Raw genomic sequence first — 72,089 nt, 5'->3', positions numbered from 1 at the left:
AGTGTCTGAAGTCGCTCTCTGCATGAAACCAACCGTTGTAACTATCAAACTTCATGACCATTAAAATATCTAGTCTTTACACACCTCGGTCATGACTGAAGTGAAATCATTTTTCCCCTCTGGCTGAATGTTAAACTTTTCCATAAAACATACAAAAACACACACTTTCACTCGCGCGTCAACTCACAAACATTTTTGTTACACACAAATAGTTAAGATAAGTTAAGATAAACAATTCACTTATCATATTGACGAAAGTATTACACACTACCTTGATGTCTCCGTAAGTGTTGACTTGTCGTTATTAAAACAGACATTTCTAGTGCTCGTTATATACATGAAAACTGAGAGTAAGCAAGAGAGAGAGAAGGATACTCATTTTATTTTATTAACTTGCTTTCATACTAACAAATTTTAATATTTTGAACAAACCTAGGAATTTAAGATAACACAGCGAAGCGAATCCATAACCATCATGAAATTTTATTTTTAAAAAAATCCGAAATTTCTCGACAGAATTAAAGTCATTATGGAAAGATATATCCTTTTACAATTTTCTATTAAACGAAATGGCAGTCCCAAACAAGGTAATCTGTTTTTTACATTTCTTCCCATAGAACCTTTTTCGCAAAATGTCCTTCAAGCTTATCACCCTCTGTGACAGGTGTTGGTATAATTAAATTAAGGCAAATGGAAGATTATTTAACATTTCATTTGAAACGCATGTGATTTGCCATCCACAGCTTGTTTTCTTGAAAAGACGAAATACGTTTTTCAATCTGTTTGCTTGTCGTTTTGTAACCCTCATTGATTCTTTGTAAAGTGACTTCCACATCCTGTTTTATTGTGTAGATGATGTACAGAGCGATAGTAGACTGTCTTTGTGGACATGCGTAGATGATGTCAAGATGGTCAAGATGTCCCTCACAAGTTAAGCATGGAGCCAGCAAAGAAAAATCATTTCACTTCAGTCAGGACCAAGGTGCAACCATACTTAGTTCTTCCCAATTCGTTGGGGGATATGTACTTAGTGGTAACACAATGCAGCATATTTTATCACAATCACATATACATCTCCATATATTAGTTCTTTGGCCATCAGACAGTGAGACTTTACACATGCCTACCCTCACACACACTACTTATCTTACATGTTCCAACCCTATTGCAACAAACCAACTAATTAACTAATCTCTGTTCTACTTATTAGTTCTTTATTAAGGAGTTCTTTTAGTCGCATCTTATTAGCTTCGGCTTAAATTTTGCTAAACACATCAGTAGCTCTTCGTTAGAAAGGTATAGGTATACCTCTATAGTTTGAACAGTATGTGATTGGAAGAGTTGGTTATTTATTCGAAGGATCTCATAATATGGGCACGTAGGCAGGAAAATATAATAAATTTAATAGCAATTAACTCCCAGATATTTGTAGGTATTTGTTACTTTAACTTCTAGATTACCATACGTCCATTTCTCATTGGAGAAGGGTAACCACCTTTCCTAAAAACTATAACATTAGTTTTATGCAAATTGACGGTCAACTTCAATCTATCTGCTTCTTGTTTCAGTAAACTTAGTTGATTCTGTAAACCAGTAACTGTATTTGTGTCCAATGCATAATCTATATCTGAAGCAAAAAAACTGAGTAGTCTGAGTGAGACACTCTTTGAATTCATCAGAATCTAATTCATCTTTGTACTTAGTGGCATTATCATCGCACCATATAATTCGTTTGTCGTAGTTTTTACCCAAAGGGGCCTTCTCTGCCTTAATATAAAAAGCCATCCCATAGTAGTTCAGCTGAAGATAACAGGAGTGTAACACATTACTGACATGAAGATTACAAAGTTCTATAAGGCTCTCTGGGACAATAACATAGTCTATAACACTATTACCTCGTGAAGATACAAATGTAAATTCTCCTTCTATATCATCCTTACAAGTTCCAGAGAGAGAGAGAGAATTTGTATGAGAGAGTTATTGATTCATTTTTCTTCGACCTTCTTATGAGAGACCGGAGAGACTGTTTTTTCATTTAGGATATTTGAAAAATTAAGATCAGACGCTTTTAAATTACCCACACACACATGACTCACACCTGTTTTACTTGCTTGCGACATTGGTTGATACAATAAGCAAAGCAAAGACAGAAAGTAACTTTCAGTTTACTGATCAAACTTCAGTAGAACAAAAATTATAGATTGAGAATTTTTTAGGACAGTCTACTCGGGATTTAACCGTTGTCGTTACAACTTGTATCCCTGAAACACTGTGAAGTCCTCATCAAGTGAAGCCCCCTGCAACAAAAGCAAACAAACACATACGAAAATGATGTCACATAATGTCGATATTTTGTTGACAATAGCTGCCCGTATGACTAGTCCGAGGTTAGAACTTTTTAAACACAATTTACACAACACATTGTTGATAACTTAGCTGAAACTTGTTACACTACTTCATGATTACAGGACTAGGAAATGTTTTCTCCTTGTAAAATGTCTGGATTAATTAATCAGAAGGGCTGGACAATGAACGATGCTTAATTTCTTTAGGGCATGTGTGTGTGTGTGTGTGAGAGAGATTTAAGTGATTCCTAAAAAGGACCTATTACAACACATTATTTAGTATCATTAACTTTTAAAGACGACAAAAAAATTCATTAATATTTTGCTACACGTACACGTACCTTTATTTATTACCACAATAATTTGTAATACTACATATAAATATTTGTGCATACATCGTGTACTTATGCATCTTGAATTTTTACAGTTTGTTCTCTTTCTTTACAATATATCACATCAGGTTCGTACGAACAAATGATATTGGATGATAAAAAATAGCCAAAATAAAAGTAAAGGTGGATTAACTTTCAGCTTACTGACTGATAATCTCCTTTTACGTTAGTATGCAGGCTGCAGACAATTCCGGACACCTCCAGGCCGTGTCGAGCAGATTGCCCCCTTGTCCCTGCATCTATTACCCAGATGAGGAACTTTCACGCAGAGCGAATTTGAGCAACACGGGAAATCGTAAGAGGCACACACATCATGGTTTTGAATGCACTAGAACAAAAACAAACATACAACAATGACAACATAACTCAACAAGTACAGTCACAATACATTGTCATTTTATAAAGTGTTAGGTTAAGTTCCATATGTAAATGAAATATTTTCACTCCGCTGTAGACCAGTCTAACTGCTAAGAGATGTCAGTGCACGTGCTGGTGAGTGAAGACAACAGACGCAAATACTTCAGACAGTGTCACAGTAAATAAAAGCTTATCTAACATCCTTGTGATACACTACAAGCCGACCATATGGTTGTGTACTCTCTTCTGTCCTGTGCTGTCTGTACTCAGGACTGTGCCTCTATCATAAATTCATTCATAAAATAAAGTATACTATCGTTACTATGGTAACAAATCTCATGAAGAACAATGATGAGTTTGCTTATCACCAAGAGGTGGATAGCGTGTTGGCATGGTGACGTGCCAACCGTTGACCTCTAAACATCGATAAGAAAGTGCGATGATGGTGAACTAGGCCAGGGAAAAACCTCTAAATGTGGAGACAACAGAGCAGGTTCTCATATTCAACGGATTATTTTCCTGCTAAACTTTTGCAGTCAGGTATAGACACATCAAAGACAGAAAAATACTAAGACATGTTTTTCTTGCAACGTCCGATGCCACAAAAATACCTTTTCTTTTCACGTAGAAATCAAAGGTAGGTTTAAAGCGTAAAAGCAAGGTTTTCAAAAAACAAAAAAAAAATTAAGCCGGTCTTTTATGAAAAAGAAATGAAAAAAAAATGAAATGAAAATTACAATAAACATTAAAGCACAGAATGAATTTTTGACAGTGATGGTGTGTGTGTGTGTGTTATGTGTGTGGTTGCAAGTCACACAGCTTGTAGAAAAAGCAAGTCGCAAACTGATCAAAGGTCTGTATTTTGTATAGTAAGTAATATGCTTCGGACCGCTTCATGCTTAGTATTTTGAAGTCATCACATTGTGTATGATTCTTCGAAGCAGCTGAACTCACCAAATATTGAATAGAAATTATCATTTATCGCTATTTTCACAAAATGTTTCAAACATAAGAGTTTGCTACGTACCCCGTCAACAACTGCTGCTTGCAGCCACACCAAAGCCATGATGATTATTACAGTTGTTCTTAGTTTCATGGCCATCACAACAGATAATGTGTTCTTCTGGAGAACGACTTGAAATTTTAATCTGAGAGAAGACAAACAATATGAAACAAAACGAGATTGAATTTTTGGAGAAATAGATTGAAATGATGTTTTTGTTTTATTTTTGTAGCAGCTACTGTAAGTGATTAAGAGTCAAGATATATAGGTCTCTGTTTAATGTAATATACACTGTCTTTTTATGCCAACAAAACTAAACCCTGTCTACAATGGGTAGACATTTCACAGGACGATGAAGCCAAAAGATACACAATATAAATTTGGGTAAACACTTGAAAATGCAAACATTGACCAGTGACCATACGCTCGACATTTCACTGGCACATCAAAACATGTAAAGAAGTGCCTTTCTATCACGCAAACTATTGTTGAATGTTACTTTGGTAATTCAATCCACTAATGTTGAAGCAATTTAAGAACGAGATTTCTCATTCAGTTACAAAAATAAAAGTATTTGCAGAAGTCTAATAAAATGATTGTCATGAACCAGCCTGGTTGAAGGCCAGAAAACAGGGCCGAGCTAGTAATGGAAACTTTAAAGGGGGGGGGCAGTTGGTACCCTGAGGCGATACAGGCTGTGGGTGAACAATAGGGGTAAAGATGTTATCTCCTATTGTGGTAGCTGAGCCTGGGAATCGAGGCCGCTTACGAAATGGGGGCCGCAGGCATCACTTCACGGGTACGTTAATTCACGGGTGCTAATGGAAAGGCCAGTACACTCGGCCGTGAGAACAGAGTTTGTTTTCTTTACCACCGACTGGACACCGCTGCCGAAAGGAAGAGCTAGACGGAGTGTCGCGACAGTCGGAGGTTGGGGTGGCCGACCGTGGGACGATGAGCGGTGGATAGATGATGAGTACCCCGAGTATAGCGCGGTGGGGTGTAGTCCCTCTAGTCAGAGTTTGATAGCGTCAGAACTAGTTTGGTAGAATTGACAGGGGCCACGTGGCCCGGTAGTATATAAGCTAGAACCGAAGTGTGGTCGAGGCTTTTTCCCACGTGTTCCAGCAGAGACGTAGTCTCTGAGTGATAGTCAGTCGCAGGCAGCAGGTCTGAAATAGGGAAGCCCGTTCAAACAGGACGTATCACTACCTGCTGGCACTTGTGACCTGGTGGAGTAGAGAGGAGAGTGTGCGCTGTAACCAAGGACTGATTTCCCCGACGACAAGTGAGGGAGTTTACTGTGTCCGGCAGCAAGACGTGCGAGGCAGCGGTTGGCAGACCCCACCGCGCCACCGATCCAGTTGTGGTCATCTACAGAACAGCATACAAGTCATCTCTGCTGCGAGAATCGTCGCTGCGCCCATTGCCTGGAGCAACTGTGGTGGGACAGTGACAAGAAATAATCTACGAGACCAGGTGTATGCAGGCAGCTGCACCCGTCTTCAGGAAACAACGACTTCCAGTTCAGAAGTCATCTCTACTACGAGTATCGTCGCTGCATCCGTTGCCTGGGGCAACCGTGGTGGGACAGTGACAAGGAATCGCCTAGAAGTCCAGGTGTACGCAGCCAGCTACACCCATCTTCAGGAAGCAACGGGCGAAGTAGTCGAGTGGGACTATCAGTACGATAATATTCCAAGACTGTGAATTGTGGGTCAGGGACGGATGCGTGTCCGGACATATGTGCAGATACGTGCAGATACGTAAGATCAAATTATCTTCTCAATTCATTGTTGTTTAATTGTCTCCATGTCAACCTAATTTGCTTTCGTTTAATTATAATCTTTTACTTTGTACACTATCTTGTCAGTTGAGTGTTTGCGCACGCGGGTGTGACTGCTAGTCAGGACGCGTGCGGACGTGCGTACGGGCGGGCGACTGTGTGTGAGGGTGAAAGCCGGGTGGAGCGAGCCAGCTAAAGAGACCCCTTTCCCCTCGGGTGAGTCAGGCCAAGCCTTCTCCCAGTCTTGTTACGTCACAATGATATATCTGTACATACCTAAAACTTTTAATCGTTATCTCATATAGCGACGGAGAACAACAAAGAAAAGCATACAGACAAAATTGATGACATGACGAGTTAAGATAAACAATTCACTGATCAGATTGACAAAAGTATTACACACTACCTTGATGTCTCCGTAAGTGTTGACTTGTCGTTATTAAAACAGACATTTCTAGTGAAATAGAGAAAGTGAGCAAGAGAGAAGGACTCTCATTTTTTTCATAAATTTCCTTTCGTACACAGAGATTTTAATATTTTGAACAAACATAGGAAGCAATTTTAAGCAAAAAAGCGAGGCCAATACACAAATATCGTGAACGTTTATATTTAAATAGATCAAAAAAACAGAATTAAACTCATTATGGTAACATATATCCTCTTACAATTTTCTGTTAAAAGATATTTCAGTTTTCAACAAAGCAGTCAGTTTATTTAAATTTCTTTGGATCGAACTTTAATGTTTTTAAATGTCATTAAAGCTTATTTCCCTCTTGGACAGGTGTTGGTATAATTAAATTAAGGCAAATATAAGACTATTTAATATTTCATTTGAAACGCGTGTGACTTGCCATCCACAGCTTATTTTCTTGTAAAGACGAAATAGTTTTTCAATATGTTTGCTCTTCGATTTGTAACCTTCATTTAGTCTTTGCTAAGTGACCTCTACGTCCTGTTTTATTGAGTAGATGATGTACAGAGCGATAATAGATCGTCTTTATGGACATTCGCATATATCGGACATTCCGATGGTCAGGCCGTCCAAGACATCGGTTCACGGGAAGCTGTCAACCGACGAGATGTTTACCTGTCTGTACCGTCATGTACACGTTTGTGTCCTGTCCACTCTTCGTGTGTCCCCTTAAATCAACCTTACTATTATGATTCACTTAAGTCAAATATATTTGTACATGTATATGAAAAAGAATATTGTAAATATTGTTTCTGTACACGTAATGATTACAGCAATTTGCTTACCATTTGTGTTAGGAATAGCTAGGCAGGGATTATCGCCCTTACCCCTGCGTGAGCGAGGGAAGGAGTGGGTTGCTGCGTCGTGGTCTGACGTCATTATCTGACATCATAATCTGACGCAACTTTGGATTTTATTTTACGTTTGGAGAGAAAAGAAAAAGGAAGTGAGCAGACGACAGTGGACTTCACTGACTGGCTAAGTGAACGGAGAGTTAGAATTCCAAACAAAACCCACGAGACGGATGGTCTTGCTGTACGTGTGGTTACAGAGACCGGAAATAATTGAAGTCAGTTGCTTTCCAAGCCAAGGAACTTCTGAGGGACCCACTAAGCCTGCCTAAAATCAACGAAGTGTGCAAGTGAAGTCCCTAAGGACGGCAAGGCCTAGACGAAGGTGTTGTCCAGGGCCAAGGGGGACAGAGTGAGTCCTCCAGTTGCGTCGTGTGTCGGGCGTCCAGGACGGAGTTCAGTCCGTCGACGTCCTGAAGTGTTGTTCCGACACCCCAGCGTTGGGAATAGCAGTTTGGGGTGTGTAAATGCCTGCTACGGAGATCCTGATGGAATGTGTATTTTAGTGTGTTTCCGAAGTGTGTAAGTGAACCTGTACGCTCGTCGTGGATTGAGTGGGAGCGTTCCTGACGCAGAGATCATGTCTGACTTTCTTCGTGCGTCTCAGTGACACTGGTGGACTGTCAAATATCGACAAACATTTTTACATTACGTACATCTACATTCATTTACTCCTACAGTAGTCCATAAATATTACATATACACATAAATCATACAGTTCATCAGTCTGTTCTCCGCTCTCAAAACAACGACACGCTTGACTCACACTTATTTTACTTGCCTGGGACATTGGTTGATACAATAAGCAAAGCACAGATAGAAAGATTAACTTTCTGTTTACTGATCAATTATAACTAGAACAATAATTATAGGTTAAGATATTTTAGGGACAATCCACTTGACATTTAACTGTTGTCGTGACAGCTTGTATCCCTGATATACTGTGAAGTCCTCATCAATTCTAGCCGCCTGCAACAAAAGCAATCAAATAAGAAAATGATGTAACATAATGTGGAGATGTTCTTGACAATAACTATCCACACGATGAGTCCGGGTATTCAACTTTTTAAACACTATTTACACAACACTTTGTTGATAACTTTGCTGAAACTTGTTACTCTACTTCATGATTACAGGACAAGGAAAAGTTTTCTCCTTGTCAATTATTTTTGATTAAGTAATCAAAAGTGTTAGGTAATGAATGATGTTTGATTTGTTGAGGGCATGAGCGAGAGAGAGAGAAGGTATTTTTTTAACGGGTTTCCAAAAATAGCCTTTTACAACATATTATTCAGTATCAATAAATTATTTAAAAAAACAAACGTCTACATTGATGTATAGCTACACGTACAGGTATCTTCATTTAGTACCACAAACATTTGTTGTTTGTAATACTACGTATACAATTTTGTACATAGATCGTATACTTATGCATCGCGAATGTTTACAGTCCGTTCTCCTTCTTGAAAATATATCACATCGGGTTTTTACGAACCAGTGATATTTGTTGATGCAAATAGACAAAACAAAAGTAAAGGTGGATTAACTTTCAGCTTACTGTTTGATAATCTCCTTTAAAGAATGAGTGCAGGCTGGTAACACCTCGGGACACCTCCAGGCCCTTTCCTGCAGAGTGCACCTTTGTCCTTGCATCTCTTACCCACATTAGGAACTATCACGCATTCCGAATTTGAGCAACACATTTCTAACTAATGGCCACATGCATGATGATTTGCAGTGCACTAGAACAAAAACAAACATATAGCAATGACAACATAACTCAACAAGTACAGTCACAATACATTGTCATTTTATGTAGTATTTGGTTAAGTGCTATAAGTAAATGAAAATATTTTCACTCCACTGTAGACCAGTCTAACTGCTAAGAGATGTTAGTGCACGTGCTGGTAGGTGAAGACAACAGACGCAAATACTTCAGACAGTGTCACAGTAAATAAAAGCTTATCCAACATCCTTGTGATCAGCTACAGGCCGACCTTAAGGTTGTGTACTCTCTTCTGTCCTGTGCTGTCTGTACACATGACAGTGTCCTCTATCATAAATTCATATAATGAAGTATACCTTCGTTACTATGGTATACAAATCTCATGAAGAACAACGATGAGTTTGCACATCACCAAGAGTTGGATCACTCGTTGGCATGGTGACGTCCAAACAGTCGACATCTAAACATCTATTAGAAAATGTAATGGTGGTGAACAAGGCCGGGGGAAAACCTCTAAATGTGGAGACAACAGAGCAGGTTCTTATATTCAATAGCTTAGTTTTGCTGCTAAACTTTTGCAGTCAGGTATAGACACATCAAAGGTAGAAAATTACTAACATGTTTTTCTTTCAACGTCCATTGCCAAAAAAAACCTTTTTTTTTTCAAGTAGAAATCAAAGGTATGTTTAAAGCATAAAAGCTGGGTTTAAAAAAATCAAACAAAATTAAGCCGGTCTTTTATGAAAAAGAAATAAAAAATTAAACTAAACATTAAAGCACAGAATCTTTGTCAGTGATGATGTGTGAGTGTGTGAACGAGTGTATGTGTGTGGGTGTGTGGTTGCAAGTCACACAGGTTGTAGAAAAAGCAAGTCGCAAACTGATCAAAGGTCTATATTATGTATAGTAAGTAATATGCTTCGAAAAGTTTCGTGTTAGTTATTTTGAAGCATCCACATTGTGTATGATACTTCAAAGCAGCTGAACTTATCATTTATCACTATCTTCACAAAATGTTTCAAACATAAGAGTTTACTACGTACCCCGTCAACAACTGCTGCTTGCAGCCACACCAAAGCCATGATGATTATTACAGTTGTTCTTAGTTTCATGGCCATCACAACAGATAATGTGTTCGTTTGGAGAACGACTTGAAATTTTAATCTAAGAGAAGACAAACAAGATGAAGCTTTTGATCGTTATTTCATATAACGACAGAGAACAACAAAGAAACGCATACAGATAATTGATGACACGACAAGTTAAGATGAACAATTCACTGATAATATACACTATTGTATTACACACTACCTTGATGTCTCCGTAAGTGTCGTTATTAAAACAGACATTTCTAGTGCTCGTTATATACCTGAAAACAGAGAGAATGAGCAAGAGAGAAGGATATTCATTTCATTTTATTAATTTGCTTCCATACGCAAAGATTTGAATATTTTGAACAAACCATGGATGCAATTTTTGCAAACACAGCGAGGCCAATTCATAAATATCGGGAATTTTTATACTTAAATAAATTGAAAAGTTCTCGACAACGGTAAACTCATTATGGAAAGACATATCCTCTTATAATTTTCTGTTAAACGAAATGGCAGTCTCTAACAAAGCAGTCTGTTTTTATTTCATTTCTTTGTACAACGTTTTTGTGCAAATGTCTTTGAAGCTTATTACCCTCTGTATCAGGTGTTAATAAAATTAACTTAAGGAAACTAGAAGATTATTGAAAGTTTTATTGGAAACGCGTGTGATTTGTCATCAATAGCTTGTTTTCTTGTAAACACCAAATACATTTTGCAATCGGTTTGCGTCTCGTTTTATAACCCTCATTTAGTCTTTGTAAAGTGACCTCCACATTCTGTTTATTGTGTAGATGATGTACAGAGCGATAATAGTCTTTTACATGAGAAGATGATTTCAAGAAGTTCAGTCCACCCCAGACATCTGGGAAGACGAGAAGTTTACCTGTCTGTACTGTCATGTACCCGTTTGTGTCTTCTCCAGTCCTGGTGTCCCCTTCAATCAACATAACCATTATGATTAAATTAATAGAAACATATATGAATATGAAAAAAGATGTATGTGTGTGCTCGAGCGAGTTTTTCTGTGGGCGTGGGTGCGTGCGTGTGTGTGAGAAGGATGGTCTTGCTGTACGTGTGGTTACAGAGACAGGGAATAAATGAAATCAGTTGCTTGCCTAGCCTGAGGGACCCACTAAGACGAACGAAGTCCCTAACGACGGCAAGGCCTAGACGAAGGTGTTGTCCAGTTGTTCCGCGACCCCAGCGTTCGGAATATCAGTTTGGAGTGTTCACGTGCCGTCTACGGAGATCCTGGTGGAATGTGTGTCTTTGTGTGTCTAGAAAGAGTGTAAGTCAACCTGTACGCTCGTCGTGGATTGCGTTCCTGACGCAGACATTATGTCTGACTTTCTTTGTGCGTCTCAGTGACACTGGTTGACGGTAACACTAAGTGTTTTCAAACTTTCTACAAATTATCAGGGAGGTCACGTGTCACGGATCTAGTCAGAGTGCTAGGACTGGGCGCGTGTGTAGATGAAAGCGTGCGAATGAATAGAACGTGAAAAATGACGTGGAGTGACGTCAAAAAAGAGTGAGGTAAGAGAGAGGATCGTTGAGAGGAGATATGGAAGCAGAAGGACGGGAGAGGACATTTTTTTTGGAAGAAGACGGAGTGAGTTAGAAGAGAGCCTTTGCCAAGATAATGTGCCTCGCGAGTGAGTAAAAGATTGAGTGTGATAGTCAAAGAAGAAACCAGCGTGTTAGTGACTGTATTTTTTTAGTCGAGATTTCTTCTTTTGAGTTTTTGTTTAGTAAACAAGGGCAGACTCGATCGAACAGGCGAATCTTTTTTTTTCTGAGTGAAAGAACGCGCAATTGTCCGACCCGCTGGTGAGTTTGAGAGAGCGAGAAACTATAGGCACCGGCGGCGTCGTGACAATTTGGTGACCCCGACGTGATTCGCCTGTTGCGGGTCTGTCTGCGTCGTGAAGAAGCTGAAGGATTTCTTTTAAAAAGATTCGTAAAAGAGAATATAAAGAGAGTTAGAATGGTGTTCAGGAACAAACTCCAGGATGGTATATTCCTGAACTCCCATATTCCAGGAAGACAAAGACGACATAGATGACTTTTTATGTGTATTTGAAACACAAGCCCAAGTTCTCAACTGGCCGAAAGAGATGTGGAGCCTGAATCTGGCCGCTAAGTTGCAAGGCCAAGCCTTGAATGTGTATTGTACATTGGCTCGCAAGGGGGAAACTAGTTATGAGATGTTAAAAGAGAAATTACTACGGACTTTTCAGCGTGCAGAAGAGGAATACAGAGAAAAATTTAGAACTGTGCGGCCTCATGCTACTGAATCCATGACGGCCTTCTTGAAAAGAATATCCTACCTAGCGGACAGATGGATTTCCCGCACCCAGATACCGAAGGATTATGAACACTTGAGAGATCTGCTACTAACAGAACAATACTATCAAAGTGTGTCTAAAGACCTATCCGTACACCTGCGAGAGAGAGGCTTAACCACAGCTGATGCTTTGGCAGAGCAGGCTGAGCGTTACCGGATGGCACATCCAAACAAGTGTCTGGCGAGAAGGACCGATACATCCTTGTTCGCCAAAGTGGGATACAGCTCCCACCTTCATCTATTATGACGCAGTCGCAAAAAGAGAAATGCGCGGCGATATCCCTTCAGAAGCAGGGGCAACAGGAATTTTCCTTCCCACAGAGAGGGTAGAAGAAATATGCCACTTCCTAGATCCGTTCAAAGCATGTCGTCATCAAACCATTGGTTGGAGAAGGATGACTCAGACCATCCATTACATTGGACACCCCCAAGGCGATGTTACACTTGCCAACGATATGGACACATAGCCAGGTATTGTCATTACCATAGAGCTCGATACCCAAACAGCAATGAAGCTACCCTGAGAAAGGAGAACCCGTCTCCGGCAAGTGTCACTGCTATGTTTACAGCCTCAAACAGAAGAGAAAGAGCACAAGAACACAGATACCAAGTAAATGTTAGAAGGGAAACTACTCATCATTATCTAGAGTCTGAGAGGACCAAGGCTCAACGTGTGTCACAAGCACAGCAGCCGTCAATACAGAAAGAATCAACTCTTCAGGAGGTTCATGAAGAACTGAACCACAAAATCAACGACCTCAGTGATGAAATCAAAGCCGTGCAACAAAGTTTACAGAACTTTAAAGAAAATACAGAACATCGTGAACGCAGATTGCAGAGAGAAATCAGTGACCGGGACAAAGAAATTATTCGGCTTAAGGCTGAGACAGAGGTTTGGCGAAAAGAAAGAGATGAAATGTGTAAACAACAGTGGGTCACCGTTGGTGACTTTGAAGAAAAAGTTCACGAACTTGAATTAGTCATAAGAAACAGTCCGATGACCTTCAGAAAGCCTTAGCAGAAATCAAATTCTTCAAGAACGTAAAGAAAGCATGAAGAAAGAACTTGAGAATACTGTAACACAAGAGAAATCTCTGGAAATGGCAAATACTGAGACTAACAAAGTGGTGGAACGATTGACAAAACTGATAAGAGAACTCAAACAAATATACGATGACGAGAGAAAAACTAAAAAGGTGTATCTGGGCATGAGACACCAGAAGTCGAGTGAGATATAGAGAAAAGACGACAGACATTGGCACCTTGGCCAAAGAAGTTGAGGTTCATCAGACCTTCAAAGAACTCAAGACAGATCTGGAAAAGTCAAGAAAAAACGAGCATTTTCAGAGGACTATTATGGGACAACTTTCAAAGATTTAGGATATCTGCTGCTAAGTTTTGATCCAGAGGGCAAAAAAAAGAAGACGAAAATTGTGAGAGCTCTCAAGAAGAGAACTGTCAAACTAATCTTTACATGAGTCTGTAAGGATAGAATACAAGCCTTCTTTGACTGTGGATTTTTTAAAAGGGACGTGTCTTGAGAAAAAGGATATTGTTATTTAATGTAAAATCAGAAAAAAGTGACTACGAACATTAACATTGGGAATAGTATAGTGTTTGTCATGTAACCTAGCTTTACGGACAATGAAAAAAAAAATTAGGAAAATTTTTTTTTTCAATGGAAGGGGGGAGAAATGTCACGGATCTAGTCAGAGTGCTAGGACTGGGCGCGTGTGTAGATGAAAGCGTGCGAATGAATAGAACGTGAAAAATGACGTGGAGTGACGTCAAAAAAGAGTGAGGTAAGAGAGAGGATCGTTGAGAGGAGATATGGAAGCAGAAGGACGGCAGAGGACATTTTTTTTGGAAGAAGAAGGAGGTTAAAAGAGCGGATAGAAGACGGAGTGAGTTAGAAGAGAGCCTTTGCCAAGATAATGTGCCTCGCGAGTGAGTAAAAGATTGAGTGTGATAGTCAAAGAAGAAACCAGCGTGTTAGTGACTGTATTTTTTTAGTCGAGATTTCTTCTTTTGAGTTTTTGTTTAGTAAACAAGGGCAGACTCGATCGAACAGGCGAATCTTTTTTTTTCTGAGTGAAAGAACGCGCAATTGTCCGACCCGCTGGTGAGTTTGAGAGAGCGAGAAACTATAGGCACCGGCGGTGTCGTGACATCACGACAGCGGGATATTTTAGTAAAGACGAGAAGCCCACGGACAGACCGTTGTGTCTTGTGTTCGAATGCGCGTGAACACCGCGTGTGAGGCGGTGACGTCAGTGTGTGAAGTGGTCGTGACCATTTGTAATGATCCTTTTTTCAGATGGCACACAGAGAAAGTCTTTATTTCCTAAATAACGATACGAAGTAAAGTCAATAAGAAATCACAAAAGCTTCATTCAAAAATAAAAGTGGTCTTCATTTCAGAAAATCAATTTCTCCTCATGACATTGTAAATTAGCAGATGGTCATAATATATAGCAAATGCTTCTGGTGGAATATGAGGGAATGTTTTATTTCATTAAATGTGTGATGACATCTATCACAAATGTCCATTTCACACGTTTACGGTAATTATCAGGAGGTCAAAGAGAAATTCCATCTGAAAATTTTTTTCAAAACGGATTGCTCTATAAATGTGTTTGTCTCTAGCAGTCGAATGAAACTCAGTGTGTCATTAACTTTTACTTTCTGCCGTTTGTTTAATCAAAAATTATCAGACGATATGTGAGCTTAATATTGTCGAGAAATTTTAATGTTATTTGTTCAATTCAACATCTTTTATTGCACAAAAGTAATGAAATTGGGCCACGAGATGCTTCCTGTATAATTGCGATAGATGTTTAAAGAAATTGTCATAAACTTGAGTCAGTCAACTCAAATCAATTAAAGAGAATCCCTCTCTCTCTCTCTTTCTAGTTGATGTGAAACATCGACAAACATTTTTACATTACGTACATCTACATTCATTTACTCCTACAGTAGTCCATAAATATTACATATACACATAAACATATTACATATACACATAAATCATACAGTTCATCAGTCTGTTCTCCGCTCTCAAAACAACCACACACTTGACTCACACTTATTTTACTTGCCTGGGACATTGGTTGATACAATAAGCAAAGCACAGATAGAAAGATTAACTTTCAGTTTACTGATCAATCGTCAGTACAACAATAATTACAGGTTGAGATATTTTTGGGACAATCCACTTGACATTTAACTGTTGTCGTGACAGCTTGTATCCCTGAAACACTGTGAAGTCCTCATCAATTCTAGCAGCCTGATACAAAAGCAATCAAATAAGAAAATGATGTAACATAATGTGGAGATGTTCTTGACAATAACTGTCCACGCGAGTATTGAACTTTTTAAACACTATTTACACAACACTTTGTTGATAACTTAGCTAAAACTTGTTACTCTACTTCATGATTACAGGACAAGGAAACGTTTTCTCCTTGTCAACTATTTTGATTAAGTAATCAGAAGTGTTAGGTAATGAACGATTTATTTTTTTGAGGGCATGAGAGAGAGAGAGAACGTAATTTTTTAACGGGTGTCTAAAAATGGCCTTTTACAACATATTATTTAGCATCAATAACTTATTATAAAAACAAACGTCTACATTGATGTATAGCTGCACGTACAGGTATCTTCATTTAATACCACAATCGTTTGTAATGCTACATATACACATTTGTACATGCATTGTATACTTCTACATCGTAAATGTTTACAGTCCGTTCTCTTTCTTGAAAATATATCACATCGGGTTCATACGATCCAGCATTGATGAAAACAGACAAACAAAAGTAAAGGTGGATTAACTTTCAGCTTACTGATTGATAATCTCCTTTAACGTGAAAATGCAGGCTGTAGACATTTCTTGACACCTCCAGGCCCTCTAGAGCAGATTGTCCCTTTGTCCTTGCATCTCATACCCACTTTAGGAACTATCACGCATACCGAATTTGAGCAACACATTTTTAAGTAATGGCCACATGGATGATGGTTTTCAGTGCACTAGAACAAAAACAAACATATAACAATGACAACATAACTGAACAAGTACAGTCACAATACATTGTCATTTTATGTAGTGTTTGGTTAAGTGCTATACACACAGCTTGTAGAAAAAACAAGTCGCAAACTGATCAAAGGTCTATGTTATGTATAGTAAGTAATATGCTTCGATACGCTTCGTGCTATGTATTTTTAAGTCATCGCATTGTGTATGATTCTTCAAAGCAGTTGAACTCACCAAATATTGAAAAGAAATTATCATTTATCACTATTTTCACAAAATGTTTCAAACATAAGAGTTTGCTACGTACCCCGTCAACAACTGCTGCTTGCAGCCACACCAAAGCCATGATGATTATTACAGTTGTTCTTAGTTTCATGGCCATCACAACAGATAATGTAAACTTTTGGAGAAGGACTGAATATTTTAAACTAAGAGAAGACAAACAAGATGAAGCTTTTGATCGTTATCTCATATAACGACAGAGAACAACAAAGAAAACGGATACAGATAATTGATGACATGACGAGTTAAGATAAACAATTCATTGATCAGATTGGCGAAAGTATTGCACACTACCTTGATGTTTCCGTAAGTGTTGACTAGTCGTTGTTAAAACAGACATTTCTAGTGCTCGTTATATACCTGAAAACAGAGAGAGTGAGCAAGAGAGAGAAGGATATTTATTTTATTTTATAAATTTGCATTCATACACAGAGATTTTAATATTGTGAACAAACCTAGGAAGCAATTTAAGATAACACAGCGATGCCATTCCATAAACATCATGATATTTTTTAAATCTAAGTTTCTCGACAGAATTAAACTCATTAAGGAAAGATATATCCTCTTACATTTTTCTATTAAACGAAATGGCAGTCCCAAACAAAGTAATTTGTTTTCTACATTTCTTCCGATAGATCATTTTTTGGAAAATGTCTTTTAGGCTTATTACCCTCTGTGACAGCTGCTGATATCATTAAATTAAGGCAAATGGAAGATTATTGAACATTTCATTGCACACGCATGTGATTTATCATTTGTTGAGTAGATGATGATGATGATGTACAGAGCGATAATAGATCGTCTTTATGGACATTCGCAGCACGGGAAGCTGGCAACCGACGAGAAGTTTACCTGTCTGTACCGTCTTGTACCCGTTTGTGTCCTGTCAACTGCTGGTGTGTCCCAATGATTCAACCTTACTATCATGACTCACTTAACACAAATATATCTGTATATGAAAATGATGTGTGTGTGTGAACAAGTGCGAGTGTTTGTGTGTGTGTGTGTGGAAAAGTCTAAGTTAAACATGCAGCAAGCAAAAAAAATCATTTCACTTCAGTCAGTATCTTTGCCGCATCATGAAGTTTGATAGTTACAACGGTTGGTTTCGGGCACGTGGGTTAGTTCATACATGTGTACGTAAGTAGGTGAGAGAGAGAGGGAGAGAGAGAGAGAGAATTCGTGTGAGAGAGGAGAAATGATCATTTCTCCGTATTTATGTTTTACTTACACACTGATCTTTAATGTTCTTAAGAGCCCTCCAGCGTCTACAAACATTATTACATAGTGTCGTCTGTCGCGGAAAGTAGATATTTATAATTACTGTGCCATCATAAAGGAATTGAGTGTAATTAAAAGAAAACTGACTTTACACATAACATCAAATTCGCTTAAAAGAAAGAATAGTCTGCATAATTTTACAGTAAACAAAAAGGTTATTAAAAAAACGACTCCGGAACAACGGGCATATGTCACACGTTGGTTATTTCCTTTCATGTTAGGTTTCAAATATTAGACTTGTGAAAATTTGTAAATCTCTCTTTAGAATTGTTGTTTTTATCTATCCGAAAGATGCACAACTTAATTCTTTTAAAATATTATTTCTTTTTATACAGTTTCTGAGCCAGTTTGCTTCAACCTTCTTATGAGAGACCAGAGTTATCTGTTGTTTCATTTAGAATATTTGGAAAAATAGGATCAGACGCTTTAAAAAAAACCCACACACATGATTCACACTTATTTTACTTGCCATGGACATTGGTTGATACAATAAGCAAAGCAAAGACAGAAAGTAACTTTCAGTTTACTGATCAATCATAAGTAGAACAATCTTTATAGTTTCAGAATTTTTGGGTACAATCCACTCGGCATTTAACCTTTGTCGTTAAAGCTTGTATTCCTGAAACACTTTAAAGTCCTCGTCAATTCGAGACCACTGCAACAACAAAAATAAAAACAAAAAATAAAAAAAATAAAATAAAATGATGTAACATAATGTCGAGTTGTTCTTGACAATAACTATACGCACGACTAGTGCAAGCATTAAACTTTTTCAACAAAATTTACACAACACATTGTTGAAACTTAGCTTAAACTTGTTCTGATACAATCACTGCAAGATTAGGAAATGTTTTCTCCTTGTCAATTAATTTTGATTAATTAATCAGAAGTTTTACACGATGAATAATTCTTGATTTCTTTAAGGTATAAGAGAGAGCTCGTATATGTTTTAACGGGTTCTTATAAAATAAAATATTACAACATATTATTTTGTATCAATAACTTTTAAAAAGGCAAACTTCTACATTGATGTATAGCTACACGTACAGGTATCTTCATTTAGTACCACAATCATTTGTAATACTACATATACACATTTTGTACATTTATCGTTTACTTATGCATAGTTAATTTTTACAGTTTGTTTTCTTTCTTTAAAATATATCACATCGGGTTCACATGATCCAGCGATAATGGTTGATGAAAATAGACAAAACAAAAGTAAAGGTGGATTAACTTTCAGCTTACTGATTGATAATCTCCTTTAACCATGCCGTGCAGGATTTAGACATATCCTGACACCATCAGGTTCTGTCCAGCAGATGTACCCTTTGTCAATGCATCTATTACCCTCATCAGGAACTATCATGCAAAACGAATTTTCGCAACACGGTGGATAGTAAGGGTCACATGATTTATGGTTTGCAGTGCACTAGAACAAAAACAAACATACAACAATGACAATATAACTGAACAAGTACAGTCACAATACATTGTCATTTTATGTAGTGTTTGGTTAAGTGCTATAAGTAAATGAAATTATTTTCACTCCGCTGTAGACCAGTCTAACTGCTAAGAGATGTTAGTACACGTGCTGGTGAGTGAAGACAACAGACGCAAATACTCCAGACAGTGTCACAGTAAATAAAAGCTTATCCAACATCCTTGTCATTGTAACGGATAAGTCCTTAGTAGAGGGGGTAAGGCGGGAAGATCGACAACCGTGGTTGATCTGATCTAGGGTAGTGGGCTGGAAGTTGTTTGCCCTTGAGCAAATGACGTAAATTGTGATGTCAAAATAAGGTGACGTAAAAGATAGAGGAAAATAACGTAAGAGAAAGAAAACGGTGGGCAGAGAGCTAACGGCGGAATAGAAGTTGGAGTTGTGGTTTTTCTCTGGACTTTCTCGCTACTGCTGTTACAGCGGAATAAGTATTACAGTGGAAGTAATACCGTGGTTAAACTACAGGTGGATGTACTTCACAGATCGTGATACACTGTAGTCCGTGTCCGCACCGTGGGGGAGCTCTGTGGCTTGGGCATCCCGCAGTACAGTTTCTTGGTGGGGCCAAGAAACCACACACTGGTGTCAGCGAGAAAACAACGGTCCCAGAACGGAAAAACTTGGTGCAAAACTGGTGCACCGACCTCCATCTGTCGCCTGGAAGGGACAGTTCTTAACAGCCTGAGAGTAAGCGCCGGTGGAGGAAAGGTTTCCTCCCGGCCTTCAGCTAATCTAACATCATCCTGCCAAACACCTAGAAGGCAACCGCATGTGCAAGACCGATACGTTCTGCTTGTAAACTGTTGGTATCGTAAAAGCCATTTGTTTTTATTTTTAATAATAAATAGACTTCTAGGAAAGAAGATTAGTGGGACTAATTAGAATAGAGGACTTGGGAGAGTCTCAAAGACTTTGATATAAAAGGGTTAATGTTTCATCAAGAACGAACATTTTTTATACGATAATACAGTGGATATTAACATTGGTAATTCATCAAGAAAGGACAGCTCCGGAGACAGCGGAATACTTCATTAGTGACAATATTTATGGGAATCAATTTTATTGTTAACTTTGATAGTACGTTGGATGAATGATAATATATTGGTAATATATCTTGTGTGGCGAATGAAGGAGTGAATCTAAGAGTGTTGATACTTTGCCTTTGTTTCATTTAAAATTGTGTTTGAATTGAATAATTATTCGTGCCTCTAAGAAGGTACGCCCACCTTCAAGCGATCAGAATATTTTGGTTTGTAGAAAGAATGCGCGTGTCCGCGGACGGTCCGTGACAGTGATCAACACTGGCATTACTAGGACATGTTTTTCTTGCAACGTGACTTGCCACAAAATAACCTTTTCTTTTTCCCGTAGAAATAAAATGTACTATTAAAACATGAACGATAGATTTTAAAAAACAAACAACGAAATTATGGAGGGTTTTTATTACACAGACATATATAAATGTGATAAAAATTAAATTGATGAGTAAAAGACAGAATAAACTGTCCACTGTGTGCGTGTGTTTGTGTTTGTGTTTGTATGTGTGGTTACAAGTCACACAGGTCGTAGTAAAAACATGTCGCAAACATTAAAAAGAAATTCTCACTTATCACTATTTTGACAAAATGTTTCAAACATAAGAGTTTTGCTACGTACCCCGTCAACAACTGCTGCTTGCAGCCACACCAAAGCCATGATAATTATTACACTTGTTCTTAGTTTCATAGCCATCACAACAGATAATGTCTTCTTTTGGAGAAGGACTGCAAATTTTAAACTAAGAGAAGACAAACAAAATAAAACTTTGATTCGTTATCTCATGCAACAACAGACAACAACAACCAAAAGCATACAGATAATTGATGACATGACGACTTAAAGTAAACAATTCACTGATTAGATTCACGAAAGTATTGCACACTACCTTGATGTCTCCGTAAGTGTTGACGTGTCGTTATTAAAACAGATATTTCTTGTGCTCGTTAAATACATGAAAACAGAGTGAGTGAGCAAGAGAGAAGAATATTCATTTTATTTTATTGATTTGCTTTTGTACTCAGACATTTTAATAGTTTGAACAAACTTGAATGCAATTTAATATAACACAGCGATGCCAATCCATAAATATCAGGAAATTTTATACTCAAATAAATCGAAAATTTCTCGACAGAATTAAACTCATTATAGAAACATATATCCTAATACAAATTTCTATTAAACGAAATGGCAGTCTCCAACAAAGCAGTCAGTTTTTGATAGAACTTTTATTTTTTTAAAATGTCCTTTAAGCTTATTGCCCACTGTGACAGGTGTTTATATAATTAAATTAAGACAAATAGAAAATTATTTAACATTTCATTTAAAACGCATGTGATTTTTCATCGACTTATTGCTTTCTTGTAAAGACGAAAACTTTTTTCAATCTGTTTGCTTCTCATTTTTTGAACCCTGAACCATGACCAACGTGCTACCTGACTAAGTTCTTCGCAATTATACTTTACAAAATTAAGTACCTGTACCGCATTGTAACGATTCGCGATGTATGCGGATGTTATTTTTTTATTCTAATTTTGTTCTAAGTTTGTTGTCTGTAATACCAGGGGAGAGAAGTAACGCGAATGCTGACGCAATCCCCACGCGGATTATTTCACGTCATTCGATGTGTTTTGACGTAGGGAAACTTGTCATAGGCGTAACTACGACGACTGCGGCTAATTGAGGTGGGAGCCATGGCGACTACACGGTACAGAGATTATGATTGGTCGGCGTGGACTCAACGAAGCATCACTAAGCAGTCGTCCTAGTTACCGCGTTGTTAATGAATGGCCAGATTGGTCAACAGAAGTAGAGGAGCGAGTTAAGTTTGGAAACGAATGTTGCCCTGGACAGTCAGACGAGCAGCTTGAGGACTAAGACCTCAGAAGTATAGCGCGACATTGTTTACGGACGCCAACGTTCATCCTCATCAGAGGTGGAGCTGAATCATCGTCTTGTCTGCTGAGGAGTGTAGTGTCTATATTGGTATGAGAGGGTGTACAGCGGGGGATATATGTTGTGGACAGACTCACGAAGTTTTAGCATCACATTACAACGGAATCTAAAACTTGTCTACCTAAGGATAGACCTGAACGACACCTTCCTACCGACGAGGAGTATGGCGACTACACCAACACAAGGTACAGCGGGTGTTGCCTTGAACTTCGAGCATTTTGATCTCCAGCTTGAACGTTACGCTCGTTTGGATATAACCTGTTTGGGGATTCATTTGGATATAATTCGCCGGAAAACAGACTGTACCAACGATACACCATCTTAGCGATGTCTCATCCGTCCGTCGAGCTTCTGCACCTATAGTGTGTGTGTGTAGACAGTAGGCAATAGAACAGTTTTATTATCTTCTTTCTCATTTCATTACCATTTTTTAAATAAAAAAACACTAAATGTGTTCATTGTTGGCCGGACTTTTTTTGTTGAAAAAGGGGGAAAAGTGCGGTGAGCAAAGTTTACATTTTTACAGGCGCTAGCATACATTCGTAACGCACTCTCCTCAAAACGTTACACGCATCATCATTCAAGGGATACTCAAGGCTTGTGATAAGGCTGTGGCGACGGTCAAACGTTTCAGAAATATATTTAGTTACAATTACAGAGCACGAGAGCAATACAGGAGAAATAAATGATTCGTTTCTCACTTCATTACCACTTATTAGCTTATTTCGGTTGCCGATGTTTATAAAAATTGAAAAAAATCCAGTGAAATCGACCCTTGTGTCCTTCCGCCGAGTAACCACGATAGCTTCCCGAGACAGTCAAGCAGAGGAGTCTTGTTGTGACGTCAGAGTCTTGTTGTGACGTCAGTCTCTGACAGGAAGTGTCTGTATCTGTATCATTGCGAAGATTTGACGTCATCTGTTTATTCGTATGACGCACTCTGTGTGTAAGGCTCTGTCTTTCGGAAACTGATGAAAAGAAAATTTTGAATCTTTTCTCATCTGTTCCTGACAGTCGGGTGCAGCACATTCTCGAGGCATGGTTCTCACTATGGAAACCACACTTCATAGGGTCACGTGACCGAGAACGAGACTTCGTGGAAGCAAAAAAAAAGAGTCCTGTGTAATTTCTCTTATCAAACACAACATTCTACTAAAAACCTTCAACGTTTTCCACATGAACACACATATAAATAGACGACACTCAAATTGATCCTACTCTTTACGCGATTCTAAGCAGTTTTATTTTGCCTTTAGAATCCCTTTAAGCGTTGCTATCTTACTGGTCATGAAGTTCTCATACATTTTAGACTGTTTTTCAGTCACTTGTCGTGGTGACCAACATAGTGTCGAGGTGTGAAGGGAGAAAATGATTTTATTTTCGAGCATTTTTATTTGAGAATATTGTAAATATTGTTTCTGTCCACATAATGATCAACCATTTGCTAACCATTTGTAGTGATCCTTTTTTCAGATGCCAAACATATAAAGTCTTTTTTTAGTAAATAACACTACGAAGTAAATAATAAATTATAAAAGCTTAATTCTAAAATGAACATTGGATTTCTTTTCAGAAAATCAATTTCTCCTTATGACATTGGAAATTAACAGATGGACATAATATATAGCAGATGCTGCTGGTGGAATATGAGTGAATATTTTATTTCATTAAATTTGTGGTGACATCTATCACAAACGTCCATTTCACACGTTTAAGGTAATTATCAGGAGGTCAAAGAGAAATTCTACCTGAAGCAAATTTTAAAACGGATTGTTCAATAAATGTGTTCGTCTCTAGCAGTCGAATGAAACTCAATGTGTTATTACCTTTTCCTTTTTACCGTTTTTAAATCAAAAATTATCAGACGATAAGTGAGCTTCATATGGATGAGAAATTTTAATATTATTTGTTGAATTCAACATCTTTTATGCACAAAAGGAATGAGATTTGGCCACTCGATACTTTCCTGTAATTGCTCCAGATTTTTGAAGAAAATTGTCATAAGCTTGAGTCAGACAATGCGAATGAATTAAAGAGAATTAAAGAGAATCCCTCTTTCTCTCTCTTTCTAGTTGATGGTGTAGAACGCGTTTCTTCACAAATGCCTATTGCACACTTGCCTACACGTTGGTTATTTTCCTTTCATACTAGGTTTTAAATATTAGACTTGTGAAAAGTTTTAAAGCTGTGTTTATAAGCTTTGTTTTTATCTATCCGAAAGATGCACAACTTAATTCTTTTAAAATATTATTTCTTTTTATACTGTTTTTGAGCCTGTTTGCTTCCACCTTCTAATGAGAGACCAGAGTTATCTGTTTTTTCATTTAGAATAGTTGAAAAGTAAGGATCAGATGCTTTTAGAACACACACACATAATACTCACTTATTTTACTTTCCATGGACATTAGTTGATACAATAAACAAAGCAAAGACAGAAAGTAACTTTCAGTTTACTGATCAATCTTCAGTAGAACAATATTTATAGTTTCAGAATTTTAGGGTACAATCCACTCGGCTTTTAACCTTTGTCGTGACATTTGTATCCCTGAAACACTGTGAAGTCCTCATCAATTCGAGAACACTGCAACAACAACAAAAAAATAAAAAAATCGAGTTGTTACTGACAATAACTATACGCACAACTAGTGCAAGCATTAAACTTTTTCAACAAAATTTACACAACACATTGTTGATAACTTAGCTTAAACTTGTTAGTCTGATACAATGACTACAAGAATAGGAAATGTTTTCTCCTTGTCAATTAATTTTGAATAATTAATCAGAAGTTTTAGACAATGAATGATTCTTGATTTCTTTAGGGTATGAAAGAGAGCTGGTATATGTTTTAATGGGTTTCTAAAAAACACCTCTTACAACATATTATTTAGTATCAATAACTTTTAAAAAGACAAACTTCTACATTGATGTATAGCTGCACGTACAGGTATCTTCATTTAGTACCACAAACGTTTGTAATACTACATATACACATTTTATTTACATCGTATACTTATGCATCGTGAATTTTTACAGTCCGTTCTCTTTCTTCGAAATATGTCACATCGGGTTCATACGATCCAGCGATAATGGTTGATGAAAATAGACCAAAAAAATGTAAAGGTGGATTAACTTTCAGCTTACTGATTGATAATCTCCTTTAAAAAGGCTATGCAGGCTGTAGACAAGTCTGGACACCTCCAGGCCCTGTCGAGCAGATGTCCCCTTTGTCCTTGCATCTATTACCCAGATGAGGAACTCTCACGCAGACCGAATTTGAGCAACACGGATATAAATTGTAAATGGAACACTTATCATCGTTTTGAATGCACTAGAACAAAAACAAACATACAACAATGACAACATAACTGAACAAGTACAGTCACAATACATTGTCATTTTATGTAGTGTTTGGTTAAGTGCTATAAGGAAGAACATTTTTTCACTCCACTGTAGACCAGTCTAACTGCTAAGAGATGTTAGTTCACGTGCTGGTGGGTGAAGACAACAGACGCAAATACTTCAGACAGTGTCACAGTAAATAAAAGCACGTTCTTATATTCAATGGCTTAGTTTTGCTGCTCAGCCATAGACACATCAAAAGTAGAAAATTACTGACATGTTTTTCTTCCAACGTCCATTGCCAAAAAAAAAAAAAATACATTTTCTGTTCACGTAGAAATCAAAGCAAGGTTTAAAAAAAAAAAAAACAAAATGAAGACGGTCTTTTTTGAAAAAGAAATAAAAAAATGAAATGAAATTTAAACTGTATATTAAAACACAGTATGAATAGTTGCTAGTGATGGTGTGTGTGTTTGTTTGTGTGTGCGTGTGTGTGTTTGCAAGTCACACAGCTTGTAAAAAGAAGTCGCAAACTGATCAAAGGTCAAATTGTATATTCAGGGCTTCTGCTTACGCAAAAAATTGTGTACAGTAAGCATTACAAGTTCGGAGGAACCCTTCAATTTTCGTCAATGGGGTCACAGGGGACCCCTTCAAATTTAGGCGAAGAACAGATACAAAATAGGGAAGAGTAGTGTCTGACATTGTAGCCCAATCTATTGTCGTCGTCTGCTACAAGGTGTGAGATACTTCCCTTGCACTGAGTTTTTTTCCCTTACTGGGAAGAGTTCCAAGATGTCGTTGACAGCGTGGTTAGAATCATCGTCTCAGAAACGGAAAGAAAGTAAGCACCGCAAGTACAGTGAGCTCATAAGCTCATCACAGATGCTTCACACTCTTCATGGCGCAGAAATCTCGCCATTTCTGACAAGACATTACAGTGCTTTCTGTGCCTGAAAGGCAATTGAGCAAAGTAGTTGATTTGTTGATTTTTTTTCACATTGTAAAGGGACCCCTTAGAGGTAGCCTGGGACCCCTTAGAAATGTGAAGAAGGGGTCCCTGGGACCCCAAAGAATTTTACCTTAGCAGAAGCCCTGTATAGTAAGTAATATGCTTCGATACGCTTCGTGCTAGGTATTTTGAAGTCATCACATTGTGTATAATACTTCAAAGCAGTTGAACTCACCGAATATTGTAAACAAATTATCATTTATCACTATTTTCACAAAATGTTTCAAACATAAGAGTTTACTACGTACCCCGTCAACAACTGCTGCTTGCAGCCACACCAAAGCCATGATGATTATTACAGTTGTTCTTAGTTTCATGGTCATCACAACAGATAATGTCTTCTTTTGGAGAAGGGCTGGATATTTTAGTCTAAGCGAAGACAAACAAGATTAAACAGAATGAGATTGAATTTGTAGAGAAATAGTTTGGAATGATGTTTTTGTTTTATTTTTGTCGCATCTGCTGTTAGTGACTAGAGGCAAAACGTTTATCTGACTGTTTAATGTAACATATACACTGTCTTTGTATGCCAACAAAACTAAATCCTGTCTGCAATGAGGAGACATTTCATCGGACGATGAAGTCAAATGATACACCATCTGAATTTGAGTAAAAACATGAAGATGCAAACAAATATCAGTTGTCATATTGTAGACCAGATCAAAACAACAGGTCAAGAAATGCCTTTCTATCACAAACTATAGTTGTATGTTACTCTAATAATTCAATAGAGCTGATATTAAAGCTATTACAAACGACTGTTCTTATCCGGTTACAAATTAAGTATATTTTCGAAGTATAATAAGATTATATATCTCTGAAAAATCTAAAGCTTTGATTCGTTATCTCATTTAATGAAAGAGAACAACATAAAAAAGCTTACATATAATTAATGACATAACGACTTAAGATGAACAATTTACTGATTAGATTGACGAAAGTATTGCACACTACCTTGATGTCTCCGTAAGTGTTGAGTTGTCGTTATTAAAACAGACAATTCTAGTGCTAGTTATATACATGAGAGAGAACAAGAATAAAAAATTAAATTAATTTTATTAATTTGCTTTACTACACTAAAATTTTATTATTTTGAACAAATCTTGGATGCAATTTAAGATAAAACAGCGAGACCAGTCATTAATATCATGAAACTTTATACTTAAATGAATTGAAAAATTCTCGATAGAATAAAACTAGTTATGGAAATATATATCCTCTTACAATTTTCTGTTAAACGTCTTGATTTGTAACCCTCATTTAGTCTTTGTAAAGGTACCTCCACATTATGTTTTATTGTGTACATGATGTACAGATCGATAATAGATCGTCTTTATGGACATACGCAGATGATGTCAAGATGGTCAAGCTGTCCCTAACATCGGGACACGGGAAGCTGGCAACCGACGAGAAGTTTACCTGTCTGTACCATCATGTACACGTTTGTGTCTTGTGACCTCCCAGTGTATCCCCTTAAAATGACCTGACTGATATGATTCAATTTATACAAATATAATTGTATATGAAAACGATGTGTGTTTGTGTGTACGTGTGTGTGTGTGTGCTATGGAAAAGTACTAGTTAAGCATCAGGCAAGTAGAGAAAAATCAGTTCACTTCAGTCATGACCAAGGTGCAACCATGCTTAGTTTTTCCCAATTCTACTCTAGGAAATAAAGTACCTGTACCTCATCATCATTAAGCTTAGGTATCTTACTGGTCACACACATTACACACACCTATTTAACTTGCAAGAACATTGGTTGATACAATAAGCAAAGCAAAGATAGAAAGATTGACTTTCAGTTTACTGATCAATCATAAGTAGAACAATATTTATAGTTTCAGAATTTTTATTACAATCCACTCGGCATTTAACCTTTGTCGTTACAGCTTGTAACCCTGAAACTCTCTGAAGTCCTCATCAATTCGGGACCACTGCAACAACAAAAATAAAAACACGCAAAAAAAAATAAAATGGTGTAATATAATGTCGAGTTTTTCTTGACAATAACTAGACCCACGACTAGTGCAAACATTAAACTTTTTCAACAAAATTTACACAACACATTGTTGATAACTAAGCTTAAACTTGTTGTTCTGATACAATGACTACATGATAAGGAAATGTTTTCTCCTTGTAAATTAATTTTGATTAATTAATCAGAAGTTTTAGACAATGAATGATTCTTGATTTCTTTAGGGTATGAGAGAGAGCTGGTATATGTTTTAACGGGTTCCTAAAAAAGACCTATTACAACATATTATTTAGTATCAATAACTTTTGAAAAGGCAAACGTCTACATATGCTTATACATGTGAATTTTTACAGTCCATTCTCTTTCTATAAAATATATCAAATCGGGTTCATTCGATTCAGCGTTGATGAAAACAATCAAAACAAATGTAAAGGTGGATTAACTTTCAGCTTACTGATTGATAATCTCCTTTTGCGTTACCATCTACGCCTTAGACATTTCTTGACACCTCCAGGCAATGTCTGGCAGATGTCCCCTCTGTCTTTGCATCTTTTACTCTTATCAGGAACTCTCACGCATAACGAATTACTGCAACATGGTGGTATCCATGCGCCACACTTATCATGGTTTGGAGTGCACTAGAACAAGAACATACAACAATGACAACATCACTGAACAAGTACAGTAACAATATATTGTCGTTTTATGCAGTTTTTTAGTTTTGCTGCTCATCTTTTATAGTCAGGTATAGACACATCAAAGGTAGAAAATTACTAAGAAATGTTTTTATTGCAACGTCAATTGCCGATAAAAAATTACATTTTTTTTTCACGAAGAAATCAAAGATAGGTTTAAAGCATAAAAGCTAGGTTTTAAAAATAACAAAACAAAACTAAGCCGGTCTTTTATGAAAAAGAAATGAAAATTAAACTAAAGATTAAAGCACAGAATGAATCGTTGTCAGTGATGGTGTGTGAATGAGTGAATGAGTGTGTGTGTGTGTGTGTGTTAATTAGTGTGTGTGTGTGTGTGTTAATTAGTGTGTGTGTGTGTGTTAATTAGTGTGTGTGTGTGTGTTTATGTGTGTGGTTCAAGTCACACAGCTTGTAGAAAAAGTCGCAAACTGATCAAATGTCTATATTATGTATAGTATGTAATCTGCTTCAAAACGTTTCGTGCTAGTCATCACATTGAGTATGATTCATCAAAGCAGCTGAATTCACCGAATATTGAGAAGAAATTATCATTTATAACTTTTTTCACAAAATGTTTCAAACATAAGAGTTTGCTACGTACCCCGTCAACAACTGCTGCTTGCAGCCACACCAAAGCCATGATGATTATTACAGTTGTTCTTAGTTTCATGGTCATCACAACAGATAATGTCTTCTTTTGGAGAAGGGCTGGATATTTTAGTCTAAGCGAAGACAAAGAAAAAGATTGACTTTTTGGAGAAACAGTTTGGAATTATGTTTTTTTTAATTTTTGTCACAGATACTGTGAGTGATTTAGAGGCAAAACGTTTATCTGACTGTTTAATCTAATAATTCAATAGAGCTGATATTAAAGCTATTAAAAAACGACTGTTCTTATCCGGTTACAAATTAAGTATATTTTTAGAAGAATAAAAAATATATCTGTGCAAAATCGAAAGCTTTGATTCGTTATCTCATTTAATGAAAGGGAACAACATAAAAAAGCTTACAGATAATTGATGACATAACGACTTAAGATGAACAATTCACTGATTAGATTGACGAAAGTATTGCACACTACCTTGATGTCTCCGTAAGTGTTGACTTGTCGTTATTAACACAGACAATTCTAGTGCTCTTTATATACATGAGAGAGAACAAGAAAAAAATTTATTTTAATTTTATTAATTTGCTTTCATACACTGAAATTTTATTATTTTGAACAAATCTTGGATGCAATTTAAGATAAAACAGCGAGACCAGTCATTAATATCATGAAACTTTATACTTAAATGAATTGAAATATTCTCGATAGAATAAAACTAATTATGAAAACATATATCCTCTTACAATTTTCTGTTAACGTCTTGTTTTGTAACCCTCATTTAGTCTTAAGTGACCTCCACATTCTATTTTATTGTGTAGATGATGTACAGATCGATAATAGTCTTTTACATGAGAAGATGATTTCAAGAAGGTCAGTCCGTCCCAGCCATCGGAGCACGGGAAGGTGGCAACCGACGAGAAGTTTACCTGTCTGTACCGTCTTGTACCCGTTAGTGTCTTATCAACTCCCAGTGTGTCCCCTTAAATTGACCTGACTGATATGATTCAATTTATACAAATATATTTGTATGTGAAAACGATGTGTGTTTGTGTGTACGTGTGTGTGCCATGGAAAAGTACTAGTTAAGCATCATGCAAGTAGAGAAAAATCATTTCACTTCTGTCATGACCAAGGTGCAACCAGACTAAGTTCTTCCCAATTCTACTCTAGGAAATAAAGTTAATGTACCGCATCATCATTAAGCGTATGTATCTTACTGGTTCGACAGTTACAACGGTTGGTTTTGTGCACTTGGGTTAGTTCATTCATACATGTGTTCGTCAGTGAGTGTGTGTGTGAGAGAGAGAAAGAGAGAGAATTAGTCTGAGAGACCAGAAATAATCGTTTCTCTGTAATTATGTGTGACCTACACATTAAACTTTAAAGTTGTTAAGAGCCTGCAGCGTCTACAAACATTATTACCTGGTGTGACGTCTGTCGCTAAAATTAGATATTTATAATTACTATGCCATCATAAAGGAAATTAAAAATTAAAACAATTACAACTGCCTTTACATCAAATTCGCTTAAAAGAAAGAATAGTCTGCATAATTTTACAGTAATCGAAAAGGTTATAAAAAAACGACTCCGGAACAATGGGCATATGTCACACGTTGGTTATTTCCTTTTATATTAGGTTTCAAATATTAGAAAATTTGTAAATCTGTGTTTAGAATTGTTGTTTTATCTATCCGAAAGCTGCACAACTTAATTCTTTTAAAATATTATTTCTTTTTATACAGTTTTTGAACCAGTTTGCTTCCATCTTCTTATGAGAGACCAGAGATATCTGTTTTTTTCATTTAGAATATTTGGAAAGTTAAGATCAGACGCTTTTAAAACACCCAAACACATGACTCGCACTTATTTTACTTGCCATGGACATTGGTTAATACAATAAGCAAAGCAAAGACAGAAAGTAACTTTCAGTTTACTGATCAATCTTCAGTAGAACAATAATTATAGTTTCAGAATGTTTGGGTACAATCCACTCGGCATTTAACCTTTGTCGTTAAAGCTTGTATCCCTAAAACACTTTAAAGTCCTCGTCAATTCAAGACCACTGCAACAACAAAAATAAAAAAACAATATCAAAAAATCAAAAATCAAATGATGTAACATAATGTCGAGTTGTTCTTGACAATAACTACAAGCACAACTAGTGCAAGCATTAAACTTTTGAAACAAAATTTACACAACACATTGTTGATAACTTAGCTTAAACTTGTTACTCTGATACAATCACTGCAAGATTAGGAAATGTTTTCTCCTTGTCAATTAATTTTGATTAATTAATCAGAAGTTTTACACGATGAATAATTCTTGATTTCTTTAAGGTATAAGAGAGAGCTCGTATATGTTTTAACGGGTTCTTATAAAATAAATATTACAACATATTATTTTGTATCAATAACTTTTAAAAAGGCAAACTTCTACATTGATGTATAGCTACACGTACAGGTATCTTCATTTAGTACCACAATCGTTTGTAATACTACATATACACATTTTGTACATATATCGTTTACTTTCTTTAAAGTATATCACATCGGGTTCACACGATCCAGCGATAATGGTTGATGAAAATAGACAAAACAAAAGTAAAGGTGGATTAACTTTCAGCTTACTGATTGATAATCTCCTTTAACCATGCCGTGCAGGATTTAGACATATCCTGACACCATCAGATTCTGTCCTGCAGATGTACCCTTTGTCAATGCATCTATTACCCTCATCAGGAACTATCATGCAAAACGAATTTTCGCAACACGGTGGATTTTAAGGGTCACATGATTTATGGTTTGCAGTGCACTAGAACAAAAACAAACATACAACAATGACAACATAACTGAACAAGTACAGTCACAATACATTGTCATTTTATGTAGTGTTTGGTTAAGTGCTATAAGTAAATGAAATTATTTTCACTCCGCAGTCTAACTGCTAAGAGATGTTAGTACACGTGCTGGTGAGTGAAGACAACAGACGCAAATACTCCAGACTGTGTCACAGTAAATAAAAGCTTATCCAACATCCTTGTGATCAACACTGGCATTACTAGGACATGTTTTTCTTGCAACGTCACTTGCCACAAAATTACCTTTTCTTTTTCCCGTAGAAATAAAATGTACTATTAAAGCATGAACGCTAGATTTTAAAAAACAAACAACGAAATTATGGAGGGTTTTTATTACACAGACATGTACAAATGTGATAAAAATTAAATTGAGGAGTAAAAGACAGAATAAACTGTCCACTGTGTGCGTGTGTTTGTGGTTTGTATGTGTGGTTGCAAGTCACACAGGTCGTAGTAAAAACATGTCGCAAACATTGAAAAGAAATTATCACTTATCACTATTTTCACAAAATGTTTCAAACATAAGAGTTTGCTACGTACCCCGTCAACAACTGCTGCTTGCAGCCACACCAAAGCCATGATGATTATTACAGTTATTCTTAGTTTTATGGCCATCACAACAGATAATGTGTTCTTTTGGAGAAGGACTTGAAATTTTAAACTAAGAGAAGATAAACAAAATAAAACTTTGATTCGTTGTCTCATGCAACGACAGACAACAACAACCAAAAGCATACAGGTAATTGATGACATGACGACTTAAGGTAAACAATTCACTGATTAGACTCACAAAAGTATTGAACACTACCTTGATGTAAGTGTTGACGTGTCGTTATTAAAACAGACATTTCTAGTGCTCGTTATATACCTGAAAAAAGAGAAAGTGAGCAAGAGAGAAGGATATTCATTTTATTTTATTCATTTGCTTTCGTACTCAGACATTTTAATATTTTGAACAAACCTTGAATGCAATTTAATATAACACAGTGATGCCAATCCATAAATATCAGGAAATTTTATACTTAAATAAATCGAAAATTTCTCGACAGAATTAAACTCATTATAGAAACATATATCCTCTTACAAATTTCTATTAAACGAAATGGCAGTCTCCAAAAAGCAGTCAGTTTTTGATAGAACTTTTATTTTTTAAAATGTCCTTTAATCTTATTGCCACTGTGACAGGTGTTTATATAATTAAATTAAGGCAAATAGAAAATTAATTAACATTTCATTTAAAACGCATGTGATTTTTTCATCGACAGATTGCTTTCTTGTAAAGACGAAAGCTTTTTCAATCTGTTTGCTTCTCATTTTTTGAACCCTGAACATGACCAACGTGCTACCTGACTAAGTTCTTCGCAATTCTACTCTAGGAAATTAAGTACCTGCACCGCATTGTAACGATTCGCGATGTATGCGGATGTTATTTTTTTATTCTAATTTTGTTCTAAGTTTGTTGTCTGTAACACCAGGGGAGAGAAGTAACGCGAATGCTGACGCAATCCCCACGCGAGTTATTTCACGTCATACGATGTGTTTTGACGTAGGGAAACTTGTCATAGGCGTAACTACGACGACTTCGGCTAATTGAGGTGGGAGCCATGGCGACTACACGGTACAGAGATTATGATTGGTCGGCGTGGACCCAACGAAGCATCGCTAAGCAGTCGTCCTAGTTACCGCGTTGCTAATGGCCTGATTGGTCAACAGAAGTAGAGGAGCGAGTTAAGTTTGGAAACGAATGTTGCCCTGGACAGTCAGAGACGAGCAGCTTGAGGACTAAGACCTCCAAAGTGTAGCGAGACATTGTTAACGGACGCCAACGTTCATCCTCATCAGAGGTGGAGCTGAATCATCGCCTTGTCTGCTGAGGAGTGTAGTGTCTATATTGGTATGAGAGGGTGTACAGCGGGTGATATATGTTGTGGACAGACTCACGAAATTTTAGCATCACATTACAACGGAATCTAAAACTTTTCTACCGAATAATAGACCTGAACGACACCTTCCTACCGACGAGGAGTATGGCGACTACACCAGCACGAGGGATACAGCGGGTGTTGCCTTCGACTTCGAGCATTTTGATCTCCAGCTTGAACGTTACGCTCGTTTGGATATAACCTGTTTGGGGATTCGTTTGGATATAATTCGCCGGAAAACAAACTGTACCAACGATACACCATCTTAGCGATATCTCATCAGTCCGTCGGACTTCTGCGCCTATAGTGTGTGTGTGTGTGGACAGTAGGCAATAGAACAGTTTTATTATCTTCTTTCTCATTTCATTACCATTTTTTTAATTAAAAAAAACACTAAATGTGTTAATTGTTGGCCGGACATTTTTTGTTGAAAAAGGTGGAAGAGTGCAAAGTTTTCATGTTTACACGCGCTCGCATACATTCGTAACGCACTCTCCTCAAAACGTGACACGCATCATCATTAAAGGGATACTCAAGGCTTGTGATAAGGCTGTGGCGACGGTCAAACGTTTCAAAAATATATTTAGTTACAATTACAGAGCACGAGAGCAATGCAGGAGAAATAAAGGATTCGTTTCTCACTTCATTACCACTTATTAGCTTATTTCGGTTGCCGATGTTTATAAAAATTGAAAAAAATCCAGTGAAATCGACCCTTGTGTCCTTCCGCCGAGTAACCACGATAGCTTCCCGAGATGGTCAAGCAGACGAGTCTTATTGTGACGTCAGAGTCTTGTTGTGACGTCAGTCTCTGACAGGAAGTGTCTGTATCTGTATCATTGCGAAGATTTGACGTCGTCTGTTTATTCGTATGACGCACTCTGTGTGTCAGGCTTGTAAGTCTCTGTCTGTCGGAAACTGATGAAAAGAAAATTTTGAATCTTTTCTCATCTGTTCCTGACATTCTACTAAAATTCTTCAACGTTTTCCACATGAACACACATATAAATAGACGACACTCAAATTTATCCTACTCTTTACACGATTCTAAGCAGTTTTATTTTACCTTTAGAATCCTTTTAAGCGTAGATATCTTACTAGTCATGAACTTCTCATACATTTTAGACTGTTTTTCAGTCACTTGTCGTGGTGACCAACATAGTGTCGAGGTGTGAAGGGAGAAAATGATTTTATTTTCGAACATTTTTATTTAAGAATATTGTAAATATTGTTTTTGTCCACATAATGATGAAAACCATTTGCTAACCATTTGTAATGATCCTTTTTTAAGATGCCACACATATAAAGTCTTTATTTCGTAAATAACACTACGAAGTAAATAAGAAATTGTAAAAGCTTAATTCTAAAATGAACAGTGGATTTCTTTTCAGAAAATCAATTTCTCCTTATGACATTGGAAATTAACAGATGGTCATAATATATAGCAGATGCTGCTGGTGGAATATGAGTGAATGTTTTATTTCATTAAATTTCTGGTGACATCTATCACAAACGTCCATTTCACACGTTTAAGGTAATTATCAGGAGGTCAAAGAGAAATTCTACCTAAAGCAAATTTTAAAATGGATTGTTCTATAAATGTGTTTGTCTCTAATAGTCGAATGAAACTCAATGTGTTATTACCTTTTCCTTTTCCCGTTTGTTAATCAAAAATTTTCAGACGATAAGTGAGCTTCATATGGTCGAGAAATTTTAATATTATGTGTTGAATTCAACATCTTTTATGCACAAAAGGAATGAGATTTGGCCACTTGATACTTTCCTGTAATTGCACCAGATTTTTGAAGAAAATTGTCATAAGCTTCAGTCAGACAATGCAAATGAATTAAAGAGAATCCCTCTTTCTCTCTCTTTCTAGTTGATGGTTTAGAACGAGTTTCTTCACAAATGCCTATTGCACACTTGCCTACACGTTGGTTATTTTCCTTTCATACTAGGTTTTAAATATTAGACTTGTGAAAAGTTTTAAAGCTGTGTTTATAAGCTTTGTTTTTATCGGTCAGAAAGATGCACTACTTAATTCTTTTAAAATATTATTTCTTTTTATACAGCTTTTAAGCCTGTTTGCTTCCACCTTCTAATGAGAGACCAGAGTTATCTGTTTTTTTATTTAGAATATTTGAAAAGTTAGGATGAGATGCTTTTAAAACACCCACACACATGACTCACACTTATTTTACTTGCCATGGACATTGGTTGATACAATAAGCAAAGCAAAGATAGAAAGATTGACTTTCAGTTTACTGATCAATCATAAGTAGAACAATATTTATAGTTTCAGAATTTTTATTACAATCCACTCGGCATTTAAGCGTTGTCGTGACAGCTTGTATCCCTGAAACTCTCTGAAGTCCTCATCAATTCGGGACCACTGCAACAACAAAAATAAAAACACGCAAAAAAAAAAAAAAAATGGTGTAATATAATGTCGAGTTTTTCTTGACAATAACTAGACCCACGACTAGTGCAAACATTAAACTTTTTCAACAAAATTTACACAACACATTGTTGATAACTAAGCTTAAACTTGTTGTTCTCATACAATGACTACATGATAAGGAAATGTTTTCTCCTTGTAAATTAATTTTGATTAATTAATCAGAAGTTTTAGACAATGAATGATTCTTGATTTCTTTAGGGTATGAGAGAGAGCTGGTATATGTTTTAACGGGTTCCTAAAAAAGACCTATTACAACATATTATTTAGTATCAATAACTTTTGAAAAGGCAAACGTCTACATATGCTTATACATGTGAATTTTTACAGACCATTCTCTTTCTATAAAATATATCAAATCGGGTTCATGCGATCCAGCGTTGATGAAAACAATCAAAACAAATGTAAAGGTGGATTAACTTTCAGCTTACTGATTGATAATCTCCTTTTGCGTTACCATACACGCCTTAGACAAGTCGTGGCACCTCCAGGCAATGTCTGGCAGATGTCCCCTCTGTCTTTGCATCTATCACCCTGATCAGGAACTCTCACGCACAACGAATTACTGCAACATGGTCGTTTCCATGCGCCACACTTATCATCGTTTGGAGTGCACTAGAACAAGAACATACAACAATGACAACATCACTGAACAAGTACAGTAACAATATATTGTCGTTTTATGCAGTTTTTTTAGTTTTGCTGCTCATCTTTTATAGTCAGGTATAGACACATCAAAGGTAGAGAAATTACTAAGAAATGTTTTTATTGCAACGTCAATTGCGATAAAAAATTACATTTCTTTTCACGAAGAAATCAAAGATAGGTTTAAAGCATAAAAGCTAGGTTTTAAAAATAACAAAACAAAACTAAGCCGGTCTTTTATGAAAAAGAAATGAAAATTAAACTAAAGATTAAAGCACAGAATGAATCGTTGTCAGTGATGGTGTGTGAATGAGTGAATGTGTGTGTGTGTGTGTGTGTGTGTTAATTAGTGTGTGTGTGTGTGTGTTTATGTGTGTGGTTCAAGTCACACAGCTTGTAGAAAAAGCAAGTCGCAAACTGATCAAATGTCTATATTATGTATAGTATGTAATGTGCTTCAAAACGTTTCGTGCTAGTCATCACATTGAGTATGATTCATCAAAGCAGCTGAATTCACCGAATATTGAGAAGAAATTATCATTTATAACTTTTTTCACAAAATGTTTCAAACATAACAGTTTGCTACGTACCCCGTCAACAACTGCTGCTTGCAGCCACACCAAAGCCATGATGATTATTACAGTTGTTCTGAGTTTCATGGCCATCACAACAGATAATGTGTTCTTTTGGAGAAGGGCTGGATATTTTAATCTGAGAGAAGACAAAGAAAAAGATTGACTTTTTGGAGAAACAGTTTGGAATTATGTTTTTTTTAATTTTTGTCACAGATACTGTGAGTGATTTAGAGGCAAAACGTTTATCTGACTGTTTAATCTAATAATTCAATAGAGCTGATATTAAAGCTATTAAAAAACGACTGTTCTTATCCGGTTACAAATTAAGTATATTTTTAGAAGAATAAAAAATATATCTGTGCAAAATCGAAAGCTTTGATTCGTTATCTCATTTAATGAAAGAGAACAACATAAAAAAGCTTAAAGATAATTGATGACATAACGCATTAAGATAAACAATTTACTGATTAGATTGACGAAAGTATTGCACACTACCTTGATGTCTCCGTAAGTGTTGAGTTGTCGCTATTAAAACAGACAATTCTAGTGCTAGTTATATACATGAGAGAGAACAAAAAAAAAAAATTTAATTTAATTTTATTAGTTTGCTTTCATACACTAAAATTTTATTATTTTGAACAAATCTTGGATGCAATTTAAGATAAAACAGCGAGACTAGTCCTTAATATCATGAAACTTTATACTTAAATGAATTGAAAAATTCTCGATAGAATAAAACTAATTATGAAAACATATATCCTCTTACAATTTTCTGTTAAACGTCTTGTTTTATAACCCTCATTTAGTCTTTAGTGACCTCCACATTCTATTTTATTGTGTAGATGATGTACAGATCGATAATAGTCTTTTACATGAGACGATGATTTCAAGAAGGTCAGTCCGTCCCAGCCATCGGAGCACGGGAAGGTGGCAACCGACGAGAAGTTTACCTGTCTGTACCGTCTTGTACCCGTTTGTGTCTTGTGACCTCCCAGTGTATCCCCTTAAATTGACCTGACTGATATGATTCAATTTATACAAATATATTTATATATGAAAACGATGTGTTTGTGTGTACGTGTGTGTGTGTGCTATGGAAAAGTACTAGTTAAGCATCATGCAAGTAGAGAAAAATCATTTCACTTCAGTCATGACCAAGGTGCAACCAGACTAAGTTCTTCCCAATTCTACTCTAGGAAATAAAGTTAATGTACCGCATCATCATTAAGCGTAGGTATCTTACTGGTCATGAAGTTCGACAGTTACAACGGTTGGTTTAGTGCACTTGGGTTAGTTCATACATGTGTACGTCAGTGTGTGTGTGTGTGAGAGAAAGAGAAAGCGGGAGAATTCTTCTGAGAGACCAGAAATAATTGTTTCTCTGTAATTATGTGTGACTTACACACTGAACTTTAATGTTGTTAAGAGTCTGCAGAGTCTACAAACATTATTAGCTGGTGATGTCTGTCGCTAAAATTAGATATTAATAATTAGTATGCCATCATAAAGGAATTGAGTGTAATTAAATGAAAACTGACTTTTACACTTAACATGAAATTCGCTTAAAAGAAAGTATAGTCTGTTATAATTTTACAGTAAACTAAAAGGTTATAAAAAAATGAGTACGGAACAATAGGCATATGTCACAGGTTGGTTGATTACCTTATATACTAGGTTTTAAATATTAGACTTGTAAAAAATTTTGAATCTTTGTTTAGAATTGTTGTTTTTATCTATCCGAAAGCTTCACAACTTAATTCTTTTTAAACACCCACACATATGACTCACTTATTTTACTTACCATGGACATTGGTTGATACAATAAGCAAAGCAAAGACAGAAAGTAAATTTCAGTTTACTGATCAATTAGAAGTAGAACAATATTTTATAGTTTCAGAATTTTGGGGGACAATCCACTCGGCATTTAAGCGTTGTCGTGACAGCTTGTATCCCTGAAACACTTTGTAGTCATCGTCAATTCGAGACCACTGCAACAACAAAAATAAAAACAAAACCAAAAGAACAAAAATAAAATGATGTAGCATAATGTCGAGTAGTTCCTGACAATTACTAGACACACGAGTAGTGCAAGCATTAAACTTTTTCAACAAAATTTACACAACACATTGTTGATAACTTAGCTTAAACTTGTTAGTTTAATTACTCTAATACAATGACCACAAGACTAGAAAATGTTTTCTCCTTGTCAACTAATTTTGATTAATTAATCAGAAGTTTTAGACAATGAATGATTCTTGATTTCTTTAGGGGATGAGAGAGAAGCTCGTAGTTGTTTTTAACGGGTTCCTGAAAATTTTCTTTATATATTCTTTTGTATCAATACTTTTAAAAAGGCAAACTTCTACGTTGATGTATAGCTACACGTACAGGTATCTTCATTTAGTACCACAATCATTTGTAATACTACATATACACATTTGTATTTACATCGTATACTTATGCATCGTGAAATTTTACAGTCCGTTCCCTTTCTTTAAAATATATCATGTCAGGTTCATACGATCCAGCGATAATGGTTGATGAAAATAGACAAAACAAAAGTAAAGGTGGATTAACTTTCATCTTACTGATTGATAATCTCCTTTTACATTAGTAAGCACGCTGTAGACAATTCTGGACACCTCCAGGCCCTTTCGAGCAGATTGCCCCCTTGTCCTTGCATCTATTACCCTCAAGAAGAACATATACGCATACCGAATTCGAGCAACACGGGAAATCGTAAGAGGAACACCTTCCATCGTTTTGAATGCACTAGAACAAAAACAAACATACAACAATGACAACATAACTCAGCAAGTACAGTCACAATATATTGTCATTTTATGTAGTGTTTGGTTAAGTGCTATAAGTAAATGAAAATATGTTCACCCCTCTGTAGACCAGTCTAACTGCTAAGAGATGTTAGTGCACGTGCTGGTGGGTGAAGACAACAGACGCAAATACTTCAGACAGTGTCACAGTAAATAAAAGCTTATCTAACATCCTTGTGATCACCACAGGCACACCCTTCAGGTTGTGTACTCTCTTCTGTCCTGTGCTGTCTGTACAAATGACAGTGTCCTCTATCACAAATTCATTTATAAAATGAAGTATACCATCGTTACTATGGTAACAAATCTCATGAAGAACAATGATGAGTTTGGTGGATCACCTGTTGGCATGGTTACGTGCAAACAGTCGACATCTCAACATCTATAAGAAAATGCGATGGTGGTGGACTAGGCCAGGATAAAACTTCTAAATGTGGAGACAACAGAGCAGGTTCTTATATTCAATGCCTTAGTTTTGCTGCTCATCTTTTGCAGTCAGTTATAGACACATCAAAGGTAGAAAATTACTGAAATGTTTTTCTTCCAACGTCCATTGTCAAAAAAGAATTTCCTTTTCACTTAGAAATCAAAGGTAGGTTTAAAAAAAATGAAGCCAGTCGTTTTTGAAAAATAAATAAAAAAAATGAAATGAAATTTAAACTAAACATTAAAGCACAGAATGAATCTTTGCTAGTGATGGTGTGTGTGTGTGTGTGTTTGTGTGAGTGTGTGTGTGTGTTTGCAAGTCACACAGCTTGTAAAAAAAAGTCGCAAACTGATCAAAGGTCTATATTATGTATAGTAAGTAATATGATTTGAAACTCTTCGTTCTAGGTAATTTGAAGTCATCACATTGTGTATGATACTTCAAAGCAGCTGAACTCACCTAATATTGAAATGCTTCAAATGTTTCAAACATAAGAGTTTGCTACGTACCCCGTCAACAACTGCTGCTTGCAGCCACACCAACGCCATGATTATTATTACAGTTGTTCTGAGTTTCATGGCCATCACAACAGATAATGTGTTCTTTTGGAGAAGGACTGGATATTTTAATCTAAGAGAAGACAAAGAAGATTGAACAAAACGAAATTGAATTTTTGGAGACATAGTTTGAATGATGTTTTATTTTTATTTTTGTCGCAGCTACTGTAAGTAATTTAGAGGCAAAACATTTATCTGCCTGTTTAATGTAACATATACACTGTCTTTGTACACCAACAAAACTAAACCCTGTCTGCAAGGGGGAGACATGTGACCGGACGATGAAGTCAAATGATACAACATCTGAATTTGAGTAAAAACTAGAAGATGCAAACAAACACAAGTTGCCATATGGTAGACATGTCACTAGCAGATCAAAACAACAGGTCAAGGAGTGCCTTGCTATAACAAGCTTTTGTTGAATTTTACTAAGGAAAATTAATATACTAATGTTAAAACTATTAAAATATCACAGTTATCATCCAGTCACAAAAATAAATGTATTCGCAGAAATCACATGAAATTATATTTCTGTGCATAATCTAAAGCTTTGATTGGTTATCTCCAACAACGACAGAGAACATGAAAGAAAAGCATACAGATAATTGATGACACGACGAGTTAAGATGAACAATTCATTCATAATATTCACTATAGTATTGCACACTACCTTGATGTCTCCGTAAGTGTTGACGTGTCGTTATTAAAACAGACATTTCCAGTGCTCGTTATATACATGAAAACAGAGAGAGTGAGCAAGAGAGAAGGATTATCATTTTATTTTATTAATTTACTTTCATACACAGATATTTGAGTATTTTGAACAAACCTTGAATGCAATTTAAGATAACACAGCGAGGCCAATCCATAAATATCAGGAAATTGTATACTTAAATAAATTGAAAAGTTCTCGACAACGGTAAACTCATTATGAAAACATATATCCTCTTACAATTTTGAGCTTTTTTTGTGCAAATGTCCTTAAAGCTTATTACCCTCTGTATCTTAAATTCGCCTGACTGATAAGATTCAATTTATACAAATATATTTGTATCTGAAAAACAATGTGTGTTTGCGTGCGCGCACGAGTGTGTGTGAGTTTGTGTTTGTCTGTACGTGTGTGTGCGTGCGCAAGTGTTTGTGTGAGTGCGTTCGTGTGCTATGGAAAAGTACTAGTTAAGCATCATGCAAGCGGAGAAAAATCATTTCACTTCAGTCATGACCAAGGTGCAACCAGACTACGTTCTTCCCAATTCTACTCTAGGAAATAAAGTACCTGTACCCCATCATCATTAAGCGTGTGTATCTTACTGGTCATTATGCTCGACAGTTACAACGGTTGGTTTCGTGCACTTGGGCTAGTTCATACATGTGTACGTCAGTGAGTGTGTGTGCGCGAGAGAGAATTCGTATGAGAGAAAAGAAATAATCGTTTCTTTGTAATTATGTTTTATTTACGGACTGAACTTTAATGTTTTTATGAGCCTGCAGCGTCTACAAACATTATTACCTAGCGTCGTCTGTCGCAGAAACTAGATATTTATAATTAATATGCCATCATAAGGGAAATGAATTAAATTTAAATGGACTGTACACTTAACATCAAATTCGCTTAAAAGAAAGAATAGTCTGCAGAATTTTACCGCAAACGAAAAGCCTAAGAAAAAGGACCAGTTATATTATGAACAATAATCATATGTCACAAATTGATAATTTTCCTTTCTAATTAAGTTTTATATTTAAGACTTTTGAACAATTTTAAAGCTCTGTTTAGAAACTTCGTTTTGCTTTATCCGGAAGTTCACTGAGGTAGATTGCTTCTACCTTCTGATGAGAGCCCAGAATTTTTTTATTTAGGATATTTCATAAATTAGATCAGACACTTTTAAAATATCCACACACTGACTCACAACTATTTTACTTTCCAGGACATTGGTTGATACAATAAGCAAAGCAATGATAGAATTATTAACTGTCAGTTTACTGATCATTCTTCAGTACAACAATTATTATAAGTTGAGAATTTTGGGGACAATCCACTCGGCATTTGAAACACTGTGAAGTCCTCATCAATTCTAGCTCTCTGCAACAAAAGCAAACAAACAAATAAGGAAATGATGTAACATAATGTCGAGATGTTCTTGACAATAACTATTCAGACGACGAGTCCGAGCAAGTGGAACATAAATATATGCATATTTCTGCTGCTGTACAATTTATACCTTTCAGTTGTGCTGGTACTAAGGATTTCCCCATCTGACTCGGATGAAGACCACATTCTAAAATTGAACCCAAAATAAAAAAGAAAACAAACAGACCGGTCTTAGACATACTGCTTTAAACAACCACAGGCATGCACACGGAATTTTCTCACTCTGTCTTAGGTGGGCATGTACACAAACACACACAAAGCATTTAGAGATTCAGACTGTTACAAAAAGTTTTAGTTACGTTACTATAAAATAACTATATTCACAGGAAAAAGATAGTTGAAGTGCTTTCAGATTAAGACCGGTCTCTTTTAAAACTATTTTTTGCAATTTTTCTTTTAATTTGTAATTAAACGCACGCACGCACGCACAATTAAACAAACTTTTTTTGAACATGAAATCCACTTTATCTGATTAAATTTGCAATACAAAGTTGGTGAGATAAGTGGAACACTGCACAGAAAAGGTTAATTAAAATATATACATTTTCGTCATCAAACCGATTAAGAACTCACTTTGTAAATGCAACAAATTATTTGACCAGAGATGTTCTATAAAAGTGAACATGAAAGGAAAAATGAAAAAACGAAAAGCGAAAAGAAAGCGGAGAACAATTATAATGAAAAAGACGACAGAAGCACCAGAAAAAAATGATAGACATGTGAACTGCGAAAAAAAGCATGTCAATTATTCAGAAAAGTTTCATGAAATACACACAAAATGGAAATATCGGCCTAGCTTCAGATGTTTATAATGATTATTTTTGTGGAAAGTAGAACGAGCCCGGTGTGTACAGGTATGCAATGTCTCGCGCCGTGTGTCAGGTTGAGAACTCATACAAAAACGTCCCAAATCCCAATGTACTTGTGCTTTTATATAACTACACGTAAGGTTGCTATTACCACATTCTGAAAAATAACTGACATTAAAAAGATATATTTATGTATATTATGTAAGCGTAAATAAGTCTTTGTTAGCATTTTTCTCATGGACTCGAGTACATGTTATATTACAAGAGAGTGAAATTACTGCGCTTATGACAACAGAGAAAAATGCACAAAATCTTTTATGATATTCAAAGTAACGGATATACGTATTATAGCAATTTTATGAGCGCAGCCTGTGTCTACGTACGCGAGCTTGATGTGTTTGTATGTGTATATATATTTTATATATTTATATAATGTATTAAGACAAGTGCACTCGGATCTGCATCACTGCTTGAACATAGAGTTGCTTATACGTGAGTTGTTAGTAAAGGAGGAAAACTGACATTAAAAGATAAAACCTGCAGTAACCTGTTGTAGGTGAAAATACACTGGGTTGGTCAGATAAGAAAAAAGTCTGCTATCCAGTGAAAGACAAAGCTACTTGCAAATAGGTGTGAAGGAAAGTTCCTGCCATTATAGAACCATAATATTTTTAGTGCGCATGATATTCTTTTCGTTTATTTCTATAGAAACAGTTTAGTAATTGAAAGCGGTTCTAGCGTGCAGAGTAGAATCTTGCAGACTAATGATTTTAAACATTTAGTTGGAACTCGGCAAGAAAATTGTGAAATATTTTTAATGTTAAAATGAAATTAGAAAACATTTGAGAGTAGAGGAACTTACCTTGCTGGGATTGAGCACTGGAATCATATTGGACAAGACTAACCGGCCGAATAGTCGTGAGATTTAAGTCATAGACTGCATGTCGGATATTGCCAGCACTTCCAAAACGAGGAGTCTCTGCACCGGAGGAGGCGCCTAGCACAAAAAAAAAGGTTACTTTTGATAAATATTTTAATAGGTACTTTAGCTGCTGGTCACTTTGACACAATAAATTGTTAATCTATTTTTAAAATAATGCAGTCATGATATTGAAACTTGTGCCTGTTTGTTTTCTTTTTTATTTTGGGTTCAATTTTAGAATGTGGTCTTCATCCGAGTCAGATGGGGAAATCCTTAGTACCAGCACAACTGAAAGGTATAAATTGTACAGCAGCAGAAATATGCATATATTTATGTTCCACTTGCTTGCTCTACATTAGAAAAAATTACTGAAAGACTGAAATGCACACAGAAAAATGTCCTACAATGCAATAAGAGTAAATAGGTGCACCAATTTATTATACTTCAGGTCTAGTAAAAAAAAAATTATCATGCTGCCTTTGAAATACAATTTTGAAGAATATAAAAATTATCTAACAATACTTTAGGAATGCAGTAAAAATAGGTTAGCAGTGAATTCTCTTCATATTGCCTCAGCTACAGACATAATCCGTGTGTGTTTCCTCCCTTCCTCTCTCCTTCTTTTCAAGGCATTCTGAGGAGCTGCAGCTCCCCAAAATTTCATTTGTATCCAAGACTCTACAGCTTCCAGTACAAGGGGCAGCATCAAATGCTGCATCTAGGACAAGTCAAGGTTTGTGTGGTTTTATGCATTACTTTTACAGATTTATGCTTTATGATTTTATCTTGCATTGTAACAGTGGTTGAAACCTTTGTCATGTGAAAGAAAGTTGTAAATCACTAATCATGTATGGCAACATGATGAAATTTAAACATTTTTACTTGCAGAGCCTGCTGTACCAGTCTGTGAAAACGATTCTATAGGTAAGATATTTAATTAATTGAAGTTCTTTAGAATGTAATTTAAGAGAATAGCATGTGCAAAATTTATCATCGAAAAGCTGAATTGTGACAGGTCAAAAGATAATGTTTTTTTTTGTGAAGGTTTTGTCTTAGTCTACAAAACCCCACATGCACAGGTTATATTTTTTGTTTTTGTTTTGAGTGCAGACAGAACACATCAGCGATTGTTCCAAATACTAGATGAAATTAAGGCGGGGCAGCAACAGTTACAGGAAACGATGAACCAGCTGCTGCTCAGACAAAATGTCAATGAGAACCAACACTTGGGCAAAGCAGCATCTGAAGATTTTTCATTTCCTCTGAAGACAGAGGCAGTGGCTTCACCAAGTAGGGCACACCTTAAGCCCAAGTAGGGCAGAGTTGGGGCCCATGATATTTTGCAGGCTGGGATATAAATCTGCGATATTGCATTGTTTCATACAAAGGCATGTACATAGTAGGCAAAGCTCCTTTAACAACATTCCATACAAATATGTTCAAAATGTGCACTCAGTCACTCATTTGTCTTTTGACAAAAACAAGCAAGCAAAGTAATCAAGCTAAAACAATCACCAAGCGTTCATTAGTTTCTTAAGTGACTTGACAGTAAATCTAGTAAATTATAATCACAGACAATGACTACAGAAATCAGTCTAGCATAAAGGTCTGAATATTCCTTTAAAACTTGTTAACAGCAGTGGTTGTGTGTGTGTTTATATATTCATAACACTAGTAAAATGTGGTAGATCAGCAGAAGCTCACAGTTTCACATTATATTTTATTTAAACAAGCTTAAACCTCTGTTCTGTTGATAATGTACAGTAAACTGATTTCATTATTTACTTGAACTTTGGAATCATGTGTAAGCATGACTGAACGAAAGAGATATTTTTTTATCAAGCAATTAAATTTTTAGGAGGAAATTCCGCAAACAAATCGTACAGCTTTTAGTTTTGTTGCAGATAATGAAAGTCTAAGAATATGTCTCTTCCGAAACACTAGTCTGTGTAGTTTGTAGACAAATAAATTAGTATAAGAATTAACAGTTAAAGTCCAACAATGTTGAGAAAGATATGAAATAGAAGATATAATGGTTAATCCTGAACAAAAACAACCACGTGATTACAAACAAATACCAACAGTATTTGGAAAAAAGAAAGTGAAAATCTAGAAACAAAAGTTTACGACTGAAGCCATAACTTGTTACAAGACAATACCCTAAACTAAACCAAACAACCCTTGATTATAGCTCACAGGTACAATTGGTAGGAGTCCTTTCGGACAAGACAAACTGGGACCCATAAGTAGAGAAATTAACTAAAGGTGTTAAAAAGAAATAAATCTATTAAGAGTAGTTGCTGGACATAACTGGGAAACAAATCCAAAGTCTCTTTATATCCTCTATCAGGCCCATGTGATGTCTAAACTATTATATGCAGCCCACTGCTGGTCAACCTTAGATCAAGCCTGATAGCTCAACTCCAGTCAATACAGGCCAGTTGCATTGCTCGGGCGTTGAAACCAATGAAGGATTTTGTAAAACTCTTAGTCCGTAGTTACTAGTTTAGACACTAGCTTAGTCCAGAGCAGTGCAACTGGTGTAAGTGATGAGACTAGCTAGTCAGGTATAATGGTGTTTAGTCCGGACTAGCTGTGCCCGAGCAATGCGGCCGGCCCTAGGGCATTAAAAGTAGGTGTACCATCATACACACCAAACCTGTCAATACTGGCAGAAACAGATCACAAACTCATAGAACTGATTATCAAAGAAAGGACAGTCAAGTACTACTACAAGGTACAGTGTCTACCACCAGACCACCCAGTCCAAGATCCATTTACAACCCTACAGACCCAGAACACGCCCCCCACCCAACAAACCAACATACAACAACACATCCAAGACATAGAAAATACAAAGGGTGCACAAACAAACAGCCCCTTACCAGTCCAACACCACTCTGGACACTTGGACACTCTGGACACACAACCACAGATAGTTTTTGATCTCACAAGCTATACCAAAGAAAAGCACCAAAACCAAATCACTGCGGAAACAAAACTTAAGCTTAACACCACCTACAAAGACCACACACACATATATACTGATGAATCCCAAGATCAGAAACACATGCAACAGACTAGGAGTTCACTATTCTGACAACATTATCATCTCCAGCAGACTCCCAAAACATACCTCAATATTCACAGCTGAACTCAATGCCATATTGACAGCACTTCAGGCTCTTCAACTTAAAATGAAGCACACCATGCAGCTGACTGACCCCTTCGCAGTGAGGACTGGAGTGAGGCAAGGTTGTATGCTCTCACCGACAATCTTCATGATCGTCATAGACTGGATCGTGAGAAGAACAATCTCTAACAGCAACACAGGTGTTCAGTGGACCTTCGCCAGGTATATAACTTGAGGATCTGCGAATGACATCAGCCTGCTGTAGCAAAAGCAACAACACCCACAGACAAAACTCACTCAGCTTGCAGAAGAAGCTGCGATGACTGGCCTGACCATCAACATCAAGAAGACGGAGGTAATGCGGGTCAACAACAAGCAAGAAGCCCCGCTCCAACTACATGTGGAATGTATTACAGAGTCTGATCGTTTCACCTACCTTGGCAGTAGCAAAGATGGAGGTACAGATCAGATGAAGATGTAAGAAGCCGAATAAGTTTCTGCTACTTCCATGTCAGCCAGAATCTGTTGTGAAAACTTTCTGATAGGAATGCGCTCAGTATATGAAGCAGATGATGCAGTTAGAATTGGTATCCGTCGCCTCGCTGCTCTAGCACATATGTTCTTGTTGACGATGTGCAGACTAGATTACGTCACAGGTCGTCTGCTTCCGGGTGGTGGTGATCACTACAGACAAGCGCTTTCTATGTTTCTGACGGTAATATTGTGCCTTTAAATCACTATAGGCTGGTATATGTTACATGATATATTTAAACCGTTTAATAAAATTCAAATCACTTCAATTGTTTTCATTTCATGCGTCCTATAGACAAATCGGCATTAGTCGAACCGACAGACGAAACGACTTAGTCGAACCGACCTCAGTTGAACCGATGTTAATCGACCGGCAATCCCAAAGATACATCCAAAGTATATTGTACAGCTGCACAATAAATGAAATAAAGGAACTAAAAAAGGGTTTTCTTGTTTCTAAAATAGAATTTCGTACAGAAAATAAAGAAAGAACAAAAATTACTTTATTAACAATTCAAAGTGTTTCTGAATTCAACCTGGCGACAGCTCTATCGGAACAGCCATGATGGCCTCCCCGTAGGCGGAGCTATGCAAAACATTGACCTCTCCCAACTGCTCCCTGCACTCGCATGCTGTGTCGTCTGCTCGCTCCAGTCCATTCGAGAAACAATATCCAAAAATGAACAAAATTTCTCGTGGCCAGATAAATCAGTGAGTCTATCAAATAAAAAGTCAGTCAACATTAGCTGAAAATCCGCCTGCGTTCAACATCCACGAGCAAATCGCTTCACTTGCCGATACGTTACTTCAATGGCCGCGGTGTCGTCTGTGGATCGACAAAATGTAACTTAATTAGGATTCCCTGTCAAGTGAGTCGTTATATATATATATTCTCCGATTAAAAAACCTAAAATGCCCTATCACGCGGTTTATACCCTACACTAAGGGACACGACAATCGTGAATAGCAGTATGAAAAGAGAAGTCTTCCTACCTGAAGGAATTGAGTGGAATCGCCCGTGCGAGGGAAGGTAGGAATACAGGTAGGAGTACACGCCGTGCGGACTGCCATCTGCCAGTCGTCTTCAATTACTACCCGTACAAAAGGCGGGTGGACATCACAGGCACCGCCGAGTAGCCTGGCCATAAAACGTCTCCCTCACCCGACCATTGTACTAGCCGCAGGCTCTGAGCGCTGAGGCGAAACGACTTCTGACTGAAGTTACTGTCAGGGTTAGGACTGAGTGTATTCTCCACAAACAAGCAATACTCGAATATATGAAGGAGAGAAGAATGAACAGCGCAACTGATACAAACATAAAAACAACTGAATTTTCAAACTTTCATTTTATTGCTTTCTTATCTGTCTCTTTATCTCTTATCTTTCTTTCCTCATAAGCGGGTATATCAATATTCGGCTTGCCAAGTTTTGAGTGCGACGTGCATATACACTAGTGTTCACACTGTAGTATTATTATTTTATTTTCCGGTTGCTATGTACACAGATGTGCATGAACTTGATCAATAATATTCTTCACCTTGTCGTGCTCACCAACAAACAAACATGGAATTGCTGATGATGTTTGTTCTTGCATGGGCACATTACATATTCCACTATCTTGACTGCAGGGAAACTGAGGACTTTCACCGCTCAAGAAATTATCCAGTAGACAGGACACAAAAGCAGACCGGGACTTACATCCCGATTTTTTTAGCCCAAGTTCAAACTTATCATTAAATATTGTGTACTTTAGGTCAGTCATCAGGAGGAATGAACTGAAAGTATTAAATATTATTATCCCCTCTTATGAGTAACGTGCCACCTCTCGTTGATGTTTCTTACAAATTCAGTTCTCATTAACTTATTAATTGCCAGGTTATGGTCGAGAACTTCCTCTTGAATGATGGCATCTGAGCCTGAGGAATTCATACTTTCATACATCCTCTCGCACCCACCACGTGGTGCTCCTGGGTGCACATGTCATCCTCCGTTAGGACAACCAAAGATGATCAGCACATGTCCACCCATTTTTGAAATCTTCACTTTGAGCCAAGAGGTGCACGAGACTGAATGTGTATGCACGTGACCTACAATGTTATTCACCTTGTCGTACTCACCAACAGACAAACATGGACCGTGGGGCCGCTGTTGTAGATGGTGAATGGGTTCTGTGTTACAGGTGTGGGTTGTTGCCTATTTGTAAAGGTACGAACATTGCACTCAAAACAGATGTATTTTATGTCAGTCACCAGGGGAAAATATTGAATATTATCATCCCTTATGAGTGAAGAAAGATATACAGTGGAACCTCGGTTAACGAACTTAATCCGTTCTGGAAAGCTGTTCGTTAACCGAAATGTTCGTTATCCGAAACAATTTTTTCCATAAGAAATAAAAGAAATAGATTTAATTGGTTCCCAGCCCCTGTTGACTCGCTATTTGAAAGTTACAGGCTGTATATATATAGGTATTTGTTTTAATGACAACAGTTATAATGCAATATAAATGGAGTTAAATAAACATAAAAACATTAACGAAAGCATTTAAACAGAAAACTTGCCGTGTTGACGACGTGGTTGGAAGCAGGTGTGGGGAGAAAGGGGTGGAATTACTGCTTTGAATCCCCTCTCCATGAGCACACGTGACATGATAAAATCGGTGAGACTTCCCTTTTCTGTAGCTTTGAGGTTGAAGAAAAAAACTTGTCCAGTGTCTGCTTCTTCTGCCTTTTTTTGTAAAACTCTTCGGTAAGACGACATCACATATCCGACAGACGCATGCCACCTTCATACTTTGAAATCATTTCCTTTTTCAATTCATTTGTTGGCCGCGTCCTTGTCATTACCTCACTACTATTAATTGCTCTTAATCTTCTTTGGAGCCATGATTGAGGATTATCTTATTAAAATAAAGCACAACAATCACTAAATAAGAAGGATGCGCACAGGTAAGGAACGACTGATCGTAACTGTCTCGAGCGCGAATGATGACATGCTGGTCGGTCACGTGTGGTTCACGTGGCTGTTCGTTATCCGAAATTTTGTTCGCTATCCGAGACAAATTTTTAGCGAAATTTTTGTTCGTTAACCGAAAAATTCGCTATCCGAGGCGTTCGCTAACCGAGGTTCCACTGTAGAGAGATTTAAACAGATAGACGAAAGCATTCAAAACAAAGTTTTAAAATGCGATTGTCTTTGTGTTTGTGTCATTTCCGCTGTTCATCTCTTTCTCCCTTATTTTTATTTTTATTTGATGGAGAATACATTCAATTGTCGGTCCTAACCCTGACAGTATGTTCAGTTGCAAACCGTTCACTCCAGCTTTCTAACCGCCAACACCAGTACTCGGCGGAGAAAGACGTTTTATTGCTCGGTTTATCGCCTGCGATCTCCACCCTGCCTCGGGGCCAGGGTAGCAATTAGGGAAAACTGACCGCAGGTACTGACCCCGTGTACTCCTACCTTCCCTCGCACGGGCGAAACCATTTGAAAACACGCCCATTTCGACTTCGGCCTTTAAGTCGTTATGTCATCAATTATCTGTATCCTTTTATTTGTTGTTCTCTGTCATTGGTTGAGATGAACAGAAATATAATTTCATTAGATTTGTGCAAATTCATTTACATTTGTGACTGGATGCTAACTGTCATATTTTGATAGTTTTAACATAAGTATATTAACTTATCAAAGTGAAATTCAACAATAGCTTGTTATAGGAAGGCATTTTTTAACCTGTTGTTTGATCTGCTAGTGAAATGTCTACCATATGGCAACTGGTATTTGTTTGCATCTTTAAGTATTTACTCAAATTCAGATGTTGTATCATTTGACTTCATCGTCCGGTGAAATTTCTCCCAATTGTAGATACGGTCTAGTTTTGTTGGCATACAAAGACAGTGTATATATTACAGTAAACAGTCAGATAAATGTTTTGCCTGTAAATCACTTACTGTAGCTGTGACAAAAATAAAAACAAAACATCATTCCAAAGTATTTCTCCAAAAAATTTAATCTCGTTTTGTTTAATCTTCTTTGTCTTCTTTTAGACTAAACTATCCAGTCCTTATCCAAAAGAAGACATTATCTGTTGTGATGACCATGAAACTAAGAACAACTGTAATAATCATCATGGCTTTGGTGTGGCTGCAAGCAGCAGTTGTTGACGGGGTACGTAGCAAACTCTTATGTTTGAAACATTTTGTGAAAGTAGCGATAGGTGATAATTTCTTGTCAATATTCGAAGAATTCAGCTGCTTTCAAGATTCATACACAATGTGAGAACATCAAAATAACAAAGGTGTGACTGTGGTGACTACAAGGATTTTGGATAAGCTTTTATTTACTGTGACACTGTCTGGAGTATTTGCGTCTGTTGTCTTCACCCACCAGCACGTGCACTAACATGTTAGCAGTTAGACTGGTCTACTGTTGAGTGCTAATATTTTCATTTACTTATGCACTTAACCAAACACGACATAAAATGACAATGTATTGTGACTGTACTTGTTCAGTTATGTTGTCACTGCTGCATGTTTGTTTTTGTTCTAGTGCACTGCAAACAATCTCGAGTGTAACACTTGGACAGCACCGTGTTGCTCAAATTCGGTTTGCGTGAGAGATCCTGAGTTGGAATATGTATGCAAGGACAAAAAGGACGTCTGCTGGATATTGTCTGAAGGTGTCAAAAGATGTCTACAGCCTGCAGGGTAACGTAAAAGGAGATAATCAATCAGTAAGCTGAAAGTTAATCCACCTTTACTTTTGTTTTGTCTATTTGCATCAACCATTATCGCTGGTTCCTATAAACCCGATGTGATATATTTTAAAGAAAGAGAACTAACTTAAAAATCCACGATGCATAATTATACGATGTATGTACAAATGTGTACATGTTGTATTACAAACGATTGTGGTTAGTATATGAAGATACCTGTACGTGTAGCTATACATTAATGTAGACGTTTGCCTTCTTAAATGTTATTGATACTACTTAATATGTTTCTTTTTTAGGTACCCATTAAAAATATATACGGTCTCTTTCTCTCTCACACACACACATATTTTAAAGAAATCAAGAATCGTTCATTGCCTAACCCTTGTTATTAATTTTTCAAAACAATTGATAAGGAGAAAATGTTTCCTTGCCCTGTAGTCATGAAGCAGAGTAACAAGTTTCAGCTATGTGATCAACAAAGCGTTGTGTAAATTGTGTTTTAAGTTCAATACTCGGACTCGTCGTCTGAATAGTTATTGTCAAGAACATCTCGACATTATGTTACATCATTGTCTTATTTGTTTGTTTGCTTTTGTTGCAGAGAGCTAGAATTGATGAGGACTTCACAGTGTTTCAAATTCCGAGTGGATTGTCCCCAAAATTCTCAACTTATAATAATTGTTGTACTGAAGAATGATCAGTAAACTGACAGTTAATAATTCTATCATTGCTTTGCTTATTGTATCAACCAATGTCCCTGGAAAGTAAAATAGTTGTGAGTCATGTGTGTGGATATTTTAAAAGTGTCTGATCCTAATTTATGAAATATCCTAAATAAAAAAAAATTCTGGGCTCTCATAAGAAGGTAGAAGCAATCTACCTCAGTGAACCTTCCGGATAAAGCAAAACGAAGTTTCTAAACAGAGCTTTAAAATTGTTCAAAAGTCTTAAATATAAAACTTAATTAGAAAGGAAAATAATCAATTTGTGACATACAATCATTGTTCATAATATAACTGGTCCTTTTTCTTAGGCTTTTCGTTTGCGGTAAAATTCTGCAGACTATTCTTTCTTTTAAACGAATTTGATGTTAAGTGTACAGGCCATTTAAATTTAATTCATTTCCCTTATTATGGCATATTAATTATAAATATCTAGTTTCCGCGACAGACGACGCTAGGTAATAAAGTTTGTAGACGCTGCAGGCTCATAAAAACATTAAAGTTCAGTCCGTAAATAAAACATAATTACAAAGAAACGATTATTTCTTTTCTCTCATACGAATTCTCTCTCGCACACACACACTCACTGACGTACACATGTATGAACTAGCCCAAGTGCACGAAACCAACCGTTGTAACTGTCGAGCATAATGACCAGTAAGATACCTAAGCTTAATGATGATGAGGTACAGGTACTTTATTTCCTAGAGTAGAATTGGGAAGAACGTAGTCTGGTTGCACCTTGGTCATGACTGAAGTGAAATGATTTTTCTCCGCTTGCATGATGCTTAACTAGTACTTTTCCATAGCACACGAACGCACTCACACAAACACTTGCGCACGCACACACACGTACAGACAAACACAAACTCACACACACTCGTGCGCGCACGCAAACACACATTGTTTTCATATACAAATATATTTGTATAAATTGAATCTTATCAGTCAGGCGAATTTAAGATACAGAGGGTAATAAGCTTTAAGGACATTTGCACAAAAAAGCTCAAAAATTGTAAGAGGATATATGTTTTCATAATGAGTTTACCGTTGTCGAGAACTTTTCAATTTATTTAAGTATACAATTTCCTGATATTTATGGATTGGCCTCGCTGTGTTATCTTAAATTGCATTCAAGGTTTGTTCAAAATACTCAAATATCTGTGTATGAAAGTAAATTAATAAAATAAAATGAGAATCCTTCTCTCTTGCTCACTCTCTCTGTTTTCAGGTATATAACGAGCACTGAAAATGTCTGTTTTAATAACGACACGTCAACACTTACGGAGACATCAAGGTAGTGTGTAATACTATAGTGAATATTATGAATGAATTGTTCATCTTAACTCGTCGTGTCATCAATTATCTGTATGCTTTTCTTTCATGTTCTCTGTCGTTGTTGGAGATAACCAATCAAAGCTTTAGATTATGCACAGAAATATAATTTCATGTCATTTCTGCAAATATGATAACTGTGATATTTTAATAGTTTTAACATTAGTATATTAATTTTCCTTAGTAAAATTCAACAATAGCTTGTTATAGCAAGGCACTCCTTGACCTGTTGTTTTGATCTGCTAGTGAAATGTCTACCATATGGCAACTTGTGTTTGTTTGCATCCTCTAGTTTTTACTCAAATTCAGATGTTGTATCATTTGACTTCATCGTCCGGTTACATGTCTCCCCCTTGCAGACAGGGTTTAGTTTTGTTGGTGTACAAAGACAGTGTATATGTTACATTAAACAGTCAGATAAATGTTTTGCCTCTAAATTACTTACAGTAGCTGCGACAAAAATAAAAACAAAACATCATTCAAACTATTTCTCCAAAAATTCAATATCGTTTTGTTCAATCTTCTTTGTCTTCTCTTAGATTAAAATATCCAGTCCTTCTCCAAAAGAACACATTATCTGTTGTGATGGCCATGAAACTCAGAACAACTGTAATAATCATCATGGCTTTGGTGTGGCTGCAAGCAGCAGTTGTTGACGGGGTACGTAGCAAACTCTTATGTTTGAAACATTTTGTGAAAATAGTGATAAATGATAATTTCTTTTCAATATTTGGTGAGTACAGCTGCTTTGTAGAATCATAGACAATGTGATGACTTTTAAATACTAAGCATGAAACGGTGAAAAGCAGAACACTTATTATAAATGATATTGCTTCTTTACCACTTTGCGACTTGTTTTTACTACCAACTGTGTGACTTGTCACCACACATAAACACACACAGACAAACGCAAACTTTGGAAAGTTTCATTCTGTGTTATAATCTTTAAGGTAATTTCCATCACATTTGTACATTTTTTTTTAAAAAAAAAATACCCGCCTTCATGTTGTTTTTTAACAAAGCTTTTATGCATTAATACTACATTTGACTTCTATGGCAAAAGAAAAGATAATTTGTTTGGCAAATGACTTTGAAAGAGCAACATGTCTCAGCAATGTTCTGCCTTTGATGTGTCTATACCTGACTGCAAAACTTCAGAAACTGCCCTGTTGTCTCCTCTTTGAGAGGTTTTAACCTGGCCTAGTCCACCACCACCACTTTTCCTTTGAGATGTTGAGATGTCGACAGCTGTCACGTCACCATGCCAACAGGTGATCCACCTCTTGGTGATACGCAGACTCATCGTTGTTCTTCATGATATTTGTACACCATAGTAACGACGGTATACTTCATTATATGAATAGATTCGTGATACAGGACACAGTCATCTGTGAAGAGACAGCACAGGACAGAAGAGAGTACACAACCTTAAGGTTGGCCTGTGGTGATCACCAGGATGTTAGATAAGCTTTTATTTACTGTGACACTGTCTGAAATATTTGCTTATGTTGTCTTCACCAACCAGCACTAACATCTCTTAGCAGTTAGACTGGTCTACAGTGGAGTGATGATATTTTCATTTACTTATAGCACTTGACCAAACACTACACAAAATTACAAAACATTGTCACTATACTTCTAAAATTATGTTGTTATTTATGGGGGTTTTTTTTTGTTCCAGTGCACTCCGAACAACGACAAGTGTTTGAATTCACCAGCGTGTTGCAGTAATTCTGTATGCGTGGTAGTTCCTAATGTGGGTAATAGATGCATTGACAAAGGGTACATCTGCTCGACAGGGCCTGGAGGTGTCCAGACTTGTCTAAAGCCTGCATGGGTTCATCACTTTGGTAAGCTGAAAGTTAATTCTTCTTTACATTCGTTTTGTCTATTTTCATCAACCATTATCGCTGGATCGTATAAACCTGATTTGATATACTTTAAACAAACTTAGAAATTCACGATGCATAAGTATACGATGTAAATAAAATGTGTATACGTAATATGACAAACGATTGTGGTACTAAATGAAGATACCTGTTCGTGTAGCTATACATCAATGTAGACGTTTGTCTTTTTAAAAGTTATTGATACTAAATAATATGTTGTAATAGGTCTTTTTTAGAAACCCATTAAAAATATATACGAGCTCTCTCTCTCATACCCTAAAGAAATCAAGAATCATTCTATGTCTAAAACTTCTGATTAATTAATCAAAATTAGTTGACATGGATAAACCAGGGCTTCTGCAGAAGCCCTGATAAACTATTTCCTAGTCTTGTAGTCATTGTGTCAGAGTAAGAAGTTTAAGCTAAGTTATCAACAATGTTTTGTGTAAATTTTGTTTAAAAAGTTTAATGTTTGCATTAGTAGTGCGCATTGTTATTGTCAAGAAGAACTCGACATTATGTTACATCATTTATTGTTGTTGTTGCAGTGGTCTCGGATTGACGAGGACTTCAAAGTGTTTCAGGGATACAAGCTGTCACGACAACGGTTAAATGCCGAGTGTATTGTCCCGAAAATTCTGAAACTATAAATATTGTTCTACTTATGATTGATCAGTAAACTGAATGTTAATCATTCTATCTTTGATTTGCTTATTGTATCAACCAATGTCCCATGCAAGTTAAATAGGTGTGTGTAATGTGTGTGGGTGTTTTAAAAGCGTCTGATCCTAACTTTCAAATATTCTTAATGAAAAAAGCAGATAACTCTGGTCTCTCATAAGAATGTTGAAGTAAACTGTCTCAAAAACTGTATGAAAAGAAATAATATTTAAAAAAATTAAGCAGTGAATCTTTCGGATAGATAAAAACAAGGCTTATAAACACATCTTTAAAAACTTTCACAAGTCTAATATTTAAAACCTAATATGAAAGGAAATAACCAACGTGTGACATATGCCTGTTGTACCGGAGTCATTTTTTATAACCTTTTCGTTTACTGTAAAATTATGCAGACTTTTCTTTCTTTTAATCGAATTTGATGCTAAGTGTGAAGTCAGTTTTCATTTAATTACACTCAATTCCTTTATATTGGCATAGTAATTATAAATATCTAATTTAGTGACAGACATCACCAGCTAATAATGTTTGTAGACGCTGCAGACTCCTAACAACATTAAAGTTCAATGTGTAGGTCACACATATTTACAGAGAAACAATTATTTCTGGTCTCTCAGACGAATTCTCTCTCTCTCTCACACACACACATTCACTGACGTACACATGTATGAACTAACCCACGTGCAGAAAACCATCCGTTGTAACTGTCGAACTTCATGACCAGTAAGATACCTACGCCTAATGATGATGAGGTACAGGCACTTTATTTCCTAGAGTAGAATAAAGAAGAACTTAGTCTTTTCGCACCTCGGTCATGATTGAAGTGTAATGATTTTTCTCCGGTGGCTGTATGTTAAACTTTCCCATAAAACATGCACACACACACACTCGCACGTCAACACACAAACATTTTTGTAATATAGAAATATATTTGTATTAAGTGAATTAAAATAGTAAAATTAATTAATTTATATTCACTTACAAAGAGGGGACAGGACACTAACGGGTACATGACGGTACAGACAGGTAAATTTCTCATCGGTTGCCATCTTCTCGTTCCCCGATGTCTGGGGCAAACGGTTAATCTTGACATCATCTACGCATATCCATAAACACGATCTATTATCGCTCTGTACATCATCTACACAATAAAACAGGATGTGGAGCTCACTTTACAAAGACGAAATGAGGGTTCAAAAAACGAGACGCAAACATATTGTAAGACTATTTGGTCTTTACAAGAAAACAAGCTTCGGATGACAAATCACATGTCTTTCGAATAAAATGTTCAATAATCTTCCATTTGCCTTAATTTAATTATACAAACACCTGTCACAGAGGGCAATAAGCCGCAAAGAGATATTCGAAAAATTCTTCTTCGGGAGAAAATTAAAAAACAGATTACCTTGTTTGGGACTGCCATTTCGTTTAATAGAAAATTGTAAGAGGATATATCTTTCCATAATGGGTTTAACTCTGTCGAGAAATTTTCGATTTTTTTAAAAATAAAATTATATGATGTTTATGGATTTGCATCGTTGTGTTATCTTAAATTGCATCCATGGTTTGTTCAAAATATTACAGAGACATCAAGGTAGTGTGTAAAACATTCGTGAATCTGATCAGTGAATTGTTTATCTTAACTCGTGGTGTCATCAATTATCTGTATGCTTTTCTTTGTTGTTCTCTGTCGTTATATGAGATAAAGAATCAAAGCTTTAAGTTATGCACAGATGCATAAATTTATTAGACTTCTGCAAGTACATTTATTTTTCTAACTGGACGAGAACTGTCGTTTTTAAATTGCTTCAACATCAATATATTGAATCACCAAAGTAACATTTAAGAATAGTTTTGATAGAAAGGCACTCCTTTACATGTTGTTATCATCTCCTTGTGACATGTCTACCCCATTATAGACAGGCTTTCGTTTGGTTGGCATGCAGACATTTTATATATTATATTAATCAGTCAGATAAATGTTTTGCCTTTAAATCACTCACAGCAGCCGCGAAAAAAATAAAACAAAAACTTGATTCCAAACTATTTCTCCAAAACTTCAATCTCATTCTGTTTAATCTTCTTTGTCTTCTCTTAGATTAAAATTTCCAGTCCTTCTCCAAAAGAAGACATTATCTGTTGTGATGGCCATGAAACTAAGAACAACTGTAATAATCATCATGGCTTTGGTGTGGCTGCAAGCAGCAGTTGTTGACGGGGTACGTAGCAAACTCTTATGTTTGAAACATTTTGTGAAAATAGTGATAAATGATAATTTCTTTTCAATATTCGGTGAGTTCAGCTGCTTTGTAGAATCATACACAATGTGATGACTTTTAAATACTAAGCATGAAACGGTGAAAAGCAGAACACTGATTATAAATGATATTGCTTCTTAATCAGTTTGCGACTTGTTTTTACTACCAACTGTGTGACTTGTCACCACACATAAACACACACAGACACACGCACAAACCCTCAAACAAACACACACAAACACTGGAAAGTTTCATTCTGTGTTACAATCTTAAGAGTTAAGATGAACAATTCACTGATTAGATTCACGAAAGTATTACACACTACCTTGATGTTTCCGTAAGTGTTGACGTGTCGTTATTAAAACAGACATTTCTATGCTCGTTATATACCTGAAAACAGAGAGAGTGAGCAAGAGAGATAAGGATATTTATTTTATTTTATTAATTTGCATTCATACACAGAGATTTTAATATTGTGAACAAACCTAGAAAGCAATTTAAGATAACACAGCGATGCCATTCCATAAACATAATGATATTTTTTTTTAATCTAAATTTCTCGACAGAATTAAACTCATTAAGGAAAGATATATCCTTTTACAATTTTCTATTAAACGAAATGGCAGTCCCAAACAAGGTAATCTGTTTTTTAATTTTCTCCCGAAGAAGAATTTTTCGAATATCTCTTTGCGGCTTATTACCCTCTGTGACAGCTGCTGATATAATTAAATTAAGGCAAATGGAAGATTATTGAACATTTCATTGCACACGCATGTGATTTATCATTTGTTGAGTAGATGATGTACAGAGCGATAATAGATCGTCTTTATGGACATTCGCAGATGATGTCAAGATGGTCAAGCTGTCCCTAACATCGGAGCACGGGAAGCTTGCAACCGACGAGAAGTTTACCTGTCTGTACCGTCATGTACCCGTTTGTGTCCTGTCCACTCCTGCTGTGTCCCCTTAAATCAACCTTACTATCATGACTCACTTAACACAAATATATTTGTATATGAGAATGATGTGTCTGTGTGTGAACAAGTGCGAGTGTTGGTGTGTGTGTGGAAAAGTTAAACATGCAGCAAGCAAAAAAAATCATTTCACTTCAGTCAGTACCTGTACCGCATCATCATTAAGGGTAGTTATCTTACTGATTATGAAACTTGATACTTACAACGGTTGGTTTCGGGCACGTGGGTTAGTTCATACATGTGTACGTGAGTAGGTGTGAGAGAGAGAAAGAAATCGTGTGAGAGAGGAGAAATGATCATTTCTCCGTATTTATGTTTTACTTACACACTGATCTTTAATGTTCTTAAGAGCCTCCAGCGTCTACAAACATTATTACCTAGTGTCGTCTGTCGCGGAAAGTAGATATTTATAATTACTATGCCATCATAAATAAATTGAGTGTAATTAAAAGAAAACTGACTTTACACTTAGCATCAAATTCGCTTAAAAGAAAGAATAGTCTTCATAATTTTACAGCAAACGAAAAGGTTATAAAAAAATGAGTCCGGAACAATGGGCATATGTCACACGTTGGTTGTTTTCCTTATATACTAGGTTTCAAATATTAGACTTGTGAAAATTTGTAAATCTCTGTTTAGAATTGTTGTTTTTATCTATCCGAAAGCTGCACAACTTAATTCTTTTAAAATATTATTTCTTTTTATACAGTTTCTGAGCCAGTTTGCTTCCATCTTCTTATGAGAGACCAGAGTTATCTGTTTTTTTCATTTAGAATATTTCGAAAGTTAGGATCAGACGCTTTTAAGACACCCACACACATGATTCACACTTATTTTACTTGCCATGGACATTGGTTGATACAATAAGCAAAGCAAAGACAGAAAGTAACTTTCAGTTTACTGATCAATCATAAGTAGAACAATCATTATAGTTTCAGAATTTTTGGGTACAATCCACTCGGCATTTAACCTTTGTCGTTAAAGCTTGTATCCCTGAAACACTTTAAAGTCCTCGTCAATTCGAGACCACTGCAACAACAAAAATAAAAACAAAATCAAAAAAAAAAATAAAATGATGTAACACAATGTCGAGTTGTTCCTGACAATAACTATACTCACAACTAGTGCAAGCATTACACTTTTTAAACAAAATGTACACAACACATTGTTGATAACTTAGCTCAAACTTGTTACTCTGATACAATGACAGCAAGATTAGGAAATGTTTTCTCCTTGTATATTAATTTTGATTAATTAATCAGAAGTTTTAGACAATGAATGATTGTTCATTTCTTTAGGGTATTAGAGAGAGCTCGTATATGTTTTTAAAGGGTTCCTAAAAAAGACCTATTACAACATATTATTTAGTGTCAATAACTTATTCAAAAGACAAACGTCTACATTGGTGTATAGCTACACGTAGAGGTATCTTTATATAGTAAAACACATTTGTACATACATCTTATACTTATGCATCGAGAATTTTTACAGTCCGTTCTCTTTCTTCAAAATATATCACATCGGCTTCATATGATCCAGCGATAATGGTTGATGAAAATAGACAAAACAAAAGTAAAGGTGGATTAACGTTCAGCTTACTGATTGATTATCTCCTTTAATGGTATGCAGGACTTAGACATATCTGGACACCATCAGGGTCTGTCCTGCAGATGTCCCCTTTGTCCATGCATCTATTACCCACACTAGGAACTATCACGCATACCGAATTTGAGCAACACGGTGGTGAGTAACTGTCACATAAGTTCTTGTTTGCATTGCACTAGAACAAAAACAAACGTACAACAATGAAAACATAACTCAACAAGTTCAGTCACAATACATTGTCATTTTATGTAGTGTTTGCTTAACTTCTATCAGTAAATGAAAATATTATCACTCCACTGTAGACCAGTCTAACTGCTAAGTGCTGGTGAGTGAAGTCAACAGACGCAAATACTTCAGACAGTGTCACAGTATATAAAAGCTTATCTAACATCCTTGTGATCATCACAGGCATTACTAAGACATGTTTTTTCTTGCAACGTCACTTGCCACAAAATTACCTTTTCTTTTTCCCGTAGAAATAAAATGTACTATTAAAGCATGAACGCTAGATTCTAAAAAAACGAAATTATGGTGGGTTTTTATTACACAGACATGTATAAATGGGATAAAAATTAAATTGAAGAGTAAAACACAGAATAAAGTGTCTACTGTGTGCGTGTGTTTGTGTTTGTATGTGTGATTGGAAGTCACACAGGTCGTAGTAAAAACATGTCGCAAACATTGAAAAGAAATTATCATTTATCACTATTTTCACAAAATGTTTCAAACATAAGAGTTTGCTACGTACCCCGTCAACAACTGCTGCTTGCAGCCACACCAAAGGCATGATGATTATTACAGTTGTTCTGAGTTTCATGGCCATCACAACAGATAATGTCTTCTTTTGGAGAAGGACTGGAAATTTTAAACTAAGAGAAGACAAACAAAATAAAACTTTGATTCGTTATCTCATGGAACGACAGACAACAACAACCAAAAGCATACAGATAATTGATGACATGACGACATAAGGTAAACAAGTCACTGATTAGACTCACAAAAGTATTGAACGCTACCTTGATGTCTCCGTAAGTGTTGACGTGTCGTTATTAAAAACAGACATTTCCAGTGCTCGTTATATACCTGAAAAAAGAGAAAGTGAGCAAGAGAGAAGGATATTCATTTTATTTTATTCATTTGCTTTCGGACTCAGACATTTTAATATTTTAAACAAACCATGAATGCAATTTAATATAACACAGTGATGCCAATCCATAAATATCAGGAAATTTTATACTTAAATAAATCGAAAATTTCTCGACAGAATTAAACTCATTATGGAAACATATATCCTCTTACAAATTTCTATTAAACGAAATGGCAGTCTCCAACAAAGCAGTCAGTTTTTGATAGAACTTTTATTTTTTAAAATGTCCTTTAAGCTTATTGCCCACTCTGACAGGTGTTTATATAATTAAATTAAGACAAATAGAAAATTAATTAACATTTCATTTAAAACGCATGTGATTTTTCATCGACAGATTGCTTTCTTGTAAAGACGAAAGCTTTTTTCAATCTGTTTCCTTCTCATTTTTTGAACCCTGAACCATGACCAACGTGCTACCTGACTAAGTTCTTCGCAATTCTACTCTAGGAAATTAAGTACCTGTACCGCATTGTAACGATTCGCGATGTATGCGGATGTAATTTTTTTATTCTAATTTTGTTCTAAGTTTGTTGTCTGTAATACCAGGGGAGAGAAGTAACGCGAATGCTGACGCAATCCCCACGCGGATTATTTCACGTCATACGATGTGTTTTGACGTAGGGAAAGTTGTCATAGGCGTAACTACTGCGACTGCAGGTGGGAGCCATGGCGACTACACGGTACAGAGATTATGATTGGTCGGCATGGGCCCTACGAAGGATCGCTAAGCAGTCGTCCTAGTTACCGCGTTGCTAATGGCCTGATTGGTCAACAGAAGTAGAGGAGCGAGTTAAGTTTGGAAACGAATGTTGCCCTGGACAGTCAGAGACGAGCAGCTTGAGGACTAAGACCTCCAAAGTGTAGCGCGACATTGTTAACGGACGCCAACGTTCATCCTCATCAGAGGTGGAGCTGAATCATCGTCTTGTCTGCTGAGGAGCAGTGTAGTGTCTATATTGGTATGAGAGGGTGTACTGCGGGGGATATGTGTTGTGGACAGACTTACGAAGTTTTAGCATCACATTACAACGTAGTCTAAAACATATCTACAGAAGGGTAGACCTGAACGACACCTTCCTACCGACGAGGAGTATGGCGACTACACCAACACAAGGTACAGCGGGTGTTGCCTTGAACTTCGAGCATTTTGATCTCCAGCTTTAGCGTTACGCTCGTTTGGATATAACCTAGATATAATTGACCGGACAACAGACTGTACCAACGATACACCATCTTAGCGATGTCTCATTCGTCCGTCGGACTTCTGCACCTATAGTGTGTGTGTGTAGACAGTAGGCAATAGAACAGTTTTATTATCTTCTTTCTCATTTCATTACCATTTTTTTAATAAAAAAGAAACACTAAATGTGTTAATTGTTGGCCGTACTTTTTTTGTTTAAAAATATGGAAGAGTGCAAAGTTTACAGGTTTACAGGCTATCGCATACATTCGTAACGCACTCTCCTCAAAGCGTTACACGCATCATCATTCAAGGGATACTCAAGGCTTGTGATAAGGCTGTGGCGACGGTCAAACGTTTCAAAAGTATATTTAGTTACAATGACAGACCACGAGAGCAATACAGGAGAAATAAATGATTCGTTTCTCACTTAATTACCACTTATTAGCTTATTTCGGTTGCCGATGTTTATAAAAAGTGAAAAATATCCAGTGAAATTGACCCTTGTGTCCTTCCGCCGAGTAACCACGATAGCTTCCCGAGATGGTCAAGCAGACGAGTCTTATTGTGACGTCAGAGTCTTGTTGTGACGTCAGTCTCTGACAGGAAGTGTCTGTATCATTGCGAAGATTTGACGTTTGTATATTCTATGACGCACTCTGTGTGTAAGGCTTGTAAGGCTCTGTCTTTCGGAAACTGATGAAAAGACAATTTTGAATCTTTTCTCATCTGTTCCTGACAGTCGGGTGCAGCACATTCTCGAGGCATGGTTCTCACTATGGAAACCCCACGTCATAGGGTCACGTGACGGAGAACGAGACTTCGTGAAAGCAAAAAAAGAGTCCCGTGTCATTTCTCTTATTAAACACAACATTCTACTAAAATTCTTCAACGTTTTCCACATGAACACACATATAAATAGACGAGATTCAAATTTATCCTACTCTTTACGCGATTCTAAGCAGTTTTATTTTACCTTTAGAATCCCTTTAAGCGTTGCTATCTTACTGGTCATGAAGTTCTCATACATTTTAGACTGTTTTTCAGTCACTTGTCGTGGTGACAAACATAGTGTCGAGGTGTGAAGGGAGAAAATGATTTTATTTTCGAGCATTTTTATTTGAGAATATTGTAAATATTGTTTCTGTCCACATAATGATCAACCATTTGCTAACCATTTGTAGTGATCCTTTTTTCAGATGCCACACATATAAATTCTTTATTTAGTAAATAACACTACAAAGTAAATAATAAATTATAAAAGCTTAATTCTAAAATGAACATTGGATTTCTTTTCAGAAAATCAATTTCTCCTTATGACATTGGAAATTAACAGATGGACATAATATATAGCAGATGCTGCTGGTGGAATATGAGTGAATATTTTATTTCATTAAATTTGTGGTGACATCTATCACAAACGTCCATTCACACGTTTAAGGTAATTATCAGGAGGTCAAAGAGAAATTCTACCTGAGGCAAATTTTAAAATGGATTGTTCAATAAATGTGTTCGTCTCTAGCAGTCGAATGAAACTCAATGTGTTATTACCTTTTCCTTTTTACCGTTTTTAAATCAAAAATTATCAGACGATAAGTCAGCTTCATATGGTCGAGAAATTTTAATATTATTTGTTGAATTCAACATCTTTTATACACAAAAGGAATGAGATTTGGCCACTTGATACTTTCCTGTAATTGCGCCAGATTTTTGAAGAAAATTGTCATAAGCTTTAGTCAGACAATGCAAATGAATTAAAGAGAATCCCTCTTTCTCTCTCTTTCTAGTTGATGGTGTAGAACGAGTTTCTTCACAAATGCCTATTGCACACTTGCCTACACGTTGTTTATTTTCCTTTCATACTAGGTTTTAAGTACAGTGGTACCTCGACATACGAGTGCCCTGACATACGAGTGTTTTGAGATACGAGCCGCCGAGCGAGCGATATTTTGCTTCGAGATAAGAGCAAGATTTGAGATACGAGGAATCGCACACTACACCGCTGCACACGACCCCAACATGCGGTGCGGATGTTGGGGTCGTGTGCAGCGTCTAACAGTTTCTCCCACCTCAGACTAGACCTCAGTCTGTGTTGTGTGCTTGTTTCCCTCGTTTTCGAAGCATTTTTGATAAGTTGGGTTCGCGTTTTTTTGCTTTTTGTACATTTACAAAACATTATCACATTTATTTTTATAACCATGGGTCCGAAGAAGAAGATGATGTCTATTGAATTAAAGCGCGAAATCGTAGAAAAACATGAGCAAGGTGTGCGAGTAACTGACTTGGCGAGGATGTACGGGTGTAGCACATCAATGATATGTTCTGAGCTTAAACAGGAGTTGATAAAGGGTACAAACGCCAGCTAGGGGCGTTACAATAATTTTAAAGCTCCGGACTTCTCTCCATGAAAAGATGGAGAAACTATTGACTGTGTGGGTGACAGAGAAGCAGCTCAAAGGAGACACCTTAACACAAAGCATCATGTGTGAGAAGGCACGAGCGATTACGGTGATTTGCTGAAGCAGATCCCACACACTTCCACAAACGAAGAATTTAATATGTTTTTATAGAATATGTATTCGTTATTCATAAATAAATGTTTCTTCTTGCAAATACACTTTTTCTTATTCAAAAACACTTAACAAAAACAACTGAGGTGGTGTTTTGGGAGCTGGAACGGATTAATGGCATTTCAATTAATCTCAATGGGGAAAATTGCTTTGAGATACGAGCAATTTGACATACGAGCAAGGTTACGGAACGAATTAAACTCGTATGTCGAGGTACCACTGTATTAGACTTGTGAAAAGTTTTAAAGCTGTGTTTATAAGCTTTGTTTTTATCGGTCAGAAAGATGCACTACTTAATTCTTTTAAAATATTATTTCTTTTTATACTGTTTTTGAGCCTGTTTGCTTCCACCTTCTAATGAGAGACCAGAGTTATCTGTTTTTTCATTTAGAATAGTTGAAAAGTAAGGATCAGATGCTTTTAGAACACACACACACATAATACTCACTTATTTTACTTTCCATGGACATTAGTTGATTAATAAACAAATAAATAATAATATAATAATAAATAAACAAAGCAAAGACAGAAAGTAACTTTCAGTTTACTCATCAATCTTCAGTAGAACAATATTTATAGTTTCAGAATTTTAGGGTACAATCCACTCGGCTTTTAACCTTTGTCGTGACAGCTTGTATCCCTGAAACATTTTGAAGTCCTCGTCAATTCGAGACCACTGCAACAACAACAAAAAAAAATCAAAAAATCAAAAATCAAGTGATGTAACATAATGTCGACTTGTTCTTGACAATAACTATACGCACGACTAGTGCAAGCATTACACGTTTTCAACAAAATTTACACAACACATTGTTGATAACTTAGCTTACGCTGTTTACTCTGATACAATGACTACAAGATTAGGAAATGTTTTCTCCTTGTCACCTAATTTTGATTAATTAATCAGAAGTTTTAGACAATGAATGATTCTTGATTTCTTTATGGTATAAGAGAGAGCTCGTGTATGTTTTTAATGGGTTTCTAAAAAACACCTCTTACAACATATTATTTAGTATCAATAACTTGTAAAAAACAAACTTCTACATTGATGTATAGCTACACGTACACGTATCTTCATTTAGTACCACAATCGTTTGTAATACTACATATACACCTTTTATTTACATCGTATACTTATGCATCGTGAATTTTTACAGTTTGTTCTCTTTCTTCGAAATATGTCACATCGGGTTCATACGATCCAGCGATAATGGTTGATGAAAATAGACCAAAAAAATGTAAAGGTGGATTAACTTTCAGCTTACTGATTGATAATCTCCTTTTACGTTATCATGCAGGCTTTAGACAAGTCTGGACACCTCCAGGCCCTGTCGAGCAGATGTCCCCTCTGTCCTTGCATCTATTACCCAGATGAGGAACACTCACGCAGAGCGAATTTGAGAAACACGGATATGTATTGTAAACGGAACACTTATCATCGTTTTGAATGCACTAGAACAAAAACAAACAAACAACAATGACAACATTACTGAACAAGTACAGTCACAATACATTATCATCTTATGTAGTGTTTGGTTAAGTGCATAAGTAAATGAAATATTTTCACTCCACTGTAGACCAGTGTAACTGCTAAGACTTCTTAGTGCTCGTGCTGGTGGGTGAAGACAACAGACGCAAATACTTCAGACAGTGTCACAGTAAATAAAAGCTTATCTAACATCCTTGTGATCACCACAGGCCAACATTAAGGTTCTGTACTCACTTCTGTCCTGTGCTGTCTGTACCCATGACAGTGTCCTCTATCATAAATTCATTTATAAAATGAAGCATACCATCGTTACTATGGTAACAAATCTCAGGAAGAACAACGATGAGTTTGCCTATCACCAAGAGGTGGATCACCTGTTGGCATTGTTACGTGCAAACAGTCGACATCTCAACATCTATAAGAAAATGCGATGGTGCTGGACTCGGCCTGGGAAAAACCTCTAAATGTGAAGACAACAGAGCAGGCTCTTATATTCAATAGCTTAGTTTTGCTGCTCATCTTTTACAGTCAGGTATAGACACATCAAAGGTAGAAAATTACTGACATGTTTTTCTTCCAACGTCCATTGCCTAAAAAAAATAGATTTTCTGTTCACGTAGAAATCAAAGGTAGGTTTAAAGCATAAAAGCTAGGTTTAAAAAAAACAAAACAAAATGAAGTCGGTCTTTTTTGAAAAAGAAATAAAAAAAATAAAATGAAATTTAAACTAAACATTAAAGCACAGTATGAATCTTTGCTAGTGATGGTGTGTGTGTTTGTGTGAATGTGTGTGTGTTTGTTTGTGTGTGTGTTTGCAAGTCACACAGCTTGTAAAAAGAAGTCGCAAACTGATCAAAGGTCAATATTGTATATTCAGGGCTTCTGTTCACGCAAAAGTTCGGAGAACCCCTTCAATTTTCGTCAATGGGGTCCCAGGGGACCCCTTCAAATTTAGGCGAAGAACAGATATAAAATTGGGAAGGGTAGTGTCTGACATCGTAGCTCAATCTTTTGTCGTCGTCTGCTACAAGGTGTGAGTTACTTCCCTTGCACTGAGGTTTTTTCCCTTACTGGGAAGAGTTCCAAGATGTCGTTGACAGCGTGGTTAGAATCATCGTCTCAGAAACGGAAAGAAAGTGAGCACCGCAAGTACAGTGAGCTCATAAGCTCATCACAGATGCTTGCACACTCTTCATGGCACAGAAATCTCGCCGTTTCTGACTAGACATTACAGTGCTTTGTGTGCACTGAAAGGCAGTTCAGCAAAGTATAGTTAATTTGTTGATTTTTTTGCACATTGTAAAGGGACCCCTTAGAGGTAATCTGGGACCCCTTAGAAATCTGAAGAAGGGGTCCCTGGGACCCCAAAGAATTTTACCTTAGCAGAAGCCCTGTATAGTAAGTAATATGCTTCGATACGCTTCGTGCTAGGTATTTTGAAGTCATCACATTGTGTATAATACTTCAAAGCAGTTGAATTCACCGAATATTGAAAACAAATCATTTATCACTATTTTCAAAAAATGTTTCAAACATAAGAGTTTACTACGTACCCCGTCAACAACTGCTGCTTGCAGCCACACCAAAGCCATGATGATTATTACAGTTGTTCTTA

General features: G+C 36.4%; 3 long non-coding RNA genes across 3 annotated transcripts; all 3 read right to left on the bottom strand.

Annotated features, from left to right (window-relative positions):
- Positions 1-28,697: 28,697 nt before the first annotated feature.
- Positions 28,698-31,163, bottom strand: LOC112567826. The gene is made up of 3 exons (XR_003099902.1): positions 30,090-31,163; positions 29,248-29,431; positions 28,698-28,752 (listed from the first exon to the last, which is right to left on the bottom strand). It is a non-coding gene; the product is annotated as an uncharacterized LOC112567826 (long non-coding RNA).
- A 5,954-nt stretch (positions 31,164-37,117) lies between these two features.
- On the bottom strand, positions 37,118-50,051 carry LOC112567819. The gene is made up of 6 exons (XR_003099891.1): positions 49,820-50,051; positions 46,191-46,325; positions 41,141-41,324; positions 38,568-40,540; positions 37,764-37,947; positions 37,118-37,266 (listed from the first exon to the last, which is right to left on the bottom strand). It is a non-coding gene; the product is annotated as an uncharacterized LOC112567819 (long non-coding RNA).
- A 13,219-nt stretch (positions 50,052-63,270) lies between these two features.
- LOC112567834 lies at positions 63,271-64,871 on the bottom strand. The gene is made up of 3 exons (XR_003099910.1): positions 64,837-64,871; positions 64,083-64,263; positions 63,271-63,512 (listed from the first exon to the last, which is right to left on the bottom strand). It is a non-coding gene; the product is annotated as an uncharacterized LOC112567834 (long non-coding RNA).
- Between the last annotated feature and the right edge of the window lie 7,218 nt (positions 64,872-72,089).

Source organism: Pomacea canaliculata, linkage group LG7 (genome assembly GCF_003073045.1).
Source record: "Pomacea canaliculata isolate SZHN2017 linkage group LG7, ASM307304v1, whole genome shotgun sequence".
NCBI classification, from domain to species: domain Eukaryota; kingdom Metazoa; phylum Mollusca; class Gastropoda; order Architaenioglossa; family Ampullariidae; genus Pomacea; species Pomacea canaliculata.
Note: the sequence above shows the minus strand (reverse complement) of the source record. Positions and strands in the feature narration are given on the sequence as shown.